Source organism: Triticum aestivum, chromosome 7A (assembly GCF_018294505.1).
Source record: "Triticum aestivum cultivar Chinese Spring chromosome 7A, IWGSC CS RefSeq v2.1, whole genome shotgun sequence".
NCBI classification, from domain to species: Eukaryota; Viridiplantae; Streptophyta; class Magnoliopsida; order Poales; family Poaceae; genus Triticum; species Triticum aestivum.
Genome location: NC_057812.1, coordinates 388526386 through 388598474, shown reverse-complemented (window position 1 = coordinate 388598474; position 72089 = coordinate 388526386). Strand labels below are relative to the sequence as shown.

The 72089-nt window shown below is 45.6% G+C and overlaps 1 protein-coding gene and 1 long non-coding RNA gene across 12 annotated transcripts; one reads left to right on the top strand and one right to left on the bottom strand.

Moving 5' to 3' along the window:
- The first annotated feature begins 17840 nt into the window (after nt 1-17840).
- LOC123146992 (uncharacterized) lies at nt 17841-47592 on the top strand. Of its 4 annotated transcripts, none has more exons than XM_044566246.1 (3): nt 17841-18505; nt 18834-18933; nt 47481-47592. In XM_044566246.1, exons 1-3 carry the CDS (start codon nt 18239-18241, stop codon nt 47573-47575), a joined length of 462 nt encoding a protein of 153 aa, XP_044422181.1. In that variant the 5' UTR covers nt 17841-18238; the 3' UTR covers nt 47576-47592. The 4 variants fall into 4 exon arrangements, with proteins under 4 accessions (XP_044422181.1, XP_044422184.1, XP_044422185.1 ...); XM_044566249.1 differs by having other exon boundaries at nt 17900-18505; nt 18834-18925; nt 47481-47517; XM_044566250.1 differs by lacking the exon at nt 47481-47592 and adding an exon at nt 34242-34362 and having other exon boundaries at nt 17901-18505; nt 18834-18925.
- Nucleotides 18396-22988, bottom strand: LOC123146993 (uncharacterized). 8 transcript variants are annotated; one of them, XR_006473011.1, is made up of 7 exons: nt 22851-22988; nt 21566-22734; nt 21142-21148; nt 20971-21051; nt 20825-20887; nt 19601-19740; nt 18408-18502 (listed from the first exon to the last, which is right to left on the bottom strand). It is a non-coding gene; the product is annotated as an uncharacterized lncRNA (long non-coding RNA). The 8 variants fall into 8 exon arrangements; XR_006473009.1 differs by lacking the exon at nt 22851-22988 and having other exon boundaries at nt 21566-21686; nt 22363-22792; XR_006473010.1 differs by lacking the exon at nt 22851-22988 and having other exon boundaries at nt 18396-18497; nt 21566-22792.
- Nucleotides 47593-72089: the final 24497 nt, after the last annotated feature.

The window sequence follows — 72089 nt, the reverse complement described above, 5'->3', positions numbered from 1 at the left end:
AAATGATGATAAAAAGAAAGAGATGTTGAAAACACAAGGTGAAGCCTTGTAATGATTTAGATGGATCTTCGCGATGATATAATTGAGAGAGCTTGGAACTCCGGGAAAAGAAAAGACGAAACAATTGAAACCGAGAATTTGATGAACCTCCGGAATAAGGAATTGAATATACTCGATGAAACAAGAATAAGAATTACATTATGCTTACCTTCACCAATTTAAATTGATGGCACACAATGGATTTCGCATACTACGTTTTCTCGTTGAAAGGATTAAGAGAGATATAACACAAAGTGAATGGACCACCGGTAGGATTTAAACAATGAATAATTGATATGATAAAGAATGCATAGAAATCTTGAACTTACCACCATAAGAATTGAAAATGAACAAAGAAAAGATAAAGAAACACCAGGAAGAATTAGAGAACGAAAGAAGATACTTGAGGGAATTTAGATACATGAGAACGAATAGATCACGAGCTGATTAGAGAATATTTGAATGATGCACCGGTAAGATTTGGAGAACAATAGCTGAAAGCTGAGAATGAATAAACCCGAAATGATGGCCTTCGGAGAATCAAACTGAAAAGAATCTTGAATTGCTCCGGATAGCTAAAAAGAATTCTCACAATCGAAAAAAATTATGAGAGGATGGCATCAATCTAGAACCATGAATCTTCAAGAGAACGGATATGATTGCAGAGAAACTCTTCTTCGGTCTTCAAAGTCCAAGAATGATGAAGAGAAAGAACACCATGAATTATTGAGGCACTCCAGAATAATGAGGAATATAAAGGTTGTACCGACGATGAAAATAATTTGAAAGATCTTGGAGAAAGACATTTGACTGATGACAATTCATTCTTACGTCAAACTTTAGAAGATTTGAGAATAGCTCTGAGAAAATAGAAGAGTCAGGTAAGATCCTGGGGAAAAACCTGTGGGTTAGGGCCCACTCAAAGGATACACCATTGAACGATTTAAACAAGAGAATGTGTCGGTTGAATTAAATGGCTAGAAGCTTGAGCGAAAGCAGAGTGGAAACATGAATCTTCGAGATATCTTCAGCATTCTGGAACAATTGAATAGCAAGCAGGGAATGATTATGAGGTGCACCGGCATGGGAAAAGCATTTGAAATGAGGAAAAGGATGTGATCAACAAAGCTTGAATTGAAACCACCGGAGAAGAAAGGGAATGAAGAATGATGAACTTGTAGAGCATCTTCATGAGAACCGCTGGGTACAACATTGAAAGACAATAATGAAGAGTCTTCACATCCATAAGATGGATACTTGATTCAGTGATGCGGAGCATCCCACGCCATCCACATGGACGCCACCTCAACTATCCAAGCTCCAAGTGGACTAATGACAAGGGCTAGGGCATGTGCTATTCAATCCGAGGTGACATCACTCCTACTTGAGTTTCCCCCCTTTTCAAGTGAGACATGGCTACTGCCTAAGTCCGAGATACTATGTGTCACCAGGTACAACGCTCAAGACTCGGAGCTGAGGACTGTAGAAGAAGAGACAGGCGTCAACACTCTCGACAGCCCGGAACTTCCGGCCCCCGGACCTTCCGGCCGACCCGGAGCTTCCGGCCGCCGATGACTTCGACCAGCCCAGGCATGCCAACTCTCGGGTTAGCCCGGACCCCGTCCCGGACCTTCCGGCGCCCGGAACCTCCGGCCTGCCCAGACCTTCCGGCTCCCGGATGCCAGCACAGCTCCATCGCGCCAACTCTCTGGTTAGGCCGGACCCTCCCGGGACCTCTGGCGCCCGGAACTTCCGGCCCTGCCTGCACGTAGCCACTTGGGCCGAGGCCCGTGTACCCTTTCGTTACTTAGACTATATATACCCTATCCCGTACAACTTTCTAGGGTCAGCATTGGTTTAGCTCATTGAGAGATAGAGCATTGCTCATCCATATCGGATCTACTCCACGAGAGAGACCGTGGCCCCTCTACGGAGAAGATCCACCTTGGATTCAAGACCCCTTTACGGGAAGATCCCCTTGTGGATTCAAGACCTCCTCTCGGAGAATAACCGGCTACCCTTTTGTATCGTCCTTAGTTGTTCATGGATTCGTGTATCGTTCAATGTATCCGAGGATCTAGCACATGTGTGACTTGATCTTGTTGGTTTGAGTGATTCCCTTGTGTTTCCCCTCGTTTTCTCTCCCGTGTTCTTCGTATTTCATCGTTGGGATCCGCTCCTTTTGTGAAAGATCGGCCTATAGGGTTCCTACCCTACATCATCTTGGTATCTAGAGCCACGTTGATCATGATTTCGGAGCCTCCCCGTTGTGTTTCTAGCCTAATTTGTGTTGTTTTCGTCCTAATCCGAAAATCCCCACCAAAAATAGCCCCCAATTTTTTTGGGTGATTTGTTCGTGTGTTGAGATTTTGTTGGTTTTGATCCGTGAAGTTTGTGTGTGGCTCGTAGATCTAGCCTCCCCACCTTTTTTCCTCCAATTTCATCTTTTCCCCCTTCGGATTTGGGCTTTTCCCCAAGTTTTTCCGCCCAAATCCACGATCCCCAAGTCTCTGTTCTTGGCAGAATCCCGACCACCGGAACTTCCGATCCAGCCCGGACTTTCCGGCCCCCGGACCTTCCGGCCTTCCCGAAACATCCGGACCCCAGACCCTCCGTCTTGCCTGGAACTTCCGGCTTTGACAGAAAGTTTGCACTACTTCCACATTTCTGCCCAAATTCCACCAAATTTTGTTCCGGTGCTCACCATATACCATATATACTTCTGCATACCTCCACCATTTCCGCATAACCCAACTATTTTTGGACGCTCTCCGACACAACTGCTACTTTGAGGTTTGAGACTTTGAGTTGCGGTACCGTATCCGTTTGTGTTTCGGCTATCTAGGTACGGTTCGACATCGACATCACCGCTGCTCATTTTCGCCACGGACGCGTCATCAACAACGACCACCTCGACTACGACTTGGTATTCATGCCACCATTTTGAAACCTTACCGGAAGCAAGACCGGTAACCTCATCTTGGTATTGGACATATCACTCTTGCCATTATATTGATAGCCATCATAGCCTTACTACTTTGCGTTGCTTACCCATCGAGACTAGCCATTGAGTATTGCCGGCAACAAGACTTGTGCACATTAGTGATCATACTTCCCATAGCATACATACATCATTGTTGCCTATATTGGTATCATCTCTTTTGTCACAAAGTTGTCATCGCATACTCACTTGCTATCTTGGTTCGTCAAGCATTGCATGAGAAAAGAGCTCAAACATCAAAGAGCCAAACAAGCTTTTAAGCAAAGAGGAAGGATAAGCAAAGAGCTTTTAAGCAAGAACCATAGCATCATACAACATTAAGATTTGTCATACTCCATCATCTTGGATCATATCATAACAACACCTTGCATACAAAGTATTTGGGATAGAAGTCGTTACATTTTTGCTAAGTAGGTTGTGCACAAGTTCTTGTATCCGCCAATCATGCAATCGTGCTAGCGTCTCTCTAGTGTTGTGCAACAATAGCATTTTAGTGGATTCCACATTTTGGCTCACCCTTGGTTGCACAAACCCACTTATCTTTTTGCGTTTGTGTTTCCGTGTACCTTATATGCTTGGTCTACTTGTTACATTGCATCTTGCGAATCTTTTCCAACATTATTGAAGCTCACTTACAATTACATCAAATTTTGTGCCACCATCCTAACCAAGCTCCACCAAAAGCTTTTACTTGTGTAGGTGTGAGAAACCGACAAGAACTCGTACCAATTGTGCTATTTCCTTGTCCTACATTGGAGTGATCCTCGATCCACTTTCAACTTCGGTCAAGGTACATTTGGTACTCGTTCTTCTCTTTCTACCACTCACATTTGTCTTGGAATGATGGATAGGCCAAGTACTTCTACCAACCCACTCTTCATGGAGCAAGACGAAAACATGAACTCCTTCGTCACCAAGAGTCACCTCTTTGGTGGACAACATGCTTTGCATCAAGAGCAACAAGCTATGAGTGAACGCATCAACAACCTTGCCGCCGACTTATGACTTTCCGAGCAACGTACAAGGGACTACTTTGACCACAAGCTCGACGATCACAAGCAAGAGAATGACACAAGGATGGACGAGATTCGCACTTTGTTGCTCAACCGCTCTTCTTCCACTTCAAGAAGGAGCCGTTCAAGTCGCCATTCCGACTTTACCCTCTCCAGCTCAAGTACACAAACATCGAACACTCTTCGTCGAGCCGCGTGCACCGACCGTCAAGCAAACCTCAATCCACATCGGGACACCGACTCTCAAGAGCACCGATGACGTCAAGCCAAAGAAGCCTTTGCACTATCTCGAGAACGACAACAACAATGCCAACATGAAGAGGAAGAACGCGTGCGTCTACACCAAAATGCACAAGATGCCGAGGCTCAACGTAAAGAACAACAACTCCGTGACGCTCAAGCACTTGAGGCGCAACAAGCTCTACGCGATGCGATTCGAGCCGTTGCCGACTGAGGCCGTCAAGCCCGTGAAGAAGAGGAAGCACTTCGCGAAGAAATTCACGAACGACGACTTCAAGCTCGCATGCATCGTCTAATTCCTCCTCGAGCTTGACGCGCTCCTCCACAAGCTCTCCAAGACCATCAAGTTCATCAAGAGCATGAAAAAAATGGGAATACTCCGCGACAAGAGCAACACGAGGTTGACAACCCTCCGCGACAAGAGCACCACGAGTTGAACAATCATCTACAACATGGGCGTCATCATCCCCGACCCCAACACAATGAAGAGCAATGCTACGGCAAGCTCAAGTTCACCATGCCCAAGTTCAACGGAAGCAACGATCCCGAAGAATACCTTTCATGGGCATTGAAAGTTGACAAGATCTTCCGTTTGCACAATTATGAAGAAGAGAAGAAGATCGCGATGGCATCCCTTGAGTTCCAAGACTATGTCCTCATTTGGTAGGAACAAATCATAGAGCGCCGTGAGGCAAGAGGTGAACCACCCATCACTACTTCGGCACAAATGAAGGATGTCATGAGAACACGCTTCGTGCCTACCTACTACAACCGCGACCTCTTCAAGAAACTCCAACAACTCAAGCAAGGAACCAAGAGCGTTGAAGAGTACTACAAGGAGATGGAGATTGCCATGATACAAGCCAATGTCACGGAAGATGATGAGCAAACAATGGCACGTTTCTTGAATGGACTCAATCATCCTATCAAGAAGATCGCCGACTTCCAACCATACTCAAATCTCATCGAGCTAGTGCACCAAGCTACCAAAGCGGAACGCCAAGTGCAAGATGATTTCAAGTACGCCAAGTTCTCATCCAAGTCCTACGGCTTCTCCAATAACCAAGCTTCAACTACTCCAATACCGACTACGAGACCTTCTACTTCCAACATCGACAAGTCGACTTCCAAGAAAGCTTCGCCAACTACAAGCAACCCTACTATAGGCCACTTCAAGCCGAGAGCTTCATCATCATCAACCCCAACCGATGAGATCGTCAAGACGAGTTCCTTCAAGTGTTTCACTTGCGGAGGCCGAGGCCACAAGTCCTACGAGTGCACCAACAAGCGGATCATGGTCTTCAACGACGGTGGCACTTAAGACTCAATGAGTGAAGGTGAAATGGAAGCACTTGAGCAAGTCGCCATGCACCGCCAAGTGAACAAGGAAGACGAACAAGTCTTTTGTGATGAAGACTCAAGTCCCGCACTTGTTGTCTCAAAAGTCTTGACTCTCCAACATCACCAAGAAGAAGACCAACGATGCCACATATTCGACACCAAGGCCGGCATCAATGGACGATCCGTCAAGGTCATCATCGATGGAGGGAGTTGTCACAATCTCGCAAGGGAAGAACTTTGCTCCAAGCTCCAATTGCCCAAGACGAAGCATCCACATCCTTACAAAGTGCAATGGCTTAGTGACTCCGGCACCATCCAAGTCGAGCATCGAGTACAAGTCTCCTTCAAGATCGGCGCCTACAAAGACACCTTGGAGTGCGACGTTGTTCCAATGACTGTTTTTCATCTTCTCCTTGGACGGCCATGGCAATTCGATAGGGGAGTCGTCCACAACGGCCGGACGAACCACTACATCTTCAAGATGAAGGGCAAGGAGTACGTCCTCTGTCCAATGTCGCCAAGTCAAGTGATCGCCGACAAGCATACCACCCATCGTGGAGAGAATGGTGAGAGAGTGAGCCACCAAAATGAGAGTGAGCGCCATAGCCCAAATTGAGTGCCTCCACGATGAGCGAAAACAAGAACTTAGTTCTATTTGCCACCAAACGTGAGATGAGAGAAGTGTGTGAGAACCCATCTAGTGTCCTACACTACGTCATCGTGTGCAAGGACAATGCACCACAAACTAACACCTCTCACACTCTTCTTCTAGTGTTGTCTTCTCTTTTGCAGGAATTTCAAGATGTTTTTCCCGATGAGCTACCTCCGGGACTACCTCCTCTACGAGGCATTGAGCACCGAATTGACCTCATCCCCGGAGCACCACTTCCAAACAAAGCTCCCTATCGCGTCAACCCCGAAGAAACCAGAGAAATTCAAAGGCAAGTAAAACATCTCATAGATCATGGACATGTGCGTGAAAGTTTGAGCCCTTGTGCCGTTTCGGTCATTCTTGTGCCAAAACGTGACGGTAGTTTTCGCATGTGCTCCGATTGTAGACCTATCAATGCTATCACCGTTCATTATAGGTATCCCATTCCACGCCTAGATGATATGCTTGATGAGCTTAGCGGTGCCACTATATTTTCCAAAATTGATCTTAAGAGTGGTTACTATCAAATCCGCATACAAGAGGGTGATGAATGGAAAACCGCCTTCAAAACCAAGTTTGGTTTGTATGAGTGGTTAGTCATGCCTATGGGTCTTTCAGAAGCACCGGGCACTTTTATGCGCCTCATGAATCGTGTCTTTCGCCCTTACATTGGTATATTTGTTGTGGTCTACTTTGATGATATTCTTGTGTTTAGCAAATCTATCCAAGAGCATGTCACCCATGTCCGCACCGTTTTGCAAACTCTTAGGAAAGAGCGTCTCTATGCTAATATGGAGAAATGCCTTTTTGGTGTTGATAAGCTCGTTTTCTTAGGATTTGTTGTCTCTTCTAAGGGTGTTCATGTAGATGAGTCCAAGATCAATGCTATTAAGACTTGGCCGCAACCAACTAACTTGCATCAAGTGCGTAGTTTCCTTGGCCTTGCGGGCTTCTATCGTCGCTTTGTAAAGGATTTTAGCACCATTGCTTCACCTTTGCATGCTTTGAGCAAGAAGAATGCGCCTTTTGTTTGGGGACCATCCCAAGATACCGCATTCAATGAGCTTAAGAATTTGCTTACTCATGCTCCCGTGCTTGCTTTACCCAACTTCGACAAACCTTTTGAAATTCATTGCGATGCTAGTGGTAATGGCATAGGAGGTGTGTTAACGCAAGAGAAGCGCCCCATAGCTTACTTTAGTGAGAAACTTTCTGGAGCGCAACTCAACTACTCCATCTATGACAAAGAGCTATATGCTTTAGTCCGCGTTTTGCATGAATGGGAACACTACCTTTGTCCCCATGAGTTTATCATTCATACCGATCATGAGACTCTCAAGTATCTTAAGGGACAAACTAAGTTGAACAAGCGTCATGCTAAATGGAGTGAATTTATTGAATCTTTTCCATATGTCATCAAGTACATCAAAGGTAAAGAAAACATAGTAGCAGATGCTCTTTCCCGCATTTGCATGCTTGTCACGCAACTTGAGTTAGATGTCATTGGCTTAGAGCATATCAAAGACTTATATGAGCATGATGCAACTTTTTCCATTCCTTATGCCAAGTGTTTGTCGAATACATCTTGGGAACGCTATTACATCAAAGATGGCTACCTTATGAGAGCTAATAAACTTTGCATTCCCGAGTCCTTGCTTCGTTTGTTGCTTTTGCAGGAATCTCATGGAGGTGGCCTAATGGGACACTTCGGACGCGACAAGACGTTCGCCACGCTCTCGAAGAGCTACTTTTGGCCAAAGATATTTCGGGACGTCAGTCGTTTCACCAACCGGTGTTCTACATGTCGCAAAGCTAAGTCCAAAGCTCAATCTCATGGTCTCTATATGCCTTTACCGATTCCATACCAACCTTGGGAAGACATTAGCATGGACTTTGTACTTGGTTTACCTAGGACTTGCAACGGGAAAGATTCCATACTTGGTTTTCCTAGGACACTTTATTCCTTGTAACAAGATAGACGATGCTTCACATGTGGCTACTCTCTTTTGTAGGGAAATATTACGTCTACATGGTGTGCCAAAGACTATCGTCTCGGACCACGACGTCAAGTTCCTTAGCTACTTTTGGAAGACCCTATGCGCCAAGCTCGGAATCAAGCTACTCTACTCCACGACATACCATCCTCAAAACGACGGCCAAACGGAGGTGACAAACCGCACACTCTCCGCTCTACTTCGAGTACTCATCAAGAAGAACATCAAGGAGTGGGAGGAGTGTCTACCCATCGCCGAGTTTGCCTACAACCGAGCAAGACACTCAACAACCGGCAAGTCCCCTTTCGAGGTCGTCTACGGATTCAACCCTTTGTCACCATTGGATATTCTACCTCTACCACTCCAAGAGCGAATCAATTTGGACACAAGTGCACGAGCGACTCATATCAAGAAGGTGCATGAAGATACAAGAAACACCATCGAGCGCCAAGTACAACGCCTTGCGACCAAGCTCAACGTCAACAAGCAACCTATGGTCTTCAACATTGGTGATCTCGTGTGGCTACACCTTCGCAAGGAGCGCTTTCCACAAGAATGCAAGTCTAAGCTTCGGCCTCGAGCCGATGGACCCTTCAAGGTGCTCGCACGCTACAACGACAACGCTTACAAGATCGACCTCCCACGGGACAAATACAACGTGAGCGACATCTTCAACATTAAAGATCTCTCTCCCTTCCATGGTGATGAAGAACTTGATCCAAGGACGGATCTTCCCCAAGGGAGGGGAGATGATGCGGAGCATCCCACGACCATCCACATGGACGCCACCTCAACTATCCAAGCTCCAAGTGGACCAATGACAAGGGCTAGGGCACGTGCTATTCAATCCGAGGTGACATCACTCCTACTTGAGTTTCCCCCTTTTCAAGTGAGACATGGCTACTGCCTAAGTCCGAGATACTATGTGTCACCGGGTACAACGCTCGAGACTCGGAGCTGAGGACTGTAGAAGAAGAGACAGGCGTCAAAACTCTGGACAGCCCGGAACTTCCGGCCAGAGCCCGGAACTTCCGGCCCCCGGACCTTCCGGCCGACCCGGAGCTTCCGGCCGCCGATGACTTCGACCAGCCCAGGCATGCCAACTCTTGGGTTAGCCCGGACCCCGTCCTGGACCTTCCGGCGCCCAGAACCTCCGGCCTGCCCGAACCTTCCGGCCCCCGGATGCCAGCACAGCTCCACCGCGCCAACTCTCTGGGTAGGCCGGACCCTCCCCGGAACCTCCGGCGCCCGGAACTTCCGGCCCTGCCTGCGCGCGGCCACTTGGGCCGAGGCCCGTGTACCCTTTCGTTACCTAGACTATATATACTCTATCCCGTACAACTTTCTAGGGTCAGCATTGGTTTAGCTCATTGAGAGATAGAGCATTGCTCATCCATATCGGATCTACTCCATGAGAGAGACCGCGACCCCTCTACGGAGAAGATCGACCTTGGATTCAAGACCCCTTTACGGGAAGATCCCCATGTGGATTCAAGACCTCCTCTCGGAGAAGAACCGGCTACCCTTTTGTATCGTCCTTAGTTGTCCGTGGATTCGTGTATCGTTCCATGTATCCGAGGATCTAGCACATGTGTGACTTGATCTTGTTGGTTTGAGTGATTCCCTTATGTTTCCCCTCGTTTTCTCTCCCGTGTTCTTCGTATTTCATCGTTGGGATCCGCTCCTTTCGTGAAAGATCGGCCTATAGGGTTCCTACCCTACATCATTCAGGAATCTGAGTCCTTGAAGAAAAAGAAAGGGTGGGAGGGCGGGAAAACAAAGGCAACTTGGGACGAATGAAACAAATAACGTTGAGAAGACTTGAGTTGATCTTGCAGATGTTGAAAATGATCGGATCCACTTGAAGAGAGACACACCGGTTCAGAAGAAATTGAGATGGTAAAATCGAAGATCAAGAAGGATTTTGTATTCACATAGAAATATGAGAACACCGCTTAGGAAAGGTATGGAATCAATATTTGACTTCGAAGCAACTCGAATACCACAACAGAAAACAAAACAAAGGATTGGTTTGCAGGATAAGCCAGAAACAAACATATGATAGACCCCATATCGTATCATGTGTCTGTTGGAAGGATATCCTACGTGATACTTGAATTCCAACGTATAAACTCCCGAAACTTTCTGGTTATGTAATCAGGTGTTGGGGATACAGGGGAAGCATAATATCTCACCCAAACTAGCAAATCCTACATTCAGCTATATCCATCCTTCAACACATAACCAAGAAACCTTCGGAAATCATTTACCTGAACCTTCCAAAAGCATCCATTATACAAGTTATGGCAATACTCCCGAACTCCCGCCCCAGTACTGGGTGACGTCGAGGTTATATCAACAACTGCATAAAAAAATTGATGTCGGCGAACTCAGGTATTCGAGAACTGCAATGATAAAATTGTGACGACAACACCTCGGAGCTCAACTCCCCAGGACACTGCCACAACCCCTAAATGTCAAGAGGCACCAAGAACAATGTTCTCATTACAAAACCATCAGAACGATTCCAAGATACCTGCGTGATCTTAAAAAAAATTCCGTGAAATTTGAGGAGAGAAGAGTGAAAACTTCTACGTCAGGAGGCCTCACCAGATCGACGAGAGGACTGAGGAGTAAAAAGAATCCTACTCTCCGATATATATAATCCTAAGACTCAAAACATTTTGTTCTAGACTCAACAACGTCAGTGATTCGATCAAGCAGGGGGCTCCTAAGTCGGGGATAGCTCTGATTACCAACTTGTAACACCCACAATGCGGCTATATCTCCCACGTGTCGGGGCACGACTTAGAGGCATAGCCACATGGTAGGTTTGTCGCAAGAGGGGTAATCTTCACACAATCCCATGTACTGAATAAGAAAGGGATAAAGAGTTGGCTTACAATCGCCACTTCACACAATTACAAGTTAAACATACATCATCCAGAATACAATCAAGGTCCGACTACGGAACCAAAATAAAAGAAGACAACCCCATATGCTAGATCCCCGATCGTCCCTATTGGGCTCCACTACTGATCAACCGGAAAATACACAAAACAACAATAAAGATCTTCATCGAGCTCCCACTTCAGCTGGGTTGCGTCATCTGCACTGGTATCATTGGCACCTGCAACTGTTTGGAAGTATCTGTGAGTCACGAGGACTCAGCAATCTCACACCCGCGAGATCAAGACTATTTAAGCTTATGGGTAGGATAGGGTAATGAGGTGGAGCTGCAACAAGCACTAAGCATATATGGTGGCTAGCATACGCAAATAAGAGCGAGAAGAGAAGCAACCCGACAGTCGTGATCTAGAAGTGATCCTGAAACTACTTACGTTCATGCATAACACAAGAATCGTGTTCACTTCCCGGACTCCGTCGGAAAGAGACCATCACGGCTACACACGTGGTTGATGCATTTTAATTAAGTTAAATGTCAAGTTCTCTACAACCGGATATTAAAAAATTCCCATCTACAAAATAACCACGGGCACGGTTTTCGAAAGTTCAAACCCTGCAGGGGTGTCCCAACTTAGCCCATCACAAGCTCTCACGGTCAACGAAGGATATTCCTTCTCCCAGGAAGACCCGATTAGTCTCACAATCCCGGTTACAAGACATTTCGACAATGGTAAAACAAGACCAGTAAGACCGCCCGATGCGCCGAGATCCCGATAGGAGCTGCACATATCTCGTTCTCAGGGCAACACCGAATAAGCTAAGCCAAGTTTCCAAGGGACGGTCCCGCACGGTGCTCTAGTTCCAACCAACACTTAGAGAAGCACTGGCCCGGGGGGTTAAAATAAGATGACCCTCGGGTTAATTACTCCCAAGGGAAAGGTATAGGTTGTTAGGCAAATGTAAAACCAAGGTTGGGGCTTGCTGGAGGAGTTTTATTCAAATGAACTGTCAAGGGGTTCCCATAACACCCAACCGCATAAGGAACGCAAAATCAAGGAACATAACACTGGTATGATGAAAACTAGGGCGGCAAGAGTGGTACAAAACACCAGGCATAGGGCCGAGCCTTCCACCCTTACCAAGTATATAGATGCATTAAAGTAAATAAGATATATTGTGATATCCCAAACATATCCATGTTCCAACAAGGAACAAACTTCATCTTCACCTGCAACAAGCAATGCTATAAGAGGGGCTGAGCAAAAGCGGTAACATAGCCAAACAATGGTTTGCTAGGAAAGGTGGGTTAGAGGCTTGACATGGCAATATGGGAGGCATGATATACCAAGTGGTAGGTAGCGCGACATAGCGACAGAGCGAACAACTAGCAAGCAAATATAGAAGTGATTTCGAGGGTATGGTCATCTTGCCTGAAATCCCGCAAGGAAGAAGAACAATTCCATGAAGAAGACAAACGGGCGTAGTCGAACGGATCCCCACAACTCCGGAACGAAACCGAAGCTAACAACAGAAGCAACCCGAAGAGAAACAGGCAACATAGTAAACAACCATCACATAAACATGGCATGATGCACAACCAAGTATGACGCATGTCCGGTTTAATGAGGCATGGCATGGAAAAGTGCACAAGCAAAACTACAAGTTAAGTGGAGCTCAATATGCAACGAGTTGCATATTAACGAAACACCACATTTAATTATTTAGTTCTCTCCCGTTTAAACTACTCAAAAAAATTAAATGTTGTTTAAACATGGAAAGAGGTGGAGCATAAGTAAACTAAACATTTAGGAAAGTTTAAATGAGGCCGGAAATAACAAACAACAATTACGGTAAATCCCCATATGCATTTAGCAATTTGGTGCAACAACAATTTTAAACATTTAAATGTTATTATAATGAGGCGAATGACATGTGCAAGTTTTATGCAGTTTTTTGAAAATGTTGACATGATAAGATATAAGGCATTTGTCATCGTGGCGGCAACGAAAGGGGTGCCACGGCGACGATAACGAAAACAGTGCCACGGCAACGTTCTGGTTCCGGTAACTCAATTGAGATATCGATGCAAAAGAGGAATGTGAGGATGCGTGGAACACGCAAGAGATGGTGGGGTGATCCCGGTAACCGGGTGTCCCATGTGTTGGTGGCATGGCAACCGAGGGTCGTGCACGAAACAAACGGGCACGGTGCAAACACGGGGTTCAACTCGTATCACACAACATTCATCCACGATTTTCGTCTCAACGTTATACCTTTGAAGCATGTGTTTTCGGGACGGAACGAGTTCGTAGAGGGAAGTAGAGTAAGTAGTAGTTCACGGGTCGTCGAGGGAAGTAGTGGTTCATGTCCGTAGATGTTCGGGGTCATGACACGGAGCTTGACGTCCACGGGGTCTTCAGCGATGGTCGTGTTACATGTTCCCTAGACGTTCGGGCGGCGGTAGTGGTACACGTTTTGAAGGGGAAGTAGAGGTTCATGTTTCGTAGTCGTTCGAGGTCGCCGATAGTTGTACACAGTCGTTGTTGGACTTGACGGATCCGATGCCTCCGGACGTAGTGGTACATGTTCGTTTTTGGAGAGGTACTTGGCGTTCTTCTTCTCGAAGTGTAGTCAAACTTGACGTATCCGAGGGCTCCAGGCGTCGTGGTACTTCTCGAAATCCACATCGGATGAAGTTGAACATCTTTAAACCGAACTTGGCGCGTCCCAAAATCTGTGGGCGTCGGTACTTGGCGAAAAGAACCCACGGAGGCGGTCTGGGCATGCAACGAGCAACGACGCGGTGTACAGACGCATGAGTGGACTTGGCGTAGAGGCAGAGGTCAACGCAGGAGGGTGCTCGAGCAGGATTTGGCGACGGTCGTCGTCCTCGCGTACTCACACGACAGAAGCAGGGGTCTCCGGTGGTCGAAGGGCATGGATGGAACGGACGAGCGGATCCAGGCTTGGGATGGCCGGTCCTCGCCAAATTGAAGAAGGAGCAGCGGCCAGCGGAGTTTAAGCGGCTCCCTGGCCACGGCCTTCACCGGCGGAGAGCGCGGGGACATGTGAGGGAGGCCGGGACCTGACCGGACCCTGGACGAGAACGGGGTCTCCGGAGCTCGATGGAGACAGAGCCGGCGGCGGAGGGCGGTCCCGGGCGCCGGGTTCTGACTTGGAGATGACTTCGACGAAAACGAAGCGGGAAGGGAAGGAGAAGCGTGTGGGGAAGAAGAGCCTGGCACGGTCACGGTGTGGGGCTCGCGCGCAGGGCGGCGGAGCAGGCTTGCGGTGAGGATGACCGGGAGCAGGGGGCGGAGCAGTGGTTCCTGGCGGCGGGGCCTAGTCGAGAGGGAGAGATGGGGGTCGAGGAGGTGGGGAACGGGAGATGGGGTGCAGCGCGCGCGCGCTCTCCTGGCGGCGGGGTGGAGACGAGGGAGACCGAGAGGGAGGAGGGATCGATGGAGATGGGTGGCTGCGTGCGCGTGCGGCACTGCAGGCGGACGAAGGGAAGGAGCAGCTCGCTAGGGTTACGGGGGAAGTGGGCCTTGGAGGCCGGCCCAGTAGAGAGGGGGGTCGGCTGGGCCTTAAGGCAAATGGGCCGGTGCTGGAGGGAAACGGCCATAGGCCTAGTCGCCTGGGCTGCTGGTTGTGCTCTCTCTCTCTCTCCCTCGTATTTTCTTTAACATAAAACAAAGGAGAGAAGGGAAAGCAAGATGAAGGGGTTAGGGAAAGAATTTGTGCACGAGGGTAATTTTTCTGGACTCATAAAAATGTGAGGAATATAAATAAAATGGCAAGAGGATTTTTGGAGAAAATAGATTCACACATGTTGAATATAATTCGACATGTTTCAATTTTGAAGCCCATTCGAAAGGACTCTAATTGGGCTGAGATTTTAGAGGAGCCTCGATAAAAGAGATGAGAAAAATATTGGCAAGGTTTGAAGGTCAAACTCAAAGAGGAATAGACATGAGAAATATTTTGCACGTGTGTTATGGTTAATTCCAAAAGAATGGAATATTTATAATAGCTCCCTAATATATTGGGAGGATATGTTATACAGAGAAATCACCAGGTGAGTTCCCTCAATTTAAATAGATCAAAGATCTATGCATTTTATTTAGTGGAGTTGGAAAATAATTAATGGCATGATGACATGATGCAATGCACCTGATGCAAAGATGAATGCAACAAACAAAAACAAAACACGCAACGAATCTCGGAACCGATTGAAGGCATCTGGAGCGCCGGTCTTGGGGCGTCACACATAGGTCCTCTTGGCACTTGGTGAGATGATGATAGGTCCATGGGGATGACCATAGGATGCTCTGCATCAATTGGTAGAAGTACTTGACCTATCCATCATTTCAAGGAAATATGTGAGTGGGAGAAAGATAAGAACTTATACCAAATGTACCTTGATCGATGTGAAAGATGGATCAATGATCACTCGAATGTGGAACAAGGAAATATCACAATTGGTACCAATTCTTGTCGGTTTCTCACACCTACACAAGTAAAAGCTTATAGTGGAGCTCGGTTAGGATGGTGGCACAAAATTTGATGCAATTGGTAGTGAGCTTCAATAATGTTGGAAAAGATTCACAAATTTGCAAATGCAACCAGTAGACCAATAGCAAAATGTGGTACACGGAAACACACACGCAAAGAGATAAGTGGGGTCGTGCAACCAAGGGATGAGCCAAAATGTGGAATCCACGAAAAATGCTCTTGTTGCACAACACTAGAGAGACGCTAGCACGATTGCACAATAGGCAGATACGAAGACTTGTGCACAACCTACTAAGAAAAAATGCAATGACTTCTATCCCAAGTATGCTCTATGTATGGTATTTTGATGATATGATCCAAGATGATCTAGTATGACAGTCTTAATGTAGTATGATGCTATGTTTCTTGCTTAAAAGCTCTTTGCTTATCTTTCCCTTTTGCTTAAAAGCTTGGTTGGCTCTTTCTCTTTTGAGCTCTTTTCTCATGCAATGCTTCACGAACCAAGATAGCACTTGTGTATGCAATGACAACTTTGTGACACAAAAGATGATACCAAGATATGTACCAAAATGATATGGTAAGTAAGCAATTTGAAGTATGAACACTAATGTGCACAAGTGACATTCCCGGCAATACTCAAAGGCTAGTCTCGATGGGTAAGATATGCAAAATTGGGCTATGGTGGTTTTCAATGTAATGGCAAGAATGTATAATGATGGGATATCACGATACCAAGATGAGGATACCGTTCTTGCTTACGGCATGGTGTCAAAATGGTGGAGTGGTCATTGTTGATGACGTGTCCATAGCAAAGATGAGCAGCGTTGATGTTGATGTAGAACCGTACCTAAATAGCCGAAACAAAATAGAACACAGAACCGTAACTCAAATTCTCATAGCAAAACATGACAAAATTGTCGGACTTGATAGCTGATGTGGACATAGCATGTAGAGATACAACAAAAAATATTGTTCGCATATACAATAATCAGGCGATCTCTATTAATAATTATATAAATTATAAATTTATTATTCTGAATAGAAATACAACACAATCTCTTTTTTTGTGCAGAGTTGACAAAGAATTATACAAACCACGTGTCAAGATACGAAGGTGTATGTCTACTTATACGTACTAGTAAGCATGCACGTGCAACGCACGTCTCTGCAGTGGCATGTGGGGGCGATGGCCCTACCAGTTGAGGGCGCAAGGCATGTTGAACCAGTGGACGTCGGGGCGGCGGCCTCGAGAGCTTTGCAACTTCGATGGCATGGACCTTATGCCGTGTGGGTTGCAACTACTACATGTATATGGAATGCTTATCTCTTCATCGCCGCGGGAGAGTGCCTCATGATTTCTTTCGGACATGGAAGAGTGACTTGTTCGGTGGAGCGAGATAAAGCTAGTGTGTGTTTGCGTGGTTGGCGTTTCTTGTGGCATTACGGTGTTCTAGAGTGGGTTTGGCCCTTTTGTGTTGGTTTTCCGTGATTAACTGGACAATCTTCTGCTTAATCAATGAAACGTCAAAGTTTTTGCTTCGTGTCTGAATTTATTTGCACTCATGCTCATTTACTCAACAAAAATCCAGATATATCTAATGTGTTTCTTTACCAGTAAAGAAGGCATGCTAAGCAAAAAGGACAATACCCATGCCTGCTTTGAAAATCCACCCAAGATAAAATCGAATTTAGAAGCAAGACCATAAAAAAACCTAGAAAGTACAATTTCCTATAATTACAAATTCATGACGTCCTTCTTCCAATTTCCGGTGAATCATGTTCATAACTTTAATTCAAATTCATTGCCAAGCCTTTGGAATAATATAAAGGAATCAACTGAGTGCACGTCTCAAACATTGATCAACTGAGTTGACATGATATAAAATTAAATTAATTACTGAAAAATATACAAATCAAATGAGTACAAAAATCATAATTGACATAATATATATGTCAAATTTTACGTCTATATAAAAGATAACCACTAACATTAGAAAAATAATTAAAAACCACTTCACTTGAATTGTATTTCGGTAAAGTAATTATTAACATGCATAGAAAAATATATTTCTCTTACTTATATGCACCTCCGACCCGTCATGTTTGTGTCCATGCTTACTGAGGTCGTCATTTTCATAGCAATGAACATAATTCCTTTTTTAAGTCTATTTTGTGAAAATGAGACATATATCAAACAAAAATTATATATAATCATGTGAAATATGTATAATTTTTTTGGCAGACTGCTGGATGCAAGGACGCACCCGTTTTGTGCGAAGAGGATTCACTCGTCTTCTAGATCAGCTCCTGTATTTCTTGAGAGGAGTGAGCCGCTTCCAGACCTACCTAGGCTCGTACGGGCATTCGCTTGTTGGGCCTGTTTGACACTTCTCTCGCCGGCACGCACAGTAGCCACACTTATAGAAATAATAAAGATGTGTTTCTCAATAAAAAAAATAAAGAAGCATTAGTTATCAGAAAAAATCCAGCCCTCTCACCGCACATCATCCACTCTGCCCACCTCACAGCCTCGCACATGTCGCTTCTCCCTGCCGCCTCCTCTCCTCACCACGACTCGCCCTCGGCATCCTCTCCCCACCACGGCTCGCCCCGCAGCCTCCACCTCCGATACGACCTCACGCTGCCACCAACGCTTCCGGTCTCCCCTGTATCGACACTGCCGCCGGTGTCCAACCTCAGCGATGACGCCAGCCTGCCCGACGTAGCTCCTGGCCGCGGCGGCCTAGAACGCCGAGGTATAGAAGCCTGCTCCGGCTGCCAAGCTGCCGCCCAACCTGCTCTGGTAAGTCTTGGGCTTAGGTCTCACTTCCATATAGCAGAACGATTTATCTGAAGTATTAAGTTTATATGAAGAAAAGAAAGCTAGGTTTTGTTTGTTCAGTCCTCATGTGCTTTGTAGCCAAGCTTTTCATTCTAGAAGCCTGCTAATCTGCTATATTGTTATGATGGAATTCTGTATCTGATTTGGATGAAACAAAACTCAAGAGTACTTATTACAAGCTAAATACTGAGTGAATTGCAATTTAACTGAAGCATTTTTCATACATTACTCAATGTTTGTCAATTGGGATGTACTCAATGTTTGTCCCTTCTCCACTGGACACCAACAGGGGGTTCCATATGATACAAGACTCAAAGGTCTAGATGATGACAGAGGAACCAAAGGTCTAACACAGGATGCTTCAAAGTCTCATTTTAAAAGGTCAACAGGTTGATGTTCTTTTTCATATCTCATCTTGTCAGTCTGATATTTGAAATATCACAGAATTATTGTTCATATGCACCTGTTATCTAAATTAGTTCCTGCTGACACATTCAGGCAGTACAAGTTTCACAATAAATCTAATTCCACACATACAGCCAATCTGTAGATTAATTTGGCACTGACGTTCGATTAAGTTGATTCCAGTGTAACAATGAAAAACTTCTGGAGAACTCATACCTTACGGCTATTATAAATTTAGGTCATTACTTCAGAATGATATAATGAGAGAGAGGTCTAAATTTAGGTTATTACTACTTCATCAGGACCATATACCATTTAACAGTATTACTACTTTTTAGAAGATAATTTGTCATGCTTCTAGTGAACTGGCAACCCCAGTTAAAATTTGAGGTCTGTTAATTTAAGACATACAAATAATTGAACATGTTAAACAAAATAATCAGAAGCAAAGGTTCGGCGGCTCATTGTATCAACCAATCCCGAATTACTGGCTAAAGGTTCTAGAATTTACATTTTACAGAAGTAGTAAAAAAACATAATTTTTGTTTTAAATTGAGTTGTGTCTGTAACACAATGATATTCAGAGGACCCAAACTTGGGTGCTTCCAACGCTATTACACACAAAGTTAAATGCATTGGCTTTAGAGATACCTCGATAGATGCCATTGGGTGGAGAAATTATTTTCAACAGGGCATGAAGAGGATTGTTTGATGGTCAACATTTGCAGGAGTAAGCTTGCTCAAGGATTAGTTTTTGCCTTTTCTGAACATGGACTTTGTGGATGCAGAAGCTGCATGAATAGCATTTAACGTTAATCACAGAACGGCAGACAAAATTCTATAATGTGTTGAAATCTAACAAAATCAATATTAAGAGCACTATGATTTAGACAACAATGTTACAGACACATGGATTACCCCTTTCAAGTAATCACAACCACGAAAGCGCACAGTCAAGGCCAGAAAAGGCGGGGTTCTACTTATTTTAAATCATAGGTTACTTCTGGCAAGGTTGGGTTTTGCTTACTTTATTAAATCATAGGTACGAAAATTCACATGGCTGGGTTCTGCTTATTTTAGTGGCAATCGCTGTAAAGTGGCTTTCTAGTTGGATGTCTACAAAATCAAATATCATTCTCGAATTATTTTCTTTTGTTTCAGATGTCAACTATCAAGAATATAACCTCTGAACTATCCACTAAGTTGTTCAAAACTTGACTTAGAAACAGAGTAAAGTTCACATGGACAGTGATATTTTAGTCTGGCCACTACAAACCAAGGAAGCCTACTATAGAAAAGCAATATTAAGCATTTAGAGTAGTATATTCTGCTGGTTGATGCTTTTTGCTATATATTCCATTGTTATAGTAAAACCAATTTTTTAGATATATTACTTGCTGTCGTTTCAGAGGTAGTTGCAGTCCAGCTTAAGCTTTGTAGAGTCATAGCCTCACAGGTAACTCGGGATGGTTGTATTGCAAGCGTAGGATTAAAAAGGAAACCCCCAAATAATATATTCAGTGCCAAAAAACATGACCCTTAGTTGCCAGAGTCAGCTTAAACTCATTCCATTGCTTTGAAAAACATGCATGCATGGTACCCTACCCAATACCAATTGGCAGGCCAACATATAAGAAGAAATTTGTCTTAATTGTATTGCAGATATTTAGAGAGGCATGTACTGAATTTCATTTGCACAAAATGAATTGTTGTAGATTGACAATTGTCATAGAGATTTTGTATAGTCCTTCATTCAAATGGCCTAAAACTAACATAAAAATGTGGTAATTCATGGCAAAAACATGACTATCGTCACACCTATGCCACCGCTTCATATCCAAACGCAAGATGAAATGAATGGAAGATGGTAAGTACCTGTCAGCATCTTCCTTACTCCCAAGATTATGCTTCCTCCTCTCTTTCCTTCCTCTCCCGATTCTTTTTGTCAAACGAACAACATGAATTGAAAATCAACCAAGCAAATCAGAAATGAGAAACAAAATATGAAAACATGAGTAAACCTTATCTCACTTCAACGCAAATCACGGATGATCGTGGGCGCCCTGCCACTGATTATGTTAATACTTGTTGGAAAGGTCAACCTGTACACCATGTAAAATTACCTACAAGGTTCAGCTCTATGGTTCTGCAAGCAAATATCTTGTCTGGATATGATAGTTCTAGGGACAAACCTGAAAACTTTATTGTATGCCCCTATGCACTGTGAGGCCTTGTAGTTTTAGCTCGCCCCAACAGTATGGACATGAAAATTAGGTATCAACATGAAAATATGTAAGATGATTCTATATATCTTTGTAGGTGGAGAAGAAATTACGATTAGAAGTTGTTGCAAGTATATATGTATTGAATAATTATACATACAATATGATATATCAATCCAGTAAAAGCAGCGACAAGTCTATCCATATTGCTGCATTGTACAAATACTAAGATATTTGGTCAATATAACACACCGATTCACAAAACCAAGTCCCCAAAACCGAGGTCATCCTTTTGCATATTTGCACGACAACACATTGTAGTCAAACATATGGAAGAATTATTTGCATTCCAAAATCATACTATTTGAATCTGTTAATCTGAAGAAATGTATACCTTTTTAATCTAATTCAATCATCAGAAGCATATTGGTTCAGAAATAGGAGTTAATCTGAAGCATGTGTCTTGTTCTTAACTTCTCCTCTCTCGCTACTGCTCTCTCCTCCTTCTGTATGCTCTGTTGACATCCTCTTTCAGAAACACATTTAGTATAGAAGGAAAAACCGAAAAATACAAATTTGAAGGTGAACCTATTTTATTAAAAGGAAAAAATTAGCACAGGTCAAATTTGGTAGGTTTAGAAAAATATGCAATTGATGCACATCATTTTGGGTTGTGCTTAAGAACAACACCAATAACTACAATTTAAGATGTGGCCGACAATAGAGAATAGCAACACCTAAAGGCCTATAATATCATCTAGCTTGGCATGCTCATGTAAACTAAATGAAGCTATCATAATAGTGCCTATAATATATCTAAATTTAGTACCATAAAATTAGAGAACCATACGGTTTGATTTCTCATATTTCGTTTCGGAAAATAGCAGACTCTGTTTTTAAAAATGACAGTTAGAACGCTCGTTATGAGATCACAATGTGCCTTTTAACATCGATCTAAGAATGCAAGAGCAACTGAACTTGATCTATGCTAAGCGTTGTCTGAACCAACTGTACATGATTTCTATGAAACAAATAAAGACTGTTATGTTAGGATAATCCTCCTACTATAACAGTTTGACTTACTTCACTTGATAAACAAAGCACCTGCCTTTGATTTGGTCTAGTAGGCATCAAAGCTATAGTAATAATTAGCAAATTTCTGCAGAATAAATATTTTCTATATATACATACTTGGCAGAAACAAAGCCATGTCCTGGTGCTTGTTGAGAATGACGCCGAGGGATAACACTGTGGTAGAAAAGGCTTTTTCAGATGGCAGAAACAAACATCAGTCAATGTGTAAAGGGCATAGACAACAAGAACAGAAACAAAAACTTTTGTACAACCACAACAATAAGTCTACTTTTAAGCTCACTCGTCTAGCTATAAGCAACCAAACTTCACTAACTCTGACTTTAAAACATCAAAATTAGGGGGTTACAAAAACATCGGCGGCCTCACGGTGATGACGACCACCCGATTAAATTGAAACTACCGACAATACACCTGTAATCCTCCGCTGCATTGAGCATCAGCCATCGTAAGATTGATTCCTTAGTTGATCTGAAAATAGTTGCTTGGATTGATGTACTATTAGAACAGATTGGAATATGGAGAAGAAAGAGACCAGAGTTAGGAGAAGAAGCAGGGTCAGAGCTTGATGAAGCAGGGCCGTTTACCTGGTGGGAGGCGAGGCTAGCAATGGTGGGGCTGTGATTGCATCCGAGTGCACAAAGCGGAGGCCGTAGTTAGAGCCCAAGTGGAAGACGGGGAAGAAGTACTGCAGTTCCACGGGCGCGGCGGGGCGGCTCCGGTGGCTGGGAAGGCGACGACCCGCGGCGGGACGGCTCCCGCGGCGGGGGCGTGCTCCCGTGGCTGGGGAGGCAGCGACCCGCGGCGGGGGCGGGCTCCCGCGGCTGGGGAGGCGGCGAACGGCGCGGCGGGGGCGGGCTCCCGGCGACCTGCGGGGCTTCCCGTGGCTCCGGCGGCGCGAGGCGGCGGTGAGGGGCGCGGCTTCCCGTGGCTCGGCGCGAGGCCGTGGGAGGCGAACGGCGCGGGAGGAGGAGGAGGTCGTGCGGGAGGAGAAGGTGGAGGTCGTGCGGGCGACCGGTTTTGTTAGTGCGGGACAGATTAGCGATCGATTGATTGTAGTGGCTTAATGCGTGGTTGGTAGCGTTAAACACAAAATGATTAAGGGCCATTAGATCTTGATGATGGATGGGTGGGATTGTTTGGATCTGCCCCTCTCTTTCTTTTATAGTGGTAGTAGATAGATAGTAGATAATGCGTGGTTGGTAGCGTTAAACACAAAATGATTAAGGGCCATTAGATCTTGATGATGGATGGGTGGGATTGTTTGGATCTGCCCCTCTCTTTCTTTTATAGTGGTAGTAGATGGATGATTGTATAAATGCATGCATGTGAGTATCCATGCATGCACTCCACCGAACCATCCATCCCATCTATCATGTATGCAAATGCCACGAGGGCTAGGCAATTTGATTTTGACTAAATGGGCCAAGAGGAGTAAACTGCTGGGTCGAAAGGATTTTTTTGGTGCACTAATTACACCACAGCAGGCCAACGTGTCTCATCAACAGAAGCAACCGCCACGTCATGCATGCAGTGTCCGGACTTCCTACGGCAAGCGTTCGGGGACACCATGAGGCAGCCGATCCACTTAATAAATAGCTAGTCTAAATTACGGTTTAGACTCGGGTTTTATTGTATTGTCTAGCCATCGCTATAATTTTGCATCTACGAGACATTTAGGACTTCCGCCTTGTCAGATCCACAATGGAACTCAAACTTTTAATCTAATTCGTGTGCTTAATTTTTCATCCGCAATTTGAGATTGCAATTCAGTTTTGTTCTTGCCTGTTCTTTGATTGCTTGGAGGAACTCGAACCTCGTTCTTCAGGTTGATCGTGCCTGCGGCAAGGTCAATAACTATCAGAGATTGGTTTAGTGATTGTCAAGGCGTATCATCAGGTACGGTATAACCAGATCGTCAAGGTCAAAATCCACCAAATCGATAGTTTTCCCCACTCTAATCGAAAGATCGGGCCGCCGTCACATTAATAGCGGTTAAGCGATGGTGGTGTTTGCGGGAAATGGTGGTGCTATGCGGAATTGATGGTGTTATGCGGAAGTGAATGTGGGCGCCGGAGCAAAATTTGGCGGAAGTTAGGCAGAAAACGGTGCGGTGGATGGAGATGTTGCTGTCAGGGGCCGGATGTCCGGGCTTGAGGGCCGGATGTCCGGGGGTCGGGCTGGATGTCTGGGCTCGGGATCCGTGGACGAACTCGAGGAACTCCGCTTAGAAGAGGCAAATTCGGGTCAAAATTCGAGAGATTTTTTGGATGGAAATTGGGGCAAAGATGGGGGAAAGCTAGACCAACCTGCAACACATGAAATCCGTGGATCAAATCCAACAAAACTTCATCACACCAACAAATCACAAAAAAATTGGGGGCTATTTTTGTGGGGAATGAATTTGGGACAAAATCAAGAAAACAAGGCTAGAAAACAAAGAGGGGAGGCTCCGAAATCATGATCAACGTGGCTCATTATTCCAGGATGATGTACGGTGGACCTCTTGATGGCTGATCTTTCACGAAAGGAGCGGATCCCAATGAGGAACACGAAGAACATGAGGGGAAACATGAGGGAATACACGAGATAAACACTCAAACCAACGAGATTAGGTCACACATATGCTAGATCCTCAAAACACAAAAGGAGATACAAGATCCACAATCAACAAAGGACGATACAAAGGTAACCGGTTCTTCTCCATGAGGAGGTCTTGAGGGGTCTTGAAGGCAAGGTGGATCTTCTCCGAAAAGGTAACGGTCCCTTGCAATGGAGTAGATCCGGATGGATGAGCGAAGCTCTATCTCACATATGAGCTAACACAACGCTAGCCCTAGAAAGAGGGAGGAGGAGGAGTATATATAGTCTAGGTGTGCGAAGGGGTACATGGGCCTCGGCCCTACACTATGCGCAGACGGGCGAGGTCGGATGTCCGGGCGTCGGGCCGGATGCCCGGGCTTTTGCGAGGGGCCGGATGTCCGGGCTGGCGGGGCCAGTCTTGGTGCATTCGGGACAGAGGACGTTGGATTGCCGGGCTTGGGCCGGATTTCCGGGTTGTGCCGGATGTCCGGGCTGAGGCTGGATGTCCGGGGCCTGTAGGTAGTTGGTGGCTGTCGTTGTAGATGCTCCAAGGGCTGGATGTTCGGGGTCATGGCCAGATGTCTGGGTCCAGGAAGCTGCTCTTGACTCCTACCATTGGTTCTCTTCATCCATGAACTTGGGGACTTCTTCGTCTTCACGTGCATCTTCGGCAGGGTCCTATTGATACCTAATCATGCACAACATTTCGGACTTAGGTAGTAGCCATGTCTCGAGTGGATCATATGTGATATCACTAAGGAAGCAAGTCACCTCGGTCTCGAGACCTCTAGCTCTAGCTCATGTCATAGGTCTTCTTGGCACTTGGTGAGACAACAATACGTCCATGGGGATGACCATAGGATGCTCCGCATCAGTTGGTAGAAGTACTTGACCTATCCATCATTTCAAGGAAATATGTGAGTGGGAGAAAGATAAGAACTTATAACAAATTTACATTGATCGATGTTGAAGATGGATCAATGATCACTCAAATGCGGAACAAGGAAATAGCACAATTGGTACCAATTCTTGTCGATTTCTCACACCTACACAAGTAAACGCTTATGGTGGAGCTCGGTTAGGATGGTGGCACAAAATTTGATGCAATTGTTAGTGAGCTTAAATATTGTTGGAAAAGATTCACAAATTTTCAAATGCAACAAGTAGACCAATAGAAAAATGTGGTACACTGAAACACACACGCAAAGAGATAAGTGGGGTCGTGCAACCAAGGGATGAGCCAAAATGTAGAATCCATGGAAAATGCTCTTGTTGCACAACACTAGAGAGACGCTAGCACGATTGCACAATTAACGGATACAAACACTTGTGCACAACCTACTAAGCAAAAATGCAACGACTTCTATCCCAAGTATGCTCTATGTATGGTATTCCGATGATATGATCAAAGATGATCTAGTATGACAATCTTAAGGTAGTATGATGTTGTGGTTCTTGCTTAAAAGCTCTTTGCTTATCTTTCCCTTTTGCTTAAAAGCTTGGTTGGCTCTGTATCTTTTGAGCTCTTTCCTCATGCAATGCTTCACAAACCAAGATAGCAATTGTGCATGCAATGACAACTTTGTGACACAAAAGATGATACCAAGATATGTACCAAAATGATATGGTAAGTATGCAATGTGAAGTATGACCACTAATGTGCACAAGTGACATTCCCGGCAATACTCAAAGGCTAGTCTCGATGGGTAAGATACGCAAAATTGGGCTATAATGGTTATCATTGTAATGGCAAGAATGTATAATGATGGGATACCACGATACTGTTGGGTTCTACTGTAGGGTGCGTTGATTGCAAACTAAAATTTTCCTACGCGTAGAACAACCAGGAACATGCTACGGGAATGGATCATAGATCGTTACCACTAGACGCGTAGTGTCGTGCAGCGGAAGAAGAGTTGGGGTAGCACGTCTGCGTGGATCGTCTCCTCCTCGTCTGATCTCCCTCAAATAGCTGGTCGTCAGTTCCCATGTACAGGTTCGCCGGAGCAGCGCAAGTGCACCGCCTCTAACGGTATCCGCGCGTGCAGGAGGAATGTCGTGCAGCGGACTGCTAGGTCTGATCACACAATCGGCGGCAAGTGGAGGTGTCTATTCGCATCACATGCAAACCTTAGTGACATCACCAAAGCGATCAACTACATGAGTGTGCCGCACCCCCACCTTAAATAGGCGTTTGTCGAGGGCTCAACACTTGGGCCTCTCACGGACCCTAAAACCCATAAGTCTACTCAGCCAGAATCCGAACACAGCTCGTATCACATCCGACCAGTGTCCTCGGATCCGACCTCGTAGGTTCCTTCCCTTAAGCACGCGACCCCTTAGGTTCAAGCCAGCTTGGTCGTAGTTCAGATAAGCTCCTAAATACACGGTTGGTAGCGGCCCCTAGCAAGGCATGCCGAACACCAAGCAGACTATGAAGCTGGTTAGGCGTACCTGTACATCATACTTCCATTCCTTTTGCCACACGATATATGTTGTCAGGCTCAAGGCGAGTTTGTCATCCTTGTGCTAGCCCGACCTCTTTCTCGTTCCAGTGATGCCGACCACAAACCGGATTATCTCATAATCCTTATCGCATGGCCATGCTTATCCTGGTCGGATCACACGAGGGGCCCAGAGTATATCTCTCTTGATCTGAGGGGCAAATCCCATCTTGCTCAACCATGTCTCGCAGCATGGGTCTGGACAAGTCCGAAACCTACCTTTCTAACTACCTAGTCACGGAGTAGCATTTGGTTGGCCCAAAACAAGTCTATCACCATCTCGAGTACATGCGCCAGCTCAGGTCTTAGGACATAGAACATATGTTGTACTAGAGACTCATAGATGACATATTACTGCGTCTCATAGTTGGGTCTGTCCGACTCGGACCTTATCTCAACTCGGACCCGACTACGTCGAATCCGACCAGATCCTTCTGAGTCCATATTATCCGGTTAGCATCCAATGCTCCATGGCTAGTGAGACCAAGCCATCGACCGTGTCATATGCTAGTCTAGTAGGCTGCGCGTCCACACAGCCCTTTCGACTAGGGACCTTTTAGGACGTTTATCATACAATGCATAGTCCCACAAACAAGTCACGTACTTGCTGATACACATCATTGATAATGTCCAAGGACTATCTTTATTCATAAACACATAGGAAATATCATCATACATGATTGCCTCTAGGGCATATCTCCAACAGTCTCCCACTTGCAGTAGAGTCAATAAAATAGACATCGAATGCCCATAGCTCTAACGTGCCCCTCATGCTTGGATTGTGGAAGCGGCTTAGTCAATGGATCTGCAACATTTGCACCCGTGTGAAATTTGCATAACTCAACATCACCATTCTTTACGATCTTTCATATCAGGTGATAATTCCGATCTATGTGTCTAGTCTTGAGGTGATCCCTAGGCTCCTTGGCTTGTGTGATGGCACCAGAATTATCACAATAAAGGTCCAACGGTTTTACCGAGGCTGGGAAAATACCAAGATCATCCAGAAAGTTCCGGATCCAAACACCTTCCTTTGCAGCTTCACAAGCCGCAATGTATTCGGCTTCTGTGGTAGAATCAGCCACCTTATCTTGCTTGGAACTCATCCAGCTCACTGCTCCTCTGTTCATGACATACACGAATCCGGACTATGATCGACAATCATCTCTGTCGGTTTGGATACTAGCATCGGCGTAACCCCTTACAACGAGCTTTTCCTCACCTTCATATACTAGGAACATCTCTTCAGTCCTTCTCAGGTACTTCAAAATAGTCTTTACCGCTGCCCAGTGACTCTCACCTGGGTTGCCCTGGTATCTACTTGCTAGGATTATTGCAAAAGCAATATCAGGCTGTGTACATATCATGGCATACATGATGGATCCAATTGCTGAGGCATATAGAATCCGACTCATCCCGCTTCGCTCATCAGATGTCGAAGGACTCTGAGTCTCACTTAGCCTTGTACCATGTGAGATAGGCAAGAACCCTTTCTTGGCCTCACTCATGTTGAACCGCTTCAACACTTTATCTATGTACGTGCTTTGGCTCAAGCCGAGCAGCCTCCTCGATCTATCTCTATAGATATTAATGCCTAAAATATACACTGCCTCACCAAGGTCCTTCCTTGAAAACTTGCCATTCAATGATTCCTTGACTGAGTTCGGCATCGAAACATCATTTCCCATCAGTAGTATGTCATCCACATACAAGATCAAAAACACAATCGAGCTCCCACTTAACTGCTTGTATAAACAAGCGTCCCCATTGCTTTTGATGAAACCGAGACCAGTGATGACCTCATCAAAACGAATGTTATAACTCCGAGATGCTTGCCTCAACCCATAAATGGATCTCTTGAGCTTGCATACCTTACTAGTGCTAGTCGGATCGACAAAACCCTCGGGCTATATCATATACACATTCTCGGTTAAATTCCCGTGAAGGAAAGCCGTTTTGACATCCATCTGCCATATCTCGTAATCGAAATATGCATCTATAGCTAGTACGATCCTCACCGACTTCAGCTTCACTACCGGTGAGTAAGTCTCGTCATAGTCAATTCCTTGAACTTCTCCATATCCTTTAGCGACAAGCCGAGCTTTGTGGATCTGAACATTCCCATCCACATCGTTTTTCTTCTTAAAGACCCATTTGCAGCCAATGGCCTTTATGCCAGGCGGCGGATCAACCAAGTCCTAGACTTGATTTTCATCCATGGACTTTAACTCAGATGCATGGCCTCTAGCCATGCCTCGGAATTCGGGCTCACCATCGCTTTCGCATACGTGGCCAGCTCATCGCTTTCTAGCAACAATACATCACGCACTCTGTGCAATCTTTCTGACCTCCGTGGTTCCGGTGCCGCTTCCACTACGGGTTCCCTGACTGACTCCGGTATGATCTCATCACCCGTCGAGCCATCCCCGAGTGGTACTCAAATTTCTTCGAGTCGGACCGTCCTCCCACTGGTCTCCCGACTAAGAAACTCTTTCTCAAGGAAAACCCCATTCCGAGCAACAAACACTTTGTTCTCTTCCCGGTTGTAAAAGCTATATCCCAATGTTTCCCTCGAATATCCCACAAATATGCATTTGTCCGACTTGGTGTAAGCTTGTCTGACAAAAGTCGCTTGACAAATGCTTCACAAGCCCAAATCTTTAGAAAAGACAAACCGGGAGTCTTCCCGGTCCACATCTCATGTGGTGTCTTATCTACGGATTTTGATGGTACCCTGTTATGTGTGAAAGCTGTAGTTTCTAAAGCGTATCCCCAGAATAACAAGGGTAAATCCAATTTGCTCATCATAGATAGAACCATGTCCAACAAGGTACGATTCCTCTATTCCGATACACCATTTCTATGTGGCGTACCCGGAGGTGTGAGCTGAGGTACTATACCTCGGCTTTTCAGATGATCATCAAACTCCTGGCTCATGTACTCACCTCCATGATCAGATCGTAGAACTTTTATAGTCTTGCTGAGCTGATTCTCAACCTCGTTTTGAAACTCTTTGAAATTTTCAAAAGTTTCTGACTTGTGCCTCATCAAATAGATATATCCATATCTACTCAAGTCGTCGGTAAAGTCACGAAGTACTGATAGCCACCTCTGGCAGTTGTGCTCATTGGTCCACACACATCACTGTGTATCAGTTCCAACAGCTCGGGCGCCCTCTCGCAACTCTTCGCGAAAGGAGACTTAGTCATCTTGCCGAGCAAGCATGATTTGCATGTCTCGAATGACCCTTAGTCAGACGAAGTTAGGAGCCCATCATCATGGAGCTTCTTCATGCATTTCAGACTAATGTGTCAAATTTGGCAATGCAAGAATTACGTCGGATTTATCTCATTAGGTTTATGCCTCTTGACATTCATGTTATAGACCGATTCATGTTCTAGATTCAATATAAATAGCCCATCAACAATGGGTGCATAGTCGTGGAACATACCATTCAAATAAATCGAACAACCATTGTCCTTTAAATTGAATTCATAACCCTGACTCATCAAGCATGAGGCAGAAATGTAATAACAATTATTCAATTCCAAAACAAATCTAGAAGGAAGCTGGAGCTGCATCATGCCGACTTCCAACGCAGTAACTCTTGCTTTGTTGCCGACCCTAATGTCAATCTCCCTTTGTGCCACACGCCTAGTTCTTACCAGCCCCTGCATCAAGTTGCAAATATGAACAACCGATCCGGTATCAAATACCCAAGAGCTACTAGGTATGTCAGCAAGGTAAATGTCTATAACATATGCAACAAGTGTACCTTTGCCCGAAGAAGCATTTCCAGCCTTCTTTCCATGCTCTGCAAGCCACTTGCTACAGTTCCTGTTCTAGTGATCGATCTCGTTGCAATGATAGCAAATGGTCTTCGAGTCCAGTCCAGATTTTGGTGCAGCGGTGGAGGTTACCGTCTCCGTGCCCTTTGCCTTAGCCTTTTTCTTAGACCAACTCTTCTTGAACTTAGCCGATTTCTGCACCATCAACACTTGATGTGTGCCTTCCTTAATATCGTGCTCTGCCACTTTGAGCATCCCATGCAATTCAGTGAGCTTCTTATCCATGCCATGCATATGATAGTTCAAAATGAACGTCCCATAGCTGGGCGGAAGAGAACCCAGAACTGCATCAGTAGCCAGCTCATCCAAGAGTGGGAAGCCCAAACGATCCAAAGCTTGCACATATCCGATCATCTTGATCATATGTGGGCTCAGTGGATCACCTTCCTTTAGCTTGCAATCCATCAAGGATCGCCAGACATTGAACCTTTCGGTCCTAGCCTGTGTCTGAAACATGCTCTTGAGACTTTCGATCATATCGTAAGCGCCTCAACATTTTCGAAATGCTGTTGCAAATCGGGCTCCATACAAGCCAGCATCAGGAAACTTATCTTGGTTGATTCATCAACGAGTTTCTGGTAGGCATTCTTAGCTGTGGCACTAGCATTATTGGCAGGTTCCTCTTGAAGTGGATCCTCTAGAACTTGTTCCTTTTTATCATGCTTGAGAACAATTCTGAGATTTCTATACCAGGTGGTAAAGTTTGTTCCATTTAGTTTATCCTTTTCCAGAATTGATTTCAATGCAAAGTTGGGTTGAGCTGGTGGTGCAATTGATCTACAATAGAAAATATGCAATCACTAAGCAATGTGTTTATGTAGAGTAATTCAAGACTTAAATATAAATACTCCCACTAAAGTTGGCATCCCTTTGCAAACTCTCAGTGATTCAGGATTCGACTAGCACATGCGACTAGTGAGCTTTAGCATCACTGCTAGACAACATGCCTATCCGGTAAGCAACTCCTTGCTAATCGTATCTCTGTACGACTCCTGTCAGTCGGGAAGGTATCTCATACCCTGGCCCCCAACCTTCTTTGCCACAAGGCCCAAAACCGTTTTGATAGCCTTATCAAGATAACCTGATGCAATGCATGTCCGTGTCCGACACGAACCCTTCAGTTCAAGGACACCTAGCAGCACCCCAATTTTATGAGCTGTCAGGACCCTGACTCAATGCCACATCGATCTAGCATGTAACACCTCATATCACTTTGCGGCCTCACGCACGGTATTCCCACGGGTGTCGCCTTACCTTTGCCCGGGACCGCTTGCGCCTTTTGGCACACGTATATGATAGTGTCGCTAGCATCCATATGATAAGGAGCCCGGGCTGACATGGCTAGTCGTAAACCCAAAGTGGCACAAACTTACAGGGACAGGCATCCATGACCCAGCATCGAACGTGTCGGTCATCAGTGAGTGAATCCAGGCTGTAGCACTGGGCTAGCAGGACTCTGGTATTCATCGCGTGACATTTCCCCGAAGGGACAGACACAGGAACGAAGAAGGACACATGCCGGCCAGCCTAAGTGTTCCGGAGCAGTAGCAAGCTACCATGGCTCAGTGGAAACACTAGGAGACATTTCCCGGTAAGAGAGGCTACTAAGAATAAACAACTAGATAGTCAGATCCCACACATACCAAGCATTTCAATAGCATACACACAATATGCTCGATATGTGCAAATACAACATGGCATCACAACAAGACTCTATAACTCAAGTATTTAATTAGGCTCCGAGGAGCGAGATATTACAAACAGGGGTCTCATGACCCAACAATCAGAGCATACAAATTAAGCACAAGCGGAAGCTATCATGTCTGAGTACAGACAACTATAAATGAAAAAGGCTGAGAAGCCTGACTATCTACCAGATACTGCCGAGGCACAAGACCGTAGCTGAGGTAACAAGCTAAACGTCGAAGTCCACGTGGAACTACTAGTGAGACCGAAGTCTCTCTGCAAAAACATAAAATAGGCAAACGTGAGTACAAATGTACCCAGCAAGACTTACATCAGAACTAACTACATATGCATCATTATCAACAAGGGGATGGTGGGGTTTAACTGCAGCAAGCCAGCTTTGACTCGGTGGCTATCCTAAACTACGACTGCAAGCAACTCTTTTGAGGTGGCGCACACGAGTCCACATATTCACCATATCAATACACCACTATGGATCCGCTCCCGTCTCCCTACGAGAACGCCATCCATAGCACTCACGCTTATCTTGCGTATTTTAGAGTATCCACTTTCACTTGTCTATGAACTGATATAAGCAACCCAGAAGTCCTTCACCGCGGACACGGCTATTCGAATAGATGATATTAACCCTGCAGGGGTGTACTTCTTCATACATGTTTCCACCACTTAGCGTCTGCACACGACATGTGCTCGGCAGACTTCAAGCGAAAGCCGACGTGGGTGTAGACCACGACCTACCTAAACACTCAAGTCTCTAGTCCAGGTTTATCGCCTATTCGGGTTCCATCCATGAGGAGATCCGGCCGGAGTTTCGCTCACAGCCCCAAACGATGTGAACAGGGTTCCGTGACACCAAACGGGCGCCCGGTATACCCGGCCACGTGCCTACCGCATCACAGCCCACCCCTACGGTCAGCGCTGTCCACGGCCTCCAGCATACTACAAACACCAGAAACTACTTGCAACTCCTGGACAGAGGACTTGGGTGAATAAGAAGTCGAGCGGGGTCATATTTCAGGGCCCAATGTATGGTAGTAGCTGAATCATGGATCACAAACACAGAACTCAGTTCCTAAGGACGGCTTCAATGAGACAACCCACCATGTACTCCTACATGGCCTCTCACCGCTACCTTTACCAAATCGTGTTCACACACTTAGCTCACACACAGTAGGACATGTTCACACGCCTCTGATTCATCCCCGATGAATCAGACCTGACTCAACTCTAAGCAGTAGCAGGCATGACAAACAAGCATGAATGAGTAGGCACATCAGGGCTCAAACAACTCCTACTCATGCTAGTGGGTTTCATCTATTTACTGTGGCAATGACAGGTCATGCAAAGGATAAAGGGGTTCAGCTACCGCAGCAAGTAACAGATGAATCGGTGTTGTCCTAATGCATTAAAAGAGAGCAGGAGCGAGAGAGTAGGATTGTATCGGAATGAACAAGGGGTTTTGCTTGCCTGGCACTTCTGAAGATAACATTGAGTCTTCATCAGTGTCAACGATCACAACGTCGGAACATCGTCTATCGGGAGGGAACAGATACCGGCAACAAGGAAGAAATACAATCAATGCAATGCACAATATGATGCATGCTCATGACATGGCAATATGAATGTGTTTTGAGCTAATGCAACTAGCAACAGATTAAATGAAGTTGGTTTGAATACAAGATTCAAATTCAAACTCCATATGTGATTATTCAAATGCCATTTAATTGATTTGTGCTAAACAGCAGCTATAAGTTGTTCTAACATGCATGAAAATGGTACAGATGGATTCCTTGAATTTTTCTGATAATTTTTCATATATAAATTATTTAATTTGGAGTTACGGTTGAATTTCTATGATTTTTAGAAGTTTATACAATTTTCTGAAATTATTAAATCATTTAAGATTTATTTAAATCCGGAAAAGGGGTTTATTGCGTCAGCATGACCTCATAGTGACGTCAGCAGGTCAACGTGCGACCCAGGTCAAACTGACCGGTGGGTCCCGAGTGTCAGTGTCTAACTAAACTAATCTAACTTAGTTAATACTAACCTAACTTAATTAGCCGGGCGGGGCCCGCATGTCAGTGGCTCTGGGGAAGTCAAACTAGGGTCAAACCCGGCCAACTCGCCGGAGTTGACCCACTGCTCGTCGCCGGCGGAGCCAGAGACGGCGGAGGGGTGCGGGTTTCCTCCTCCGGCGACCAAATGGCCGGCGGAGGGCATCTACGGAATGCCCAGGCTCGCGCGCATCTAACAGGGCAAACGGGAGAAGCTAGGGCGGCCGTAATCCTCGCCGGCGTCGAGCTCAGCGGCTGCCGGACCTCGGGCGTTGGCGGAAACGGCGCTACGGTGCACAAGAGGGGAAACGGAAGGGCGCTGCGCCTCCTGAGGTTGCGGTGAGCACGACGGTGGGCTCGGGAGCGAGCTGCGGTGGTTGTGGCCACGACCACGCCATGGCCGGCGGCAAGGAGCAATCGGCTCCGGTGAAAAGGGCGGCTAGAGTGCGGGAACGAGCGCGAGGAGGAGGGGGAATGGAAGAAGAGCTCACAGCGGATCCGGTGGAGGCAACGGCGAGGCCGGAGAGGGGCTGGAGCTCGCGAATCCTCGAAAGTTCGCCGGCGGCCGAAGGTTGGGGACGAGCTTGAGGGCGACGCTGCAGGGCTTCCGGAGGGCCGTGGATCGGTGGGGAGGAAGAGGGGGTCGAGGCGGAGCCTTTGAGCGCATCGACGAGGCTAGGGGGTGGCGGTGGCCGCGAGGGAGCTCGTCGGTGGCGGCGGCTCCGTTCGGTCGCGGGAGGGAGAGGAAGCAGAGGAGGGGGAAGAGTTCGGGAGAGAGTGAGAGAGTTCCAGGGGAGTGGCGTGGCACGCATGGAGGCGTCCGGGGTGTCGAGGTGGAGCGGCAAGCAGGAGGTGGCCGGGGCGTGCGCCGGCGTGCGTCGGCCACGCGCCTGTGCCTACTGGCGCGAGGAGGAAGGCGACAGGGGGGAAGTGGAGATGGGCTGGGCCGTGCTGGGCCAGGTAAGTGGGCGCCAGGTAAGTTAGGTAGGTGGCCTGGTGGCCTTCTCTCCCTCTCTTTATTAGTTTCTGTTTTCTATTTTTCTATTTTGTTCTGTGTTGTTTTAGTTTAGTAAAATACTAAACCATTTTATAAAATCCTGAAAATAGTTATGTGGCTAGAGCTAAAATATACCAAACCACATAAAAATGTTCCAGTATTATTGGACATATATTATTTATATATCAAATATATATCCAATGCAAATAGTTATTGAATTAATTCAAAGGCCCCAAAATAATGTTTCAGTCACTCCAAAAATATTGGTTTGCATTTTATTCTTGCCAATATTTTTCAAAGCTGAAAAGGAACATTTCCTTGGAAGCATTTGAAGCAATTTTTTAATGTTGATCATCATTTTTAGAAGGTTTCTGAGGCTTTAAAAAAATCCCTCAATTCAAATTTCTTTTGAATTAAAACATGATGCTCACATGAGGTCTAGCCTAGTGCATAACAGGACCAGGGATGTGACAACTCACCCCCACTAAACAAAAATCTCGTCCCGAGATTTAAGCGTAGGGTAAGGTGAAGGGGGAACGCAACTAGCACAATCTTCACGATCCAGGGTGCATTCCATAAGAGCGTTGATTTGATCACCATCATTATCTTGATGTCTTGCTCTGGAAACTCCAACTATCATGACAATGAGAGGAAAGGAAAGACCCTAAAAGAATGGTTCTTCTCGAAGGTCGAACAACTCAGGATTAACTCTCGGAATGAGACATAGCAACATTTCTCGAGCTGAGGGACGAAGCACACCTCTAGAGGGATGGAGTGGAACGAATGACGGAGGTTTAGTAGGTAGACAACAATTCCACACCTAAGAGGGTGGTGAACGGTTGTCAACGTAGCGAGGAGTTGAGTTGCCATGATACCACAACGAGGCACCTTAGGGATGGTGACTCGTAGATATATCCCCTTAAGTGGCAAAAAGAATTACCTTTGATTCAGAGATCATTGAAACTCTTTAAACCAGCCTAAGGCAATTCTCGAGCGATCGTTTGGAGGGGGTCGGTAGAATGGCATACTCGGACTTGGATGATGTGGATTACCTTGTTGAAGACAACGTAATGGATGAATTTGCTTACCACCGGAAATGGAAGAGACCCATGGTAGAATGGCACATTGGCGGTGCAAGCTGGGAACAAAATGCAAATGCTGGGAATGATTCTGGTAACTGGGAAGAACCCAACAATAGAGAGTGAATTCACTGTTTGAAGGTTATAGCATAATCGAGGAAACTGAGAGCAATCCCAGTTAGTGCCGATGATAACACGTAGCGCTTGTGCGTGCTCTCAAGAACTTGAGCATTTCCACAATCATCAAGGTTTTATCAACAACCGCGTCAAGGGTGCTGACAACACAACATACTACCACGATGAATAGCGATGGACGATGCAGATGCAAAGGAGGATACCACTTTCTCAGATTTCACCTTAGCGAGCCAAGGAACAAAATCTGGACGATCGACCGAGAGACATTTAGCACTCCGCTTCTAATGTTCTCCTTGATGTGCTAGCGTAACCCATTCATAGATATGGTTTGATATCTAGAACATCAAGTAAAAAGGTCGGACTTCGGGAACACAAAAATCATAAGGCACAACTAGGGAGTAAATCCTACGAAGTCCTTATGGGAAGGTGGCCAACTTCCTCAATCAAGATACTATAATAATAGGTCTTTCGGCTGGGTGGTGCTGGCCACGACATCCACTTTACCAGTTATCGAGGAACCAATATTATAGTTCTTGGGGAAATGTTCCAACCATCATATCTGCCTGAGATTCAGATCTGGTTGGTGTCAGGATATTCCAGACTCATCGAGTCTAGGAAGAAAAATGAAAGTTTGCAACACAAATCGACGAGATAACGTTGCGAGATTCTCGGGAAATGAACTACGATAGCAAACTCCAAAACATGAGTTGGTTCTGCTACACACGTGTGAACACGATGTCCTAAACAAGCATGACCACGTGGTAGTCTTACAATAAAACACTACCGAGTTCAGGTTGGGAACCATCAACGAGGGTATCGAAGTCCTTACATAAGTCCGGATTAGCTCTTATGAAGGAACTCCTTCTCCTTGAACAAATCAATCAGTGGCTTGGTGTGCTAGGGATACATATAGATTGAAGGTTGCAAGTCTTCAAACCACAGAATTCTTCGCACGTGTGCATGACTGATTTGGAATGATTCCAAAGAAAGCAACATTGACTTTCTCGAATCCACGGCGGCAACTTGCATCAGATGCACATGAATTAAAGGAAGTCACTACCTTCATCCAAACAAATGCTTCATGAGCTAGCATGAACAAATGCTTTCAAAAGTTTCCAACACTAGCTTAATGTTCAACAAAATCATGGAGGAGATAAGGATGTTGTCAATGGGCTCAACAACAATTCATCTAGGTTTCCTTTTAAAAGGAATTCCATAGTTAAGTGAACACGGTGATAGCATTGGTCAGACCAAAGATGTAATGGTGTATGCTCGAGGGATCAACCACGAATAAGACAACATTACGAGCATCGTTGGTTCTGGTTTGATTTGACGATAGCCCACACTCAAATCAAAGGATTGATAAGACAATAGGTCCAGCAACTGATCACAGGGACCAATCGATGAAGATATCATCTTTCTTCAACACACACTACACAAGAATATCCCTTTGGAACGAACTAAGTTAGGCAAGCTTTTATCTTCCAATTCTCCAAGTTGTTGTCTAGCTTAACCAACTAGCTCCGGGATATCCAACACAGATTCTTGGAGAAAGGGTGGTTCACAAGAAACCGACTTGATCACGAGCTCAACATAGCAGTCAGGGGACAACCTGGTAATACTTCCGAGAAGATATTTGGAAAATCACGAACCACCGGTATGTTACTAAGCTCGAGAACAATCTTGCCTTTTGAGGCAAGACGATATGATCAATAGAGCGAAGATTTGAAATAATCCTAACTCATCGATCGAGGAGTGCACCGAGAACAAGGACTAGGTAGCACAATCAGTCTTAGGAGGATGATTCAAAAACCAACATGCTAAGAATGAAATTATTATCCTTTAACTACCAAGCAACGAGGTCGCTGGGAGTATTGGTTTCACACATCACAATTCACTTGTCGGCATTCCGGTTACAATAACACAGGAACCGAGGAATGAACAATGATGGCAAGAAGTATCACTGTACCAAGAGTTCACAGGATGGTGTGCAATTCCTATAACAATCCCGATATAAAGATGGTAATACTCCAAGGTAGAACAGAGCAAAAGCTGGATTGGCATTTTGATCTGCGGAGCACAACTTCTTTGACCCAATCCTGGATATGGAAGAGGTACTGGAGTTTGTTTCTCCTAGTCATTCCGCGATAGAATGGATTGACGGACCACAAGAGTAATAGGCATCGATAACGAACGCACGCATACTCTTGACTATCAATTGATAGACGAAGGTCAGTAGATAACTAAAGAGGGACAACTCAAAGGAACATATAACTTTCTGAGTTGTGGATGCATAGATTAGTATGTCGAACCAAGTTCAACATAATTCTTCCGGATAACCCATGCAGAAAGGTTCAGCTGGCAGAGTCACAATATAGCATGGAGAACTCATCGAGAGCACTCTTGTTGTCATCTTTTGGTTCAGAAGAACTCCTGCCAAGAATGATTCATGGTAATTGGAAGAAGGATGTACCATGAACCTCGAGGACTATCGCAAAGGTTACTATTATCCTAAAGGAACTAGCAACACTATCAACATGATGTAAGTAGGATGAATCTCGGGTTCAAAACCCAGGAATAGAATACCTACTCCTAAGTAGCATCACGGAATGCTTTCGAGAATAAAGGCCAGAATCATCACACTAGGACACAAATCATGGCTAGACCACTAGATGATCCCCTGAGACACCTAGGGTCATAATAATTATTCCAACATAAAGGTCGAGGCAGTAGAATACCCCAACTCAACAACTAGTGTGATTGAGCTGGCATAAAGGAGCATCGAAACCAGAGGGAAAGGATTTTGCAAATGCATCAGACTATTTAGAAACCTGGAATGACTCGGACAGCATAACGGCTGTAAATGCTCAGAAGAGATTTGAGACATTCACAAAAATGGTGGCATAACCACTCAGAAGCACAATATCAAGGTTTCGAGATCAACAATTAACATACGGAAGTAGTAGAAACTGAACTCAAGCTTAAATCCAACAATCTTATAAGTCTACGGATTAGTAACGCGTGATCCTGATAGAAAGAAGAGATAGCCTAGCTCTTAATCCCCGTAGGAAAGATAAGATGACTCAGATCAGAAGGGCATGAGGTATAAGGAGTAAAAAGAGCCTTACGTTCCATCCCACAATCAATTCCCTTATATAACTAAAGAATTTCTAGACTCAACTTCGACCAGTTTGGCTTGGTAATCCTACAGGCAGTCAAGCTCTGATACCAACGCTGTCAGGACCATGACTCAATGCCACATCGATCTAGCATGTAACACCTCATATCACTTTGCGGCCTCACGCACGGTATTCCCACGGGTGTCGCCTTACCTTTGCCCGGGACCGTTTGCGCCTTTTGGCACACGTATATGATAGTGTCGCTAGCATCCATATGATAAGGAGCCCGGGCTGACATGGCTAGTCGTAAACCCAAAGTGGCACAAACTTACAGGGACAGGCATCCATGACCCAGCATCGAACGTGTCGGTCATCAGCGAGTGAATCCAGGATGTAGCACTGGGCTAGCAGGACTCTGGTATTCATCGCGTGACATTTCCCCAAAGGGACAGACACAGGAACGAAGAAGGACACATGCCGGCCAGCCTAAGTGTTCCGGAGCAGTAGCAAGCTACCATGGCTCAGTGGAAACACTAGGAGACATTTCCCGGTAAGAGAGGCTACTAAGAATAAACAACTAGATAGTCAGATCCCACACATACCAAGCATTTCAATAACATACACACAATATGCTCGATATGTGCAAATACAACATGGCATCACAACAAGACTCTATAACTCAAGTATTTAATTAGGCTCTGAGGAGCGAGATATTACAAACAGGGGTCTCATGACCCAACAATCAGAGCATACAAATTAAGCACAAGCGGAAGCTATCATGTCTGAGTACAGACAACTATAAATGAAAAAGGCTGAGAAGCCTGACTATCTACCAGATACTGCCGAGGCACAAGACCGTAGCTGAGGTAACAAGCTAAACGTCGAAGTCCACGTGGAACTACTAGTGAGACCGAAGTCTCTCTGCAAAAACATAAAATAGGCAAACGTGAGTACAAATGTACCCAGCAAGACTTACATCAGAACTAACTACATATGCATCATTATCAACAAGGGGATGGTGGGGTTTAACTGCAGCAAGCCAGCTTTGACTCGGTGGCTATCCTAAACTACGACTGCAAGCAACTCTTTTGAGGTGGCGCACACGAGTCCACATATTCACCATATCAATACACCACTATGGATCCGCTCCCGTCTCCCTACGAGAACGCCATCCATAGCACTCACGCTTATCTTGCGTATTTTAGAGTATCCACTTTCACTTGTCTATGAACTGATATAAGCAACCCAGAAGTCCTTCACCGCGGACACGGCTATTCGAATAGATGATATTAACCCTGCAGGGGTGTACTTCTTCATACATGTTTCCACCACTTAGCGTCTGCACACGACATGTGCTCGGCAGACTTCAAGCGAAAGCCGACGTGGGTGTAGACCACGACCTACCTAAACACTCAAGTCTCTAGTCCAGGTTTATCGCCTATTCGGGTTCCATCCATGAGGAGATCCGGCCGGAGTTTCGCTCACAGCCCCAAACGATGTGAACAGGGTTCCGTGACACCAAACGGGCGCCCGGTATACCCGGCCACGTGCCTACCGCATCACAGCCCACCCCTACGGTCAGCGCTGTCCACGGCCTCCAGCATACTACAAACACCAGAAACTACTTGCAACTCCTGGACAGAGGACTTGGGTGAATAAGAAGTCGAGCGGGGTCATATTTCAGGGCCCAATGTATGGTAGTAGCTGAATCATGGATCACAAACACAGAACTCAGTTCCTAAGGACGGCTTCAATGAGACAACCCACCATGTACTCCTACATGGCCTCTCACCGCTACCTTTACCAAATCGTGTTCACACACTTAGCTCACACACAGTAGGACATGTTCACACGCCTCTGATTCATCCCCGATGAATCAGACCTGACTCAACTCTAAGCAGTAGCAGGCATGACAAACAAGCATGAATGAGTAGGCACATCAGGGCTCAAACAACTCCTACTCATGCTAGTGGGTTTCATCTATTTACTGTGGCAATGACAGGTCATGCAAAGGATAAAGGGGTTCAGCTACCGCAGCAAGTAACAGATGAATCGGTGTTGTCCTAATGCATTAAAAGAGAGCAGGGCGAGAGAGTAGGATTGTATCGGAATGAACAAGGGGGTTTTGCTTGCCTGGCACTTCTGAAGATAACATTGAGTCTTCATCAGTGTCAACGATCACAACGTCGGAACATCGTCTATCGGGAGGGAACAGATACCGGCAACAAGGAAGAAATACAATCAATGCAATGCACAATATGATGCATGCTCATGACATGGCAATATGAATGTGTTTTGAGCTAATGCAACTAGCAACAGATTAAATGAAGTTGGTTTGAATACAAGATTCAAATTCAAACTCCATATGTGATTATTCAAATGCCATTTAATTGATTTGTGCTAAACAGCAGCTATAAGTTGTTCTAACATGCATGAAAATGGTACAGATGGATTCCTTGAATTTTTCTGATAATTTTTCATATATAAATTATTTAATTTGGAGTTACGGTTGAATTTCTATGATTTTTAGAAGTTTATACAATTTTCTGAAATTATTAAATCATTTAAGATTTATTTAAATCCGGAAAAGGGGTTTATTGCGTCAGCATGACCTCATAGTGACGTCAGCAGGTCAACGTGCGACCCAGGTCAAACTGACCGGTGGGTCCCGAGTGTCAGTGTCTAACTAAACTAATCTAACTTAGTTAATACTAACCTAACTTAATTAGCCGGGCGGGGCCCGCATGTCAGTGGCTCTGGGGAAGTCAAACTAGGGTCAAACCCGGCCAACTCGCCGGAGTTGACCCACTGCTCGTCGCCGGCGGAGCCAGAGACGGCGGAGGGGTGCGGGTTTCCTCCTCCGGCGACCAAATGGCCGGCGGAGGGCATCTACGGAATGCCCAGGCTCGCGCGCATCTAACAGGGCAAACGGGAGAAGCTAGGGCGGCCGTAATCCTCGCCGGCGTCGAGCTCAGCGGCTGCCGGACCTCGGGCGTTGGCGGAAACGGCGCTACGGTGCACAAGAGGGGAAACGGAAGGGCGCTGCGGCCTCCTGAGGTTGCGGTGAGCACGACGGTGGGCTCGGGAGCGAGCTGCGGTGGTTGTGGCCAGGCCACGCCATGGCCGGCGGCAAGGAGCAATCGGCTCCGGTGAAAAGGGCGGCTAGAGTGCGGGAACGAGCGCGAGGAGGAGGGGGAATGGAAGAAGAGCTCACAGCGGATCCGGTGGAGGCAACGGCGAGGCCGGAGAGGGGCTGGAGCTCGCGAATCCTCGAAAGTTCGCCGGCGGCCGAAGGTTGGGGACGAGCTTGAGGGCGACGCTGCAGGGCTTCCGGAGGGCCGTGGATCGGTGGGGAGGAAGAGGGGGTCGAGGCGGAGCCTTTGAGCGCATCGACGAGGCTAGGGGGTGGCGGTGGCCGCGAGGGAGCTCGTCGGTGGCGGCGGCTCCGTTCGGTCGCGGGAGGGAGAGGAAGCAGAGGAGGGGGAAGAGTTCGGGAGAGAGTGAGAGAGTTCCAGGGGAGTGGCGTGGCACGCATGGAGGCGTCCGGGGTGTCGAGGTGGAGCGGCAAGCAGGAGGTGGCCGGGGCGTGCGCCGGCGTGCGTCGGCCACGCGCCTGTGCCTACTGGCGCGAGGAGGAAGGCGACAGGGGGGAAGTGGAGATGGGCTGGGCCGTGCTGGGCCAGGTAAGTGGGCGCCAGGTAAGTTAGGTAGGTGGCCTGGTGGCCTTCTCTCCCTCTCTTTATTAGTTTCTGTTTTCTATTTTTCTATTTTGTTCTGTGTTGTTTTAGTTTAGTAAAATACTAAACCATTTTATAAAATCCTGAAAATAGTTATGTGGCTAGAGCTAAAATATACCAAACCACATAAAAATGTTCCAGTATTATTGGACATATATTATTTATATATCAAATATATATCCAATGCAAATAGTTATTGAATTAATTCAAAGGCCCCAAAATAATGTTTCAGTCACTCCAAAAATATTGGTTTGCATTTTATTCTTGCCAATATTTTTCAAAGCTGAAAAGGAACATTTCCTTGGAAGCATTTGAAGCAATTTTTTAATGTTGATCATCATTTTTAGAAGGTTTTTGAGGCTTTAAAAAAATCCCTCAATTCAAATTTCATTTGAATTAAAACATGATGCTCACATGAGGTCTAGCCTAGTGCATAACAGGACCAGGGATGTGACATGAGCCCACTACTAGCACTACAAAAAAGACACATCCGTGACATTTTTGGCTGAACGAAATTTTTTTTTGTCATACTTATGACACTTCTATGAGGATAATTGTGACAAAACCCGGTATCATCATAGATGTGGTGGGCTCCTACTTCTATGACAAAAAATCATGATAGAAAATGGGCTTTTCGTCCTGGGCGGGCCGGAGACGCAGCTGCATGACATTCTTTGGGCCGTCCATGACGGAGAAAGCCGTGGTAGAAGCGAGGGCGAGGAAAATATCGGGGGAGTTCCCGATTATGATGGGTGGTCGGGGGCCGAGCGATGCACGTTTCTCTCATACATACACGCGTGTGTGCGAGGCGTTGCGCTCTAACTGAATCTGAGCAAGGCGTTGGGCTCTAACTGAACCCGCGCGATTGCACTGCAGGCTACGCGTTACTGAACCCGAGCGATCGATCGATCCATTGTTGTTAACTGAACCTGAGTGATTCCTTCGCTACTGCTGCTAACTGAAGCTGATCGAACACTGTTGTGCCTCCTTCCCTGGATGAATAGTGAGCATTGTTGAGGGGGTTTGGATGAACAGTTCCCGGTGGGTGGTTGGATGAACAGGAACCCGTGGTAGTAGAGGCCGTTGTCGCTCGATGAACAGTACCCCAATCGATCGAGCCGGTGGATGAACAGGACACCATGGAGGGCTGGATGAACAGGACCCCGTGGAGGGCTGGTTGAACAGTAGCCGGTGGAGGGCTAGTTGAACAGTAGCCAGTGGAGGGCTGGATGAATAGTAGCCTGTGGAGGGTGGTTGAACAGGACCCCCATGGAGAGGGCTGGTTGAACAGTAGCCGGTGGAGGAGCGCGCGGTGGAGGCTGGATGAACAGGAGCCGGTGGATGAACAGTCGCAGGTGGAGGCTGGAGGAAGTCGATGGTGGATGAATAGTAGCCTATGGAGGCAGTCGACGGTGGAGATGAACAGTATCTCGTGGAGTCCCGTTTTCCGGTATGCCACACCCCTCCCGATGAACAGGACCCCCGTTTCGTCCGTAGCGCTCCAACACAAGTTCGTTTCCTCCGTTTTGTGGTACACCACACCCCTCCCGATCAACAGGACCTCATTTCGACCGTAGGAGGTCCGTTTCCTCCGTTTTGCGGTACGCCAGACCTCTCCCGATGAACAGGATCCCGTTTCCACCGTGGCTGGTCGAACACAAGCACTACAAAAAAATACACTTCCTTGATTATACGTGTTTGTCATAGTAGGTCGCTTTTTTGTCATGCATGTACATCCATGACAAATTTATGACAGAATCAAGATAGTCATACCTATGCTGTCGCAGAAGTGTTCCATGACATTACCAACATTATCATCACGGAAGTGTCCACTTCCATGACGATAAATCACGCGTCACAGAAGTGCTTTCGTCAAGGATGACCGACACGTGGCATCCACCGTAACGGAACGCCGTTAAGCTATCGGGTCGGGTTTTGGATCCGATAACCCGTTAACAGCCCCGACCAATGGGGATTTTCCACGTGTAAAATCATCATTGGCTAGAGGAAACACGTGTCGGCTCATCGTCGGGACAGATGTCATCCACTCACTGGACAGAAGGCGCCAAAGATACATCAACACGTGGCACGGCCCAACAAGTTTAAATGGGCCGGCCCAGCTAAAGGCCCACAAGATGTTGCGGACCATAATGGGCCGGCCCAGCTAAAGGCCCATGAGATTTTGTGGGCCATAATGGGCCAGCCCAGGTAAAGGCCCACAAGATTTTTGTGTGCCATAATAGGCCGGCCCAGGTAAAGGCCCACAAAATTCTTGCGGATCATAATGGGCCGGCCCAACTAAAGATCCACGAGATTTCGCCGACATTAATGGGCCGGCCCAGCTGTAGGCCCACAAGATTTTGAGGACCTTAGTAGGCCGGCCCGTTAACTTGCTGCCATGTTTTGGGCCAAATGCCGACCCATATTTGATATGGTCTATTAATGGCCTACCACGCTCCGGGCCTAATAGTGGCCCATATGAGATCCGGCCCTTTAAAAGCCTACCACGTTCTGGGCCAAATTACGGCCCAGATCAGGTTCGGCCCTTTAAGAGGTTTTGGGCCTAATTATGGCCCATATAAGATTTGACCTGTCAACTGGACACTATGCTTTTGGGCCCACTTGCTAAAGGCCCACTTAGTAATTCGGCCTGGTATTAGTTTTGGCCTGTTAAGGGCCCGTTTAACATTTCGGCCCTATATTAATTTCAGCCTGTTAAAAGCCCGTCATATAGTTGGGCCTAACTACGACCCGATTTGCATCTGGCCTGCTCGCAGCCGATATCTGATTGGGCCAAACAAGGGCCGAGAAAAAATATCGGCCTGTTAAAAGCCCGTGATTTGATTCGCACAATCATGGGCCAGGGTTCATTTCGGGCTACTGCCGGCCCGTGAGCTGATCGGCACGTTTCAGGCCCAACCTACATCGTGATTGCATGACGGCCCGATTATGTACCGTAATTTTACGGTTTGGCCGGTTTACTGCGAAGACAGGATATATATATATACAGTAAAATAACTGCAGCATCATGAATAAGAAAAAACCTATATTATACAATAAAGAAATTATGGCATTTTACATCCACTGGGTATCAAAGTTCGCCACTATGATAATAAAGCACAAGCAGACAGCAGATTACATACACTGGGCATCAAAGATCGCCACCAGTGCAAATAAACACGCCGATAAAATAATATACAAAACCGTTAGCACTTCAATAGAGTTCAAGAAAGGTTAGCCCTACTGGGGAGCTGTAGCGCAAGCAGCTGAGCAAGATGATGAGACTGCGCTTGTTCAACACTTATATCTTCCTCACTCTGAAAGATAAACAAGCAGACAGATGACAGGTTTTGCACATAAAAGTATCAGTGCTGACAATTCATCACATTTCTTACTGGCGAATAAAGTGACACGGTTTAAATTTGCATTAACACAATATGGTATTGTTTAGGTCAAGACATGGCAGGAAATGACATTGTGAAGGAGTTGGCAGCTTCACGACACCACTGGATTACAGATCAAGAACTCATAAGTATCAATGTTTAGTGTGCTGTCAATTTATACCATTTCAGATTGGCAAATAAAGAGATGGTTTAAATAATAGTAGAATGATATGACATTTTTCATAGTTAAGACATTGCAGAATATGACATTGTGCTGTAGTGGGTAGGTTCACCACACCACTGGATTACAGATGAAGAACAGAAGCATACATGCAGTGCAAAGGAAGATCACTTGCTATGTATAGTTTAATTTACATGGTATGAAGAAGGAACTTGGTTGTACAACTGAAAACTTAAATTGAGAAAGCACGAACTTTTGTTTATGAACTACATATAATAAACTTTAAATAAGCAATTTGATGCAAACACCAAAAATAAACAGTTGTTGCAGTCATGCCTAACCAAATATATACAACAAAGTTTGAAGGCTTGAGATGGACAAACTTACATTATTGGTGAAGACATGCTCTATAAAGGCCTTGTCCATGCTGATGGGGGGGGGGGCAATTCAAGAAGTTTACCACAAAATATTCTTCAAAAGTATTGCCTTTATTCTACATTTTGTTAAGAGTAAATATAGATGTGATAATATACGAAAAAATGGAGAATATTTAAGATAAGATGAAGAGTGATGCTACATAACCAAGTAGCTATACTTCTTCAGTACCAACCTTATGGTAAGAGTAAATATAGATTTGATGTGTAGAAAATGGAGGGCAAAGGAAAATAAGCTGCAGAGTGATGGTACATGAACAACTACCTGTCATTATAAGTACACTGATAAAGGACATCATGTACTTACAAGAACAATGCAGAGCTAAAAAACATTGTATTGGATATATTCTACACTAATGCAACCATTCATATAGATCAGATAATTTGGAGCGAATAATTGATAAGCAAGCTATCATGCATACTGTTGTCACATAATGAACCAGGTATGTATGCAAGTACAGTGATACAGGACAACAGGTACTAACAAGAGCAAAGCAGCGGGCAACATATTTGCGATATCCTGTCGTTCTTGTCAAACCGGAATTCTTCTTCGAGTAGATTTCCTGCAAAAAAGATCCGTAAGGCACATGCGGAAAAGTAGAAGTTCAAATTGTCATGTGATTTCATAGACAGTACCTCATCCTGGGAACGAGACCAGTGCATAAAAAGGTTTTTCCATTCAATGTCTTCTAAATTTAGCATAGGAGACTTCACCGGAAATTCGTTTATAGACTTGCCATCAAAGTGTGATTTCCTTAGGTAACACCGATACTGCTGCAATGCTTCCTTGAAAAGCACAAGCAAGCTTTGCTCGTCATGACTATCTAGATTGACCCTCGCCTAGTTACAACAATGTAATGGAAATCATTGATGTGTTCAATCAGCAGAAAACAGGAAAATAATAGCCATGAATAATAGCACTTACACGTAAGTTGGACAGGAAGATGTGAAAATGGTGTTTGTCTTCACAATAATCTTCCCATGATGGGAATATATGCACGTAGTCCCTAACAACATTGAAAGTATTGTCTTTTAAACTGGGAATAAATGGAATGGGGTTCCAATCTGCAGGAATTGGCCGTCTCTGCAGTTGGGATAGGTCTTCGGCCGGTGGACTTGCTGTACTTTTTGCTGGAGTGGGATTTTTTTGTGGTACAGCTGGTGCTATGGCAAATGAAATCGGTATACCTTTTTCTGGAGTGCAGGTCGTGTGTGGTGGGGCTAGTGGTGTGGCCAGTGAAGTATGGGTACAGTCTGCTGGAGTTGGTCCTACGTTTTGTGTCATTGGTTGTACAACCAATATAAGTGGGGTGCTGTCTGATTTCTCCAGCACCACCATGTTTTTCAAGGACTTTGCTGGTGCTCCTTTAGGTTCGGCAATCACCCTCTTCCTTTTTGATGTCTGATGCACAAGAACAACATTTGAGTGGAAAAACATAGTATGATGACAGATGGAATATGTATTGATAATGGATGGGCATGGCATCTCGGCATATATGATGAGTAAACTAAGCAGATGGCGGTGCAACAAAGTAGAAGAAATGCAAGACAACATATGCAAGATACCCGCAATCAATAAAACATTGCCAAATTAGAACATGCACCTTTATGGGTGAACAGGATAGGCCATCTGCCTTTGACTCCTCGAGGTTAGAATAGTCATTAGGATGATATTCTGAACAAGAATCAACAGGTGGGGAGCATATGAGTTTCATTGCATCCAGAATGGCACTCAATGCCTTGGTGCCAATTTTGTAAGTCATTGCAGTGTTTAGCTTCAAGAGTGGACTGCTGCTAGTGCGACACAAAGCAGATACACAGATCATAGTGTAGATATAACGGGAAAACCTTAAGAATCAGAGTAAAATCAGCAAAGTGGAACTTGTTGGAATATATGTGCTAGTATTGCCGGTACAGCTAGAAAGGCTTCGGAGACCAGCTCTCTTCTAGTGAAGGTGCGGTACTGTTAATAACAATGTAACTCTCAAAGGCGACACAGCTCCCCGCATTTCCTTGCTATTCTTATAGGATTCAAGTGGGCAGGCCACTAAAATCCTATTCCTATGTTTACAAGATCCTACGAATAAAAGAGGCTCAAATGTCCATCACAACCGACCGTATAGACCTCTACACCGCAAATGTCCCTGCTCATCTTCAGTACAAGGAACATACTGTACTACTATCATACTCCCTTCGTTCCGAAATATAAGTCTTGGTAGAGATTTCCACTATGGATCACATACAGATGTATCCAGGTACATTTTAGAGTGTAGATTCACTCATTTTGCTCCATATGTAGTCCATGGTGGAACCTACACAAAGACTTGTATTTAGGAACGGAGAGAGTACATATTAAAGAAGAATGGAAGAGGAACATGGTAAAGAAGAGCAAGCATATTTTGTATAATAAAATGTTGGTTGCACAATGCCCACACATGATGAACCAGAGCGCATTAAGAATGCAAATCCTAGCTGTCTCTCGACCATTTCAGGCGGTTGGATGAAGATCCTACGTCTCCTAACCCTTCTTCTTCCTCGTCTCTGATTCTTCCCATACAGAACACCGCACGGGCTGCCGGCCGGACCACCGACCCCCACCGCCCGTGTTCCTCCACCACCCCCACCCCCACCCCAACCCCCACCCGCGTCGAGTTTTCTTTGTTCGGCGAGGCCCCACAACCACCTGAGCCCCTTCGATCGCACCGGAGAACTCCGGCGAGCTCTGAAAAATCGACTGAGCCAATTTTGAAATTTAGTCTACTGTGATTTAACTAGTGTGGAATATAAAAGGGGAAAACCATAAGCATTGCGAGTATGGTGTTGAGCGTGCCATGGCGGATCTGAAGGTGCAAACCAGACAAAGGCAACTTCGCAACCAAGACAAGAAATCAGAGTAAAGCAGTGGCGATCTATTTTCTTGCTGCGATAAATAAGTTGAGCAGATACGAAAGAGTACCGCCTCTGGTGCGACGCCGTGTAGGCATCTACTAAGAATTTGACGGTGCTGCGGTAGCGATGGCTGTCGGCGGCGTGGAAGCAGATCTAGGAGGGTAGACGGTGGCGGCGGGGCGCGGTGGACGAGACGGTCGTAGGAGCGGCGCCGGCAAGGTGGACGACGGCGGGGATGAAGCGAGAGGACGGGATGCAAGGATCCTGGTCCGAAGCCGTGGATGAGAGAGGTCGATATCTTGTAATGGACGGTGGCTTCAGTGTATCAGCTCCGGCATGGTGGAGGAGGACGGCAGTGGATTGGGTGGCGGACGGCGGCGGATGGAGGAGGGTGGGGGGAGAGGGTATTTTGGCGCCCACAGAGTACGAATGGGGAAAAGGGAGGTAGAGAGGAAGGGGGAACCATGTATTCAAGGCGCGCTTGTCTCAAATGCGAGGAAATTTACAAACTTAGCCCCCGTTTCAAATTTCTACTACATCACAACAACACTAGTCGGTCGGGGATAGGACGGTAATCTCGCATACACCGAATATTTGCCGACGAGAGTTTGTTTTTGGCGCCCACCATGTATGAATATGAATTGGGGAGGGAGTCGATTTCGACCGAGGACACACTGTGTTTTGGCGCCCACCATGTATGAATCCGTGTGAGAGGCGGTTACGTCACGTTTGGGTGAAATTACAAACCTACCCCTATCGAAACCTATAGAAATCCAGCATATAGGCTTTGCGTGCACTACTAGGGAAAAGGCTACCAGCAGTGCGGGTTTTAGGCCTATTAGCAGTGCGGGTACCTGCGCTACCAATAAGGCGCTACAGCTAACTCTTAGTAGTAGTGCTGCCTGTACCCGCGCTACCACTATTGACTATAGCAGCAGCGCTTTTCAGGAACGCGCTGCTATTACTTAGCAGTAGCGATTTCCCGGTCCAGCGCTACTGTTATATCTTTCACCATTTCCCCATTCCGGCTTCGATAAACTGCAATTTCCAGATACTAGGTACTACTAGATATCAATTTCATAAAGCATTATAGGTACTAGGTAGTACTCCCTCGGTTTGAAACTACTCGTCGTGGTTTGAGTTCAAATTTGAACTCAAACCACGACGAGTAATTTGGAACCGAGGGAGTACTAGATAACAATTTCATATATACTCAACATGCATCCTCAAGCAGTACAAGGTGACATCAACGACAATCATCATATTTAGTTCTACATGATATTGACGACGATCATCATATGTAGTTCTACATGATATCGACGACGATCATCATATGTAGTTCTAGATGATATAGCCACATACACATATGTAGTTCTAGATGATATCGACGATGATCATCATCCTCAAGCCTGGGCGGTGGGTGTTCCTGATAGTAATTAGGATGGCCTGTCCAGCACGAAGATTCGCCAACGAGGAATCTCTTCCACCCAACCGAGTTCAAGTGTGTGCGACCATCTGTGCCCATGCGGTAAGTACATGTGGTGACGGAGCCCCTTGCGGTAAGGCATAGTCCAACTGAGCCTTCTTCATCAGGCTTGATACCACAACTCACAGATAGGTTCTTTGGCAATCTCTGAATAAGAAAAACATATCAATTAATAAATAGCCTAAGCATGTGATCAGACTCTACACTAAAGTATATCATCGACTAGATTTGTAAGTATAACAATACAACATGTATATATCATCAAATTACTACATGCAGTACATATAACATACCATTTCATGCCGATCGACCATGGTACTTGTCAGGCGGGTCACGAATGGCACCCCGACAAAGTCATCACGTGGCGAAATTATGTCCCATAGGTTGCACACCTCCTCCTCGCTCAGCCTCATTCTTTGAGCTATGATGGCTTCATGAAGTGGGTTCTCATCATCTTCATTGAGTGGGTCCTCATTATCTTCATCATCTTCGTCATCTTCATCATCTTCCACCAGGTTGATATAAATGACAACCAGCTTGGGTCTTTCTGCTCTGAAGGAGAATCTGATCAACTCACCACCAGTAAGACGCATGCGAGCGAGGAAACGGGCCCATCCATCTCCTCCAATCTGCGACATATTGTATCCTTTCTCGACCTCCATAGTGTACGCCCCCCCAGGAGCCTCAAATGTCACATTGTCTCTTGTCAGCTTGTTGAATTTCAACCTCACATTGCATGGGACGATCTGTGTAAGAAAAGCAAAATGACACAATGCAGTAATGCCAACACTAAAAATAAAATAGTTGTTACATTTCATCTAATTTCTTACTGCCGCATGACGAAAACTCGGATGGAAGTAGATGTCGAACAGCTTGCCAGTTGCAAGGCTGCTGGCGCACCTTGACTTGCACAGTCGACATAGTGGTGCTGGTGGTGGCACCATTTTACTAAATCAACTAAATCAAAATGTTCTAAATCAACTAGCCTACTAAATCAACTAAATCAACTAGCCTACTAAATAAACTAAATCAAAATGTTCTAAATCAACTAGCTTACTAAATCAACTGAATCATATCAACTAAATCGACTAAATCAACTTGCATCCTAAATCAACTAGCATACTAAATCCACTAGCATACTAAATCAACTAAATCAAAATGTTACATATGAAATCCTACTAAATCAAAATGTATCAGGGAGGAGGGACAAGGAGGGGCGACTCGAGGAGGGAGAGGATAGTAGGACGGAGGAGGAAGGCGGAGCGAGGAGGGGCCAGCCGGCGGCGAGTGGAGGGAGGACGGATCGAGGAGGAAGGCAGAGCGAGGAGGGGGCAGCCAGCGGCGAGTGGAGGGAGGACAGAGGAGGAGGCCGGTACCGAGTCCAGCGAGGAGGATGAGGCAACAGCGGCGCAGATCGGGGGAGGGGCGACGGGGGAGGGGCGACGGGGGAGGACCGGTGGCGCGGGGGGTGAGGAGGAGACCGTGAGTGTGTGTGAGTGTGATCTGTGGATGAGGCTAGTGAGATCTGTAGTTAATTTAGCAGTAGCGATTATTGCCTGAATGCGCTGCTGCTATGTTATGTAGCAGTAGCGCTGTCTATTTTAATGCACTGCTGCTATAACTGGCCTCGCGGCGGCGTCGTGGGAATTTTAGCAATAGCGCCGCTTGGAGTGCGCGCGCTACTGATAAACTTGTTTCAGCAGCGAGTTTCCACAGCCCGCGCTACTGCTACTTAGCAGCAGCGCCTGATTTTATAGTGCGCTGCTGGTAAGATTCTGTGTATAGGCTTTTCCCTAGTAGTGGTGGCAGGGATAGGCAGAAGTGATTTCCATCTCGCAGATTTTGGTTCCGGGCGGTTACTGCGACTTTCCCCGCTTCGTTCAAATTTTGCAGAGTGCACATTTACCGTGCCAACTCAATTCGAATCCCGTTTGTATTCTATTTTTTTCGGGCGGGATCCATTTTCAATTGGAATTACATTCTATATACATCATTTTTTATATATACTTTCAAAAGCACAACACCATTTATACATAAATATGGTTTACAAATGGCATGATCTCAGATTCATAAGGTTGTCCCATCAATTTGGATTTTCAAATATTTGAAACCACTTTATGTTGAAATCCAATGTATGCATTCCTCGCTAATTGTCTCCAATTAATGTGTGTTTCATGCGGTTTTTTTACTTCTCAAACATGTATAATGTGTTTCGCACACGCAACATATAGTGTAATCCCGTTTAGACATTAATTGCATATAAACCATGCATTGTTTGTAATTGAAGAATCTATGGATCACCAATATTGATAAACTATATAACATTACACGTGTGCCCAAATTCAAATGAATATGCATGTTTGATACACCAATTTGCGTTATGATATTATCGATGTCGTGATCTCCAGTTTAAATATTTGAATCCCCTTTAATCTAGATATTCATCTCATATAGCTATCACTCATGCTTATATAGGACTATCTCTCTGGACCTATACGCGTTCATCGTCTCTCAGGTATCTCTCGTGCTACCTGTATGTCGACAATGATCTTTTATCTTCATAACACACTGACGGTACTCTCTCCCTCGACCTTCATCACTCTATCTCTCTCTAAGTATATCTCGCTCCCTACTATGTGTCTCTAACTATGATTCTCCATGTGGAATCTCTTTCTCTCACACAAACACAAAACTTTGTCTCCCGGGGTCTCATTTCTCTCTACTATTCCCATGTGTGCCACTCGCACACCCCTCATACAGAGATGTCTTTCGCACCTTAGATGTGAGAACCTACGACTCTTCCTCATCAATATCTCTTTCTCACACACAAACACAAACTCTATCTCCTAGGGTCTCATATTTCTCCATTGTTCTCTTGTATGTCGCTCACACACACCCTCTCTCCCTAGAGATATCTTGCGTTCCGTCGTATGTCTCTCTAGCTATCACTCTCGTTGTGAAATATCTTTCTCTCTCGCAGACACAAAACTCCGTCTATCTGGATCTCATTTCTCTCTGATATCTGTTTGTATGTGACTCACACGCACCCTCTCTCTATCTCTCTCACACCAACACACATAACCGATCCTTCTGATCAACTCGAGTCCTATCTCTAACGCACACTAGCTAGCATCTTTATCTTTCTATTTATCTGTTTCTCCATCAACCTTCTTTCTCTCCCTAACTCTTGATTCCTATCACGCACACTACATATGTTTCTCTCTACATGCAGTCAAGTGCCCTCTCACACACATATATAACTTCACCCTTTGAACCACCCGACGGCCATCTCCAACACCCAAGCGGATGTCCCTCTAGCTAGCATCTGCATCTCTGTATCTATCTGTAGTTTCTCCGTCAACATTTCTTTCTCGCACGGAGTCTTGCTTCCTATCACCCACACTATATATGTCTCTCCATACATATGCATTTATAGGTTGGTCTCTTTTGCACAATCGTTGCGCCTCACTCCCTCTGCTCGCCATAGATGCATGCTCCAGCCCACGCCACTATCTCTTAAAGACAAAAACACATGCTTAATTGTCGGGACTTCTTCCATGCATTCTCACATGCATGCATATTGTCATACCGATCCGTCTCTCCCATGTCGTTGATCTTATGACTTATGTCTTCTTTCTTTTATCTCGATCATGCGCGCGCGCACACACACAAACATCGCACGTATACATGTATACCTCTCACACATGCACGTTCAAGGTCTCTATGTCTCCATACGTAGTTAATTACCCTCAATCCTAATGCCACATCGAATCGTTCTCCTCTTTTGTGCACATAACTTCCGCCTGGATGGGTAAAACACACACTCACACTTAACAATCTCCTTCTAGCTACCCCCGCCTCTCACTCTTCCCCTATATCCCCGAAACAATAAGACCATCCCTTAGTTTAATTCCCACCTACATGCACCATCCATATATAGTAGTCTTCCTCGGTATCTCTCGAACAAACACGTTCTCTCGAAGTCGACTCCTCTCACGCGCACACACCTTCTCTCCCCTCTCTACGGGCATTTTCTCTCTCGCACCCCATCGTTGGTGGCCTCTGCCACACGCATCACCTCTCTATGATGAAAGCCATGCACACTTAAATTACATCCGCCACAGAGGACCCCGCGACACACACACACACGCACGCACCCCCCCAACACACACACACACTAAGACTCCATCTCTCTCTCTCTCTCACACAAACACACACACACACATGCACGCAAGAACGCACGCCCCCCCCCCACACACACTAAGACTCCATCTCTCTCTCACACACACAAACTAAGACTCCATCTCTCTCTCCTCTCTCTCTCTCACACACACACACATGCACACACACACACACTAAGACTCCATCTCACACACATATGCTCTAGGCGGAGCATTTGTTTCCACCACCCTTCATCCAACCTTACCCGTATGATAAACAATCACCTTTATTTACTTGCATAACATGGACAAATTCCACTTTACTTTAGTAGTCAGCAAACTTATCATCTGTACACTTATAAAAAACGAGTTGGTGGTGATGGTGTGCCTGCCATCTTGTAATACAGACCGTATGATCTATATCTGAGGATAGAAAGCAAATTATGATAATTTTATAAAAAAAACGACACCTCTCTCCACATCATTATCTCTCGCAACCTCATTGCTAAGAAATTAAAAAAGGAATAAGTCTCTGGAACAATCTAGCATGCATGGTGGCCACTGCCGCCTGCCCGCGTCGTCCATCCCCATGCCTCCACCCATTACGACCACCAGTCACCACCACGCTCCACTCCTCCTCGCCTTCTCTCTCATCTTTCATTTTTTTGATGACATTCTCGAGATACCAGTTTTCTGATAAAATTCTTGAGATATCACTAGTTTTTACACATGGGATTACTCCTGCATGGGTCAATCACAACAGGTGTTCTGTAAAAAAAATGCATATTGATGTTCCGTGCAATGCACGAGAATCTTGCTTGTAATTATATAACGCAAATCACGAGCAGGAAGTGACAGTTTTTTGACACCACCACGTTAACATGGCCACGTAAATCACTAGCTAAAGTAAATACCATTATACTTATATCCCGATGCAAAAGGTTGAGTACATGTCCGAAGAGTAGAGTCGCACACACACACTCTGTCTCTCAGAATCTCTCTCACACACACACTAGTTACGTGACGCCCACTTAAGCAGACAGGTATGTTACAATTTTTGCACCTGTGGGTACACGTGATGTTGCGCATTTATTTAAGCCGGAAGGTGAACCCAAACAGTAGCTGCATTCATTCCCCTCCCGCCGCCTCTTCTCTGGTCGCCGTCGCCCGGTAGCCATGGGCCGGCCGAAGGTAACAACATACGCCATACTCCCGCCGGAGCGGCGCTTTAATATGGAAATTTTAGTGGTCATGCATGCATCTTTGTGTGCTAGCACTCCTATATAAGGGTTGACCGGTCGCTTCCCGCGGACGTGCGTGGGTGGTGGAAGAGGAAGCATAAGGGAAGCGGGCTGTGGAGTAACGTTTTTTACCACAATTTCTTAGGAAACTAAGTGCAATAATTGAGTAGTTTTGCAAACTACCAGTACTACACCTGAAACGATTCAAAACCTATACGCCCTTGGCAGCACGCGCTTCCCGCGTGAAACGGTCAACGTCCCCCTGGAGCATCAGTGCCGCATTAATGCCCGACCAGAGCGGAGGCGACCTCTCACTGGCGCTGGCTTTGAAGTGGCGCGACGGCCGAGAGAGCGCCGCTTCCCGGTGCGCGCGACTGCTCCACGTTGAGACTGGCCATAGGCCCTGTTTGGATCCATGGGTTAGAGTTAGTTTGAGCTAGTTGGGGCTCAAATAGCCCTAAGCTATCCAAGCATGAGGGTTTAAATTGGAGCAAGTTGCACCGAACCCACCAAAAAAACTATCCCACCCAAGAGGTGCTAACTGGAGATAGTTCTCATTGGGACCACTGAAAAATCACTTTTCTCTCTCCATGAAGTGCATTTATTGTCAAACTAACCCTGTCACCCAAACACCTCTTTGGCTACAGTTAGTTCAGGGTTAGTCATGAGTTAGTCTAACCTCTAGCTAAGTTAGAGTATCAAACAGGAGAAGTATAGGACATGCAAGTTGCTCAAAGCATACAGGCAAATTCGTACGTGGAAGGATTTTTTTCTTTTTGAAAACGAACGTGAAAGGAATTTTTTTAGAATGCTCTTGGCATGTCGCTAACATGTGATAGTTAACCGACCTCAATAGATGGCAGAAACGCCAGCCCGCCGCACTTTGATAGAGACGAGGAGGGAGAAGCGATACAGGCTGCTGGATTACTAGAGATAGGTGTCGCACGGAAGCCAAGAAATATGGTGATAGCGTGGGTTAGCCATGTACTAGTATGATACTACACTGGGCTGCCGTGTTTCGTACTCTTCCAGTCCACTGTGGAGATGATTGGTTAATTTTATATCACTGAATAATATTAAATATTATGAGTGCAGACGCTCCACCACGAGGTTCCTTGCTCCTTCTCGGTCGTCCGGAATCTATGTTCTTCCACTCTATTTTTTTAACGTGAGCTTTGTTCATCCTTTTGCCAACACGCGAGACATCTAGCATCAAGGTGCACGTGTTATGCAAGGATCGTTCCATCTATATGAAGAACACGTGGGACTGGAACTACGAGACGAACATGTACCCAGGAGTGGACGTACGAACCTGAGTAATGTAGCGCAGTAAGTGAAGTAGAAAGGCACAAATGGTATGAACATGCGTGGCATATAGGGTGTGTTTGGTTGCGTTCTCGTCTCAGCATAGTTGTTCCCTCTTCATGCATGCTCAACTCAACACCCCTCTTCATGCATGCTTCTAGTGTATTTGTGCTAAACTAGTGTGGACTCATGCACCCTCCATACACTCTACCAAACACCCAAAAGTAGGTCGAGAAGGGAACTCTTGGGCGGCATTTGTCTCTTACTACGTACTACCACTAAATGTTGTACGTGCAATGCACGGTGATGTTATGGAGTACGTGCCTAAGTACTCTACTACTACTATATTAGTTGGAGGCACATATTAACTTTTATATTTGTTTACGTGTATGCCCCGAGACCTTCCAACTAGACGTGTCTTTGTCTCCAGGTCGCACTTTGTATCATTCATACCACTAAGTACTACTACGTGTGGTCTCCGACCCAGAAGTGGAAGAAGTGGAGACGCTCTACCACGCTGTTTTTTTACGCTGGGCTCTACCACGCTGTTCATGTCCCACTCCTTTCGCTGACGTGTGGGACATCCAGCACGTGCCGTGTTTGGCACCCTTCGTCGTAAGAGTTGAAACACTAGCATTCATCAGAAATAAAAAATAATTATAAATCGGCAGTGATACTATTTTTTTGTGAACCAATCAGCAGTGATACTATACCACGCGGTTTCCTTGCTCCTCGATATCGGAAAGAATACTTCCGTTCGCCAACATGTGGGACGTCGACCATCCTGGTCCACTTGCCATGCACGCAGAACTCCAAGGGAGTCACCCAGGTTGTCGCGCCGCAGTAACAATGACTAATGAGCCATCAAATCACAGGCCCACTTCCCACTTTGAAGTTGCTTGGACGAAGGAACCATCATGACTTCGTTGAATTCCGCTTCATGAAGAAAACCACTGTACTAGCAGTACTGCTAGCTACAGTAGTTACTCCAACAAAGGCCTCCTTTCGTTCATAGGATAGGAATATGAAAATCATAGGAAGTGAGATGACATGCATCTCAATTCCTATAGAGAAAGAGATGCCATTTGATGCTTAGGATAGGAATTTTTCCATTTAGTCTAGGCTAATGTACTGGTAATTTGCTCTAAAAACTATAGTAGTAACTAGTAGTACTGGTACATGCTCGTACTCAGACACACACACACACACACACACACACACTAACTAGTACTACTAATTCTCACATGCTGGACAGACGTCGTCGTTCTCCTTCCCAGCTTTGTCGGCGACACCCCACCGTGCTTGGATCTCCGCCGACCTCTCCGCAGCAGCGCGTGCGTCCTTTTCTTTCTTGCGGCGGCGGGCCTCTCTTTTCTTGAGTGCTTTCTAACTTTTCCGCTCCCTCTGTGCGGCTTTGGCCGCCTCTTGCTCTACCGCCCATTCGGCCTTGGCATCTTCAAATTCCTCCCACATAGTTGTGAGGTCGCGAGCGGCGATGAACTCGGCATGGCGGGATGCCATCGCTTCCCTACCATTTTGTGTGCGGTCATGGGCGGCGAGGAACTCGGCGCGGCGGGATTCCATCGCTGCCTTACCGGTTAGTGTGCGGCGCGGTGGCATGAACGACGCTTGGTGAGAGCTCTGGGGTGGAGTGGCCGGACAACCGTATAGTGCATTGGTTTGTCAAGAGCTCAAGGACAGAAGACGAAGCAAATTTGGATTCCCCTTCAATCCTGGTCATTTATTACCGAGTAAAATGCATTGGCGGTCATCGAACTTGTCTTGATAGCTCACTTTGATCATTGTATACGAGATATGGTGATTATACGGTCACTGGCTCAGCGTATAGCTCCGTATTTGTCTGGTTGACCAGTCAAACAGTCCGCATGCGCCTCATCAGCTCGTGTTCTTTATCTATCTACGCGGGCCTACCTGTCAATGGAGAAAGAAATACTGTAAAAACCAAAATTATGCTAGAGTCCGGACCGCTTCCGGAGCCCGCTCTCACCGCCCTGGCCCCTCAAGACGCTAGCTGCCCGCCGCATGCATGCATAGCAAGTAGTACTCCTTATGTGGAGGAGAGAGAGGCATTGACAAAGTCAAGGAGTGGGCTCTGCAAGAGCCCGTCTCTACACGTGCTCCTAGGTATAAAAAATAATTCTAAAAAAGGCATAAAAACAATTGTGTCTTAAAAAAGAAAGGTAAAAAACATTTGAGAGGAAATAGATAGAGAGAAAGTGAGAAAAAGCTGTAACCTGGGCATTACATGAGGAAGGAGGGAGTGGTGCACATGCCAAGTTCACTGGGCTGCCGTGTTTCACACTCCTCCGTCGTAACAGTGGAGACAATAGCTTTCATCAAAAATAAACAATGAATACTCGTTGCTTGTCCTCTATATCGGAAAGAATACTTTCATTCGCCGACATGTGGGACGTCGACCATCCTGGTCCACCTGCCATGCACAAAATTATCCTGGTCTACCCCGGTCGTATCGCAGGCCCAACCTTTCCCACTGTAAGTTGTTCAGACGAAGGAACCATCATGACTTCGTTGAATTCCGCTTCTTCAAGAAAACTTACTGTACCCGCAATACTGCTACCACACGCGAAGACTGGACGACACTGTACCACGTCATATCACTGAAACTCACTAGGGCAAACTAGCCCGCCTAGGTCATCTATTTTGGAACAGAGGGAGTATGTCTCTGCACTGCTATGATTTTGTGTTGCACATCATATCACTGAAACCCACTAGGCCAAACTAGCCCGCCTAGGTCATCGATCGCTAAGCCTACAATTTTAGGAGCTAGGGCTATTGGTCGATCGACGAGGGATAAGTATAAGCGTACCACGAGCTCATCAGCCCCAACGTTTCTCTTCGGTGAGTGTTTTGCATGTACTATAGCTCGCACATTAGCTAGCCTACTAACACCAAGAATCATCAAACAAGCCCTGCTGATATGATAAACAGTTCAAACTTACATCTAATCATGCCATATATTACATCAAAAGCTTGTGAGGATACATCTGCTTCCATAACTCGGAGAGGGTTCGCATGATTCATCGCATGATTCACTATCAAACAAAAGTAGCAAGATCCGCCCACACAAGACAGTGCACTAGCCCTAAGATGGTTTGATAACATGCATCATTCTGGTAATTAAACACAGGGCAATGCAAACTACCCTGAAGGATTAGCCCGACTAACTATTTCTTGTCATCAGTCTCTCGGGCAATGACCACATCACGGACAGTGGCATGGGAATCGATTTCTGGGGCGATGTCCGCAGGACTGACCGCGACATCGAAAGCGATCTCTTTGGCGATGTCCACATGATGGACATCGACATCGGAATCGATCTCCGGGGCAATGCCAACAGGACGGGCCACGACATCAGAATCATCAAGGACGTCCACCGACACCTGCACAACCCTAACATATTAGCAAGCACATTGCAAATAATCAGAAACCACAACTATGGTAATAAGCCATTATTTTTTACCTTGTGCAGCTCACCGGGGGATCTCATCCCTCCGGGGGCCATCTCCTCGTCCTCGATGGGGGCCATCACCTTGCCAGGGGAATACTGCTTCTCAACGGCGACTATCTCCTCAAACTCGGTCTTGAGCCTCACATAGGTGGCAATCAGAGTTCCTGGGGTAGGCACGGTGGGGCCCTTGTCGTTCTTCCAACTTCCTTTGAGGAGTTCATCCGCCAACGTCCTAAACACTTTGGCCAATGCTTGTTTCTTGGAGTTCTTCGTCTCCATGTGTTGGCCCTCCAACATGGTCAATCGTTGGTCGGTGCTTGCTTCCTGGAGATCGCTGTCTCTAGTGGGTTGTCCGCCGGCAACTCTTTGCCTAGTGCTCCAGGATCCATCAATGAACTAACAAACAAAAAGCAATCGAAAGGAAACCACAATCGCAATGAAAACGGGAAAAGAATAGGATGTGAGAATCGGTCGGTGCTTCGCAAAAAGAAGATTCTTGGAATGAAAATATAGCAGCATAACTGATTCACCCACCTTTCCGTCGTCGGTACAGAAGAAAAATGGCAGAAGTGAGTAGCCTGGAGTGAGGTTTTCTTCAAGAAAGGGAAGAAAGGGCTTAGATGAGCGTTCCATTGAAATGATCGTTGCTTCGTCCAGTCCAACTTGGAGGCCACCTTACCACTGCTGGTAAAGGTGTGGGTTTTGTGATATGACGGTCATGACGGCCACACTGGGGTTATAGGTGTGTCTCGACTATAGCACCTCGCTGTGATTTGGTGGATGGCACGCGGGCCCGGATGCTTTGAAATGTCCCGCATGTAGATAGAGCGGCTAGTCATATAGGAGTGCTCAATATTGTGCACCGCGGCCAAGGCGGAGAGGAAAACGAGAGAACTATGTAATTAATGCACGAGTTTAATTAGGGTAGTTTTGTAAAGTACGAGATACATTCCTTGTAAGTGCATCTAGTGCCACCCCTAGTTGGTTTTGGAGTATTGACGACAAACCTAGTTGAGGGACTAATGTGTTTGTGAGAATTGCAGGATAACACAGGTAGAAGTCCCTCATTGATTCGGTTTTACTACCAGAGATGACCCCTAAAACTTTATGAAGACATTGAAGTCAAAGGTGGTATATGAAGATATTCACATTGAAGACTATGACAAGAGAAGACACTATATGAAGCCTATGGAGCTCGAAGACCCAAGAGAACCAGTAAGAATGACTAAAGTGATGCCTAAACCAAAAACCTATGTCTTCGAGTGAAGATTATGAGAGCGAATCTTGTCCAGAGTCGGACAAGTCAGCTTTGCTTGTAGCCCAAGTAAAGTTGCCGTGTGAGTTTAAAATCTGACCGTTGGGACACGTGTCAGTTCCTTAGTGACCCAGGGTCATTTCGGACAAATCAGGTCGGGTTGCCAAGTGGCTATAAATAGCCCACCCCCTACAACCATAAACGGTTGGCTGCTCAGATTGAAAGTACGGCTTTTGTCGTTTGAGAGCAACCCACCTCGAAGCCTTTGAGAGAGAATTCCTTGCGAGGATAAAGCCCTAACCACCAGAGCCAGAGAGAATTGGGCATCACTTAAATCTTCTTGTCTGTGTGATCTGAAGACTTATTACACTTGAGGACTGTGCATCCTCCAGCCAGTTAGGCGTCGCGTTCTGAGCATCCAAGAGACATTGTGGATTGCCAGTGAACGAAGTCTGTGAAGGTTTGGGAGTCTACCTTGAAGACTTACCAGAGTGATTGGGCGAGGTCTATGTGACCTTAGCTCAAGGAGAATACGGTGAGGACTGGGTGTCCTGAGCTGCGTGTTCAGGACTGGGTGTCCGGGACTGTGTGTCCTAAGGTTTAAATACCTAGCCGCTCTAACCAGACGTACAGTTGTCACAGCAACTGGAACTGGTTCAACAAATCATTGTTTTCAACGAGTCACTAGTTTCATCTTCACTTCACTTTACTTACTGTTACTTCTTGTGAAGTCATTGTATGTTTTCTCTATCATTTGTCTTCACTGAGTGACTGTGTGTTCTGTTTGGCTTCACAATATCTTCCTACCTGATCCTTACTACCTAGCTGCTATTAGTCTTTGTGCTTTCACTTCATTGAATACTTGACTATGGTTTGCCTAGTGTAGTCTACCTTCCGCTGCATGGTAATAGGTTTAATTTTATCGTTTGTCTTCAAAACTCCCATGTTCTGAAGACTTTCATAAAAATCGCCTATTCACCCCCCTCTAGTCGATATAACGCACTTTCAATTGGTATCAGATCAAGGTGCTCCCTTGTTCTGTGTGATTCGGTTTAACCACCTGGAGTTTTAGCTATGTCGACTGCAGGGATAATTAAAGTCTCCGCTGCATGCCCCGTCTTCAATGGAACTGAATATCCCTACTAGAAGAATAAGATGCGCATGCATCTTGAAGCCATTGACGTCGACCTATGGTATGTCATCAAGAATGGCGTTCCCAAGGCTGGAGAAGGTGTCACTGCTGCTGATGTCAAGAAATTCGTTCAACTGGACTCTACTGCCAAGAATATCATCTGTGGTCATCTGATGAAAGGACAGTATGGCCGTGTGAGTGCTTTGAAGACATCCAAGCTGGTCTGGGACTGGCTCTCCAAGGTCAATGAAGGCATCTCAACCCAGAGAGATCAGAGAATCAGTGTCCTTCGCAACCTCTTCAACCGCTTCAAGCGAAATGACAATGAGAATGTCCAGCACACATTTGACTGACTCACTGACATCACAAATGAGCTTCAAGCCCTCGGCGCCACTGAGATTACCAAACACGAAGTCGTCAAGACGCTGCTGAGATCACTTGATAGTTCGTTTGACATCCTGGCCCTGATGATTCAAGAACGTCCTGATTTCAAGACACTCGATCCGTCTGACATACTTGAGAGGCTCAACACACATGAGTTTCAGCTTTCGGAGAAAAGAGATATCTACGGCCAAAACTATGGGCGAACTCGTGCCTTGAAGGCAAAAGCTGTCTCCTCATCTGAAGAAGAATCTGACAGCAGTTCTGATGATCCTGAAGACATTGGAAGGGAGCTTGCTATGCTTGTCAAGAAGTTCCAAAAATTCACCAAGAAGAAAGGCTTCAGAAAGTCTTCCCGATCAAGTTCAAGGAATGATGAAGCTCCTGCTCATGACTACAAGAAGAAAACATGTCACAAGTGCAAGAAACTTGGCCACTTCATCTCTGAGTGTCCACAGTGGGACAATGAGAACAAAAAGAAAAAGAAGAGCAAGGAATATGACTCTGACGACAAGAAGAAGAAGAAGAAATACTCAAAGTCTTCTTCCAAGTCTTCCTCAAAGTCTTCATCACACAAGAAGAGCTCATCTGGCAAGGCACGTGCGTTTGTTGGCAAGGAAATGGATTCAGAGGAGGAGTCTGCTTCTGAGGAGGCGGAGGTGGAGTCTGAGGAGGAATCCGACTCAGGCATCGCAAGTCTGGCTACAACATATGTTGCCAAGTCCATCTTCAACACTGAAGACAATGACTTCATCACCGACACCGATGCAAATGACAAGGACTACTCCGCTTCTACCTACTGCTTCATGGCACGCGGTGCCAAGGTAAACACACGCACTACTCACTATCAAACATCTAGTGACGATGACTCTGATTGTGGTTCAAAACCTAGCTACAAAACACTTGCTAAAATTGCAACTGAACAACAGAAAGCTATGGAACATATTCAAAAACTGTTAGACATAAGCGATGATCTGTTAGGTGCTGAAATGACTCGATCGGAATCCTTAATTGCAGACATAAAAAATCTTCATGTTAAGTATCAGGAACTTGAAAGTCGTCATGAAACTCTCTCAACAACTCATGAAAAGCTTTCCTATGATTATCTTCAAAGGAAGCAGGATGTTGAGAAATTGAGAGCGGTTCATGAAGATCTTCAAACGGAAAACAAGTCACTTCGCGCCAAACAGATCAGTCCCGCTCAGGAAGGATTTGAACCACCATGTCTTAAATGCATTGAGCGTGATAATGCTACTTCTGTTGCTGAATGTTCTACTGCTACTGCTGTTGCAATATCTTCAACTGTTGATGTGGTAACTAACCCCTCTACTGAGGATACCACCGCTATTGCTGATGAGAATGCTAGGTTGAAGACATTGCTTGAAACAGGGATGTACAAAAGTCTTCAAGGGCATCAGACACTATGTGATGTCCTCAAAAAGCAGATTCTGAACCGAAACCCTAGGAAAGAGGGTGTTGGGTTCGTAAGGAAAATGAATGCAGATGGCTCTTACTGGAAACCTGAGCAGTACCCCAAAACCATGTGGGTTGCTGCAAAGGAACCTTCAGCAGATCCATCCAATCTAACTGGCTTCACTTGTGCTAACCCCATTATCATTGATGAATCCTTTGATGCAAACTATATACTATTTAAGAATCAGAATGGTGAAGTATTTGCCAGGTACATTGGTACTAACTGCAGGAATGGACCGCCTATGAAGAAGATCTGGGTTCCGAAAAGGTGTCTGGAAAATCTTCCTGTGAATGTCTTCATGACACCTCACGTGAAGAAGACAAACCTCAGACCAAAGGCTTCATATGGTCCGAAGGCTTCATACAGACAGAGGACTCACCTGAGTCACACTAACGCAAATGTTTTGCAGGGAAACCATACTCATGCATATGAATATGAGAGCGGTTCATCAAACCGCCATGTTCATAAGACCAAGAACTATTCTGCTTATTCTTATGAGTACTATTGTCCGCCTGCAAGACTGTTTGCTAGGGCTTCAAAGCCAAAATTCTCAGATGCTGCACTTAGACTTATTGCTTCTAAGCCACCCTTGAAGATGTGGGTGGCTAAGAAAGCTTAACTCTCTTTTGCAGGGAAAGGTCTCTAGCAGAAAACCTAAATCGTCTAACGCTATTGCTGGGGACCTTAAACATCTTGTACGGTGCAAGATCAAATGCCCAAATGGTCTTACTATGTACTTCATACCTGAATCGCTTGCTACTCTCCCTATTAGTCCTAACCTGGATCTAAGCTTTCATAACCCACTGGTTCGTCAAATGTTTTTGCTTCACAATGCTCTTGGTGAAGCCTATCCCCTAACTGCACTGTAGGGTACGACACCAGCGTCTTCAGAATGGATTATTGACAGTGGGTGTACAAATCACATGACTGGCAAAAGAAGTCTTCTTATGGACTCAACCTTACGTCCATCTGACAAGAGCCACATCACATTTGCTGACACTGGTAAAATTAAGGTATTGGGTCTAGGTAGAGTTGCAATCTCAAGGGATCAACACATGGATAAAGTCATGCTTGTTGAATCCCTTGGCTTCAACTTAATGTCTGTCTCAATGCTTTGCGATTTGAACATGATCGTAATGTTTGGAAAATATCGTTGCCTTGTACTAATGGAATCTGACAAGTCTCTGGTGTTTGAAGGGTATCGAAAAGATGATTTGTACGTGATAGACTTCTCAGCAGGACCACAGCTTGCAGTATGTCTTCTAGCAAAGGCTTCAGAATGCTGGCTCTGGCATCGGAGGCTTGGACATGCTGGCATGAGGAACCTCCACACCCTTGTGAAGAAGAAGCATGTCATAGGCATCGAGGGTGTCAAGCTCAAGAAAGACCACTTATGCGGTGCCTGTGAAGCAGGGAAGATGACGAGGGCCAAACATCCCTCGAAGACAATCACGACCACAACTCGACCCTTCGAACTGCTTCACATGGATCTATTCGGTCCCACTCATTACTCAACTCTTACTACTACTGCTTGCCTCTATGGCTTCGTTATTGTTGACGATTATTCTAGATATACTTGGGTGCACATAATCCTTTACAAGACTGAAGTGCAGGATGTCTTCAGACGCTTCACCAATCGAGCTATGAACAATTATGGCGCTAAGATAAAGCACATCAGAAGTGACAATGGCACTGAATTCAAGAACACTGGCGTTGATACATATCTTGATACCTTGGGCATCACACATGAATTCTTAGCCCCGTACACGCCACAGCAGAATGGCGTCGTCGAACGCAAGAACAGAACACTAATTGAGATGGCCAGAACGATGCTAGATGAATACAAGACCCCAAGAAAATCCTGGCCCAAAGCCATTGATACTGCATGCCATACAATCAATCATGTTTATCTTCACAAGCTACTGGACAAGACATCTTATGAGCTCCTTACTGGCAAGAAGCCAAATGTCAGTTACTTCAGAGTATTTGGCGCAAGGTGCTGGATCAAGGACCCACATCACACCTCAAAGTTTGCACCAAAAGCACATGAGGGTTTTATGCTTGGATATGGAAAGGATTCACACTCCTACAGAGTCTTCAATCTCTTTCATTACAAAGTGGTTGAAACGGTGGATGTGCGGTTCGATGAGACCAACGGTTCATAAAGAGAGCAACTGCCAAATGTGCTAGATGAAGTTCCATCCAGTGAGTCAATCAAGCTAATGGAAACTGGAGAAATTATACCTTCTGAAGCTCATCCTGAAGAAGAACTTATCATCTCAGCACCTGATCAACATGAAGACAATGCTTAGCCTGAAGACATTCCTTCCAACAACGACAATGAACAGCAAGAGCAAAGTCTTCGCCCTGTACATCCTCGCGTTGCCAATGAAGTGCAGATTGAAAGAATAATTGATAGCATCAATGCACCTGGTCCACTCACTCATTCAAGGGTAACTCAGCTAGCAAATTTCTGTGGGCACTTCGCATTCGTCTCAATAGCAGAACCCAAGAAAGTTGAAGAAGCCTTCATGGAACCTGAATGGATTCAAGCTATGCAAGAAGAGCTTCAACAGTTTGAGCCGAATAATGTATGGGAACTGGTTAAGCGTCCTGATCCACGGAAGCACAATATAATAGGCACCAAATGGATATACCGCAACAAGCAAGATGAGCATGGTCAAGTTGTCAGAAACAAAGCTCGTCTCGTTGCTCAAGGATATACTCAAGTGGAAGGCATTGACTTCGATGAAACATTTGCTCCTGTGGCTAGACTTGAAGCCATACGCATACTGCTGGCCTATGCAAATCATCATAACATACTTCTATATCAAATGGATGTGAAGAGTGCCTTTCTCAATGGCAAGATTGAAGAAGAAGTGTATGTTGCACAACCGCCTGGCTTTGAAGATCCAAAACATCCTGACATGGTATACAAGCTCAACAAGGCACTGTATGGCCTCAAACAAGCCCCTCGGGCCTGGTATGACACACTCAAATACTTCCTGAAGAGCAAAGGCTTCATACTTGGTTCCCTAGATCCCACTCTTTTCACGAAGACATATGATGGTGAACTGTTTGTGTGCCAAATATATGTGGATGACATTATCTTCGGCTGCACCAATCAGAAGTACAGTGAAGAGTTTGGATATATGATGCAAGAGCAATATCAGATGTCCGTGATGGGGGAGCTGAAGTTCTTCCTCGGTCTTCAAATACGACAACAACGGAATGGCATCTTCATATCTCAAGAGAAATATCTCAAAGATTGCCTAAAGAAGTTCGGTATGCAAGACTGCAAAGGCTTCACAACACCAATGCCAGCCAAACATTATCTGGGTCCTGACGACAATGGTAAAGAGTTCGATCAAAAGGTATACCACTCCATGATTGGTTCTTTACTTTATCTATGTGCATCTAGGCCAGATATTATGCTTAATGTTTGCATGTGTGCTCGATTTCAAGCGGCACCAAAGGAGTCGCGTCACTTAGCTGTGAAGCGAATTCTTCGATATTTGGCTCACACCCCAACTCTAGGGTTATGGTATCCAAAGGGCTCAGAGTTTGATCTGGTTGGATTCTCGGATGCTGATTATGCTGGTGACAAAGTTGATCGCAAGTGTACATCAGGCACATGTCACTTTCTGGGACGATCACTTGTATGTTGGTCTTCAAAGAAGCAGAACTGTGTATCTCTCTCCACTGCTGAATCTGAATACATTGCTGCTGGATCTTGCTGCGCTCAGCTTCTGTGGATGAAGCAAACACTCAAGGACTGTGGCATTCATCTGAAGCAAGTGCCACTTTACTGCGACAACAAAAGCGCTATCAAGATTGCCAACAACCCAGTTCAGCACTCGAAGACAAAGCACATTGAAATTCGTCATCACTTTCTCAGAGATCATGTTGTGAAGGAAGACATTGATATCATACACATCAACACTGAAGAGAAATTGGCAGATATCTTCACCAAGCCCTTGGATGAGAAGAGGTTTTGCAAGTTATGGTGTGAGATAAATATCCTGGTATCCTCAAATGTCCTGTGATCAGGCACACATCCTAACCCTTATGCATATTGATGACTTAGATGTGCAACACACGAAGTAAAGTATATCTTCAACCAATGAAGACATACATTCTAAGTGTGAATACATTAATGTGGGACTTGACTTCGGAGCGCCACGATAATTGTGCGCCGTGTCTGGGTCTAATAGTTCCTATACGGTGGGTAACACCACCACCAAACGTTCTATTTTGAAGTGTTTCACTCATGGCGTTACCTTGCAATGTCTTCACATTTGGTTTGGCTTCGATCTCAATATATTTTCATGATTATCTTCACTATGTTGATTATATATATATATATATATACACACACACATATATATATATATATATATATATATATATATATATATATATGCTAGTGTTCTGTCCTCTACAGCATTCACTTATAGCTATGTCTTCGTGTTGAATCTTTTGAACTAAGTGAATGTGATCGGACCCTAACCTCTCTATGCTTTCTATCTCAAACTCTATCTCTCCAAGTCATATGCATTCTATTGAAACTGTCGAATGTCTTCTCTGCGTCCTTGTCAGCAGAAGATACAGAGACAACCATTAAGTCCGTTTTCAATGCTCATTCCTCCACATGAAATCCGGAGAAGTAGGAACGACCACCCGACAATCCAGGCGTGCGTGGGACGTGGAACAAACCCCAAAATTCCGCATAATGGCCACGTGTTCCTCAGATGCGAATCGCCAGGGGCACCTGTGTAATAGCACAGTGCCGCCCCTGTGCCTATAAATACACACTCACAGCGGTCATTATCTCTTCTTCCACCCTCGCACGAACCCTAGCGCCACCGCTAGCTCTCGACGACGCCGGCGACGAAGCGCTTCGCTGCCGCAACCTCTCCGACGCCGTCTTCACGCCGACCGCGGACATCGTCCTCTCCGCCGTCGCCGTAGGTGTCCTCCGTCGCCAAGTTAGGGCACGGAAGAGTGAACTGCTCGGCCTCATCTCCCACTCCGTCTAGCAGTTCTCAGTGTGGTAAATAAAACTCCCTTTTTACAGCACCGTTGATCCTATTGATCTGTCACTTTCTACCACAAGCAGTTTCTGTTCACACAAGCTAGATCTCTCTCATACTGCATCTCATAACATGCCTAGTATATTCACTTGTGCTTCACAAAGTAGTTAGATTCCTCACTTGTACTGATCTGTGGATTCGTACAAATCTGGAACC

What these genes read in the sequence shown, in the direction of transcription:
- LOC123146992 (XM_044566246.1), top strand. Translation starts at nt 18,239, where the DNA reads ATGTCGCTTCTCCCTGCCGCCTCCTCTCCTCACCACGACTCGCCCTCG. An exon ending in CTGCCGCCCAACCTGCTCTG is followed by an intron (nt 18,506 to 18,833) that starts GTAAGTCTTGGG and finishes GGACACCAACAG; the next exon opens with GGGGTTCCATATGATACAAG. An exon ending in TCATTTTAAAAGGTCAACAG is followed by an intron (nt 18,934 to 47,480) that starts GTTGATGTTCTT and finishes GGTATTGTTTAG; the next exon opens with GTCAAGACATGGCAGGAAAT.